Here is a 72,089-nt window from a genome sequence, read left to right as displayed (position 1 = left end):
CGATTATGCGGGAGTACCCGGATGTATTCCTGGAGGATTTGCCTGGGGTACCACCAGAGAGGCAGGTGGAGTTTAAGATCGATTTGGATCTAGGTTCGGCTCCGATAACGAAAACACCGTATCGGTTGGCCCCTCCCAAGATGCAGGATTTGTCTACACAACTACAGGAGCTGTTAGATAAGGGATTCATTAGACCGAGCAGTTCACCTTGGGGAGCCCCGATTTTTTTTGTGAGGAAGAAAGACGGATCCTATAGGATGTGTATTGACTACGGGAGTTGAAAAAGGTAACTGTGAAGAACCGTTATCCACCCTCGAGGATTGGTGATCTTTTCGACCAGCTTCAGGGTGCATCTTGGTTCTCCAAGATTGATCTGCGATCGGGCTATCATCAGATGCGAGCCAGGGATGAGGACGTAACGCTCGCAAATTCAAGCTAGTCAATTTAGAGACAATAAGCATCAAAAATGAGTTTTTTATGGAAGATTATTTAGAAGGATTAATCTTAACCAAGTTATAGTATGTGTTACAAGGATTCTGTACATATAAAGAACGCCAAAATCCGAGTTATAACGAAGAAGTTATGATCCGTCGAAGTTTTGTGACGGAACCGACACGGCACCGGGAAGCATAAATAGTAAACTTACGATAGAACGACTTTTAGCCTCAGCAATCTAAACGAGATTCAAAGAATATGTTAAACTGAGAGAGTCCGTAAAAAGAATGCCCAAATCTGACTTCGTATGAGGTAGTTATGATTTTTCGAAGTTTCGGCTTAGCAATGTACAACTCGAAGTTCGAATATTGAATCGAGCGGCTTTTAGCCAACACAACCTAAATGAGAATCGAAGATCTAGTTAATAGTAGCGTAACGATAAAAAGACAGATGAAAATGGAAGTCGGATGAAGACGTTATAGACTTTTAACGGACCAATCCTGTCCCGGCCTGTTAAAAATATAAATTTAAAATAAAATCAAAATTAGCCGATGGAGTCTAAACGAAAGTTGTAGAGTACGTTCCCGCCTACGAGTGGATATAAAGAACATCGAAAATGGAGCTCGTATGCGAAAGTTATGATTTTTAGAAGTCGAAAAGTAAATTTGCGAGACCTGTTGCGAAGATGGTGACGTGGCCGAACCACAGCCGTTCGATGATGGTCTCATAACTCGCTTTGGATGAAGACACGTCACATCTCGAAACGCCAACGTCCGTTCTCGGAATGCGCCATATACGCCTTACCTTTCCTCGGTCCAGCTTCGCCCACGTCGCACCATCGAAACCCTACCACGTGCCTCGTACGAAGCTAGCTGGTGTCCGTATCCGAACTACGCCCCACATTGCGTTGCTGTACTTCTAGCTTACAACCGAAGGCTCGCACCAATAAATAGGCTGCGAGGGCTGCCAAAGAAATCACACATTTTCCACTTCTCTCTCTAAATTCTTTCTCTCTCTAAGATCCCTAACCCCCTAAAGTCTTAGTAACCCCCCTAGCACCCGAAGGAAGCCCCGAGGCTCTCGGAGCCCCGAGAAAAAGAGTCTTTCGGTTCGGAAACGCTGCTCCAAGCGAAGCCCGGTTTTTGAGAAAACCCGTTGTAAGTGAGCTACGTCTATGTTATTTTTAATTAGGGATGAGCAGCGAAAGCGGGTACCTGCTTTCGGAACCGGAACCGCCTCGGAACTGCCTTAGGCGGTTCCGGTTCCGGTTCCTAAAGTCTCGGAACCCCCTTAAGCGGTTCCGATTCTAATTCTCATTATTAAAAAACCGATAACCGCTGGATACCCACCGGTTCCGGTTTGAAGCAGTTTTTTGAATCCACGAAAAGGATGTCGGGAACTTTGTATGTTACGACTAATATGCATTATCATGAGATATTATGTGTACTTGCTTCCTTGTTAGAGTGGACACAAGATGATGATATCAATATTGTTCTTATGGGTGATCAAATGAGGAAAAAGTTTGACAAGTATTATGGAGACTTTGGAAAAACAAATGTGATGGTGTTAGTTTCGGTTGCATTTGATCCAAGGTATAAGATGAGGTTTGTGAAGTTTTCTCTAAGAAAAATCTATCCTTTAGACTTCACGAAGGTTGAAGAACTATATGCTCAAGAATTTGAGGTTTTGAATCAACTGTATAATCATTATTCTAATGTTTCTTCAACAGGCAAGAATGATGGTTCTAGTTCTTTCAATACAAATGATAATGATGGTCAACATTTTGATGGTGTGGTTAAGAATAAGCAAATGAGAAAAATATTTGATGAGCTTTATGAAAATGATGTTGAAGATGCTATGGAAAAATATGAATTGGACGAATATCTTGATGCTCCACCCGAAAAAATGAATAATGAAACATTTGATATTTTGAAGTGGTGGAGTGACAAATGCACAACATACAAGGTGTTGGCATCGATGGCAAAGGACATTCTAGTCATTCAGGTTTCTACAGTTGCTAGTGAGTCCACTTTTAGTACATCTGGACGTGTGGTTGATGACTTTCGTGGTAATTTGCTTCCAAAGAAGGTGGAAGCTTTGATTTGTACTCAAGATTGGTTGAGGGCATCAAATGTTTGTATTGACCTTGAATAGTTACTGGAAGATGTGGAAAAATATGAGGAAGGTAATATGGAAGATACACTTTTATTTATTCTTTTACTTGTATAATATTTAATATTCTAATTTGAATTTTTATGTTTAATTCCATTACAGAAATCAATCGCAATATGGAAGATACACGTGGAGGGAATTAGTAGTTGCTGTTTTTGATGTTTGGATGTTGCTATTTTTGCTGCCTGTTGTTGCTATTTGCTATTTTGCTGTTGCTGTTTGGTGTTGTTTTGCTATCTTTTGCTTGCTGTTGGTGTTGTTTTACTGTTGCTGTTTGGCTGTTTTGCTGTGATTCTTTTGCTGTTTTTGTGTTGTTTTGAAACTTGATAAAAATGTTTGCTGTTTTGTTGTTGCTGTTTTGACTTTTGTTATTGCTGAAAATTGTCCTTTTGTTATATTACTTGATAAATTTCAATTGTGTTGGCATGGTGTTTTGAGATCAAGTTTTTATGATTATTTTAGTTTTATATATTACAGTCCTAGTCTCCTATTGTTTATAAAAGTTTATTTCAATGAAATGTATACCATAAAAGATGTAAATTATCAAGAATCCAGGTACGCGGAACCGGAACCGGTTCTAGCGGTTCCGGGAGCGGTTTCAATTTTCTAGGAACCGGTGTAGGGGGTTCCGGTTCCAATACCCAAAAACTAAGAACCGCCGGTTCCGGGAGCGATTCGGGTTCCGGCTAAAATAAGCAGGTACCCGGTTATGCTCATCCCTATTTTTAATATAGCTTCTAATTAATTATAGTAACATTATTAGGACCTTAAAATAATTATTTGGGCTATTATTATGAGTTATATAAGAGTGTTGTTTAATGCTTATATAATAGTAATAATAGCTTGACTATTAATTAGTCGCGGTTAACGTTAGACTAAACCCTAGTGGTATTGATACTAGGTTTTGTCAAGGGAATATTGTTTTGAGATAACAAAGTGTTGTCCGAGTACCGAATCACCATCTTAACAAGTGAGTGCATAGTTACTTTCATTTTACACATATATATGAAGTATTTTATATAAATTACGTGCTATGTGTGCGTATTATATGTATACTTGCTATCTATGTTGGATGAACGATGTTAAACATGTTTTAAATGATTTAAACTCTATATGTATTTTATATCTACAAAATGTGTTGGGTAAAACATGGGTAGATGTAATAGTTGTTGTGTGATAAAATAATGAGAGGCCTCGATGTTATTGATGATCTAGTCATCTAGCAGAGTATAGATGATGACCACAATCTATTATAGACAATCCAGTGGAACGCTAGCAGGCTCGCAACCTGTAGGTGTTTATTTGAACTGTGTGCTCACCAGCAGTACTCCATCCCCCACATGGTTACCTTATTTGACATGAATTGCTGAGGAACCCCCGAAGCATGTGTTGTCACCCCGATGAAAATCCTTAGACTAGGTCCCTTATGTTAGATATTTTAGGGACGTAAAGTGAGTATAACAGGAACGGGTAATCGGGTTTGTATGGTTGATGAAAATAATAAACTTATTTATTGTGGGTTGAAAACCCTATGTGCTCACCTGGCTCCTAATCTTGACCCACTCAGTTTCTTGTATTACAGGTAGTGGCACATGAGTGTAGATGTTTGGATGAGAGATAAGGGATTATAGGCATGTAAATACGAAATAATGTAGTAAGGCTTATATTGTATTGTTTATGCTTTTGATTTGTATCAAACATGACATCCCGAGTCTTTTAATGAAATGCATTTCTACGGAAATGCTTTGATAAATCTTTATCATATTTTGTTTTGGGAACAAATTCCGCAACTCTTTTATTTAAAATGTTACTCTGATTTTAAACAAAGCATAAACAAATCGGTCTTTTATGGCCGTGAAAATGGGGATGTCACAGAAGATGTGCACAAGATACCTTTTCGGATTCGCTATGGCCATTATGAGTTCGTGGTGATGCCATTTGGGCTCACCAATGCTCTTGCCACATTCATTGATCTCATAAGCCACATATGAAGACCGATGCTGGATCGATCTATGATAGTCTTTATCGATGATATATTGGTTTATTCCAAAACAAAGGAGCAACACGAGGACCACTTGAGGGAGGTGCTGGAGGCATTGAGGAGAGAGAGGCTTTTCACAAATTTCTCCAAGTGTGAGTTCTAGTTGCGCGAGGTGTAGTTCCTGGGACACCTTGTGAACCAGAAGCGTATTCTGGTCGATCTTGCCAAGGTCGAGGCCATGATGCAGTGGGAGGTTCCGAGGTGTCTATCCAAGATTTAGATTTTTATTGGTTTGGCGGGTTATTATCGGAGATTTATCTAGGATTTCTCCAAGATTGCTGTTCCATTGACCTGATTGACCAAGAAGTCGGTGACATTTCGTTGGTGGCCTGAGTAGCAGGCAACTTTTGAGACTCTTAGGCAACAATTGTGCTAGGTGTGGATTCTGACCTTGGCTGAGGGTGTCGACGATTTTATGGTCTATTATTATGCTTTGATCACGGGTTTGGGTGTAGTTTTGATGCAGCGGGGGCGTGTGATGGCTTACGCCTCGAGGCAGCTAAAGCCTTATGAGGCGAATTACCAGACGCATGATTTGGAGATGGGTACGGTGGTTTTTTTCCTTAAGATTTGGCGGCATTACCACTATGGGGTTCGTTGTACTATTTACACGGACCACAAGAGCCTGAGGTATTTGATGGAACAACCGAATATAAATACGAGACAACGTCGTTTGTTGATGTGGTGAAGGATTATGATTGTGAGATCTTTTACCATCCGGGGAAGGCCAATGTTGTGTCCGATGCTCGCAGTCGCAAGGCGGTTGTAGCTCCGATCAGGGATATATGTTTGAGGATGACAGTGATTAATCCGTTGCTGGATCAGATTCGGGAAGCTCGGGTCGAGGCTATGAAGGAGGAGCGCCTAAAGTGTGAGAGAATTGTGGGCCAGGTGGCTTCCTTTGGTTATGATAGTCGTGGATTGTTGACTCTGCATCAGAGGGTCTCGGTTCCTTATTGGGGTGGTGTGCGCCAAGTTCTGATGGAGGAGGCTCACAAGTCGAGATTCTCCATTCATCTTGGGGCGACGAAGATATATATGGGGACTTCGCCCTGATTATTGGTGGCCCTGCATGAAGCGGATATAGCATGGTTTGTGGAGTTGTGCTTGACTTGTAGGAAAGTCAAGGCTGAGCATAAGCGACCTCATGGCAAGATGCAGCCGTTGGAGATTTCCGTATGGAAATGGGAAGACATCATGATGGATTTTATCACAAAGCTCTATAGGACAGCGCGCGAAGTGGATTCTATTTGGGTCATCATGGATCGATTGACCAAGAGCGCACATTTTATCCCAATCCAGGGGAGTATTTTTGCAGAGAAGTTAGCTGAGATTTATGTCTAGGAGATGGTGGCACGTCATGGGGTGCTGATATCAGTAGTTTCAGACCGAGATGTTCGTTTTACTTCCAAATTTTTGAAGCGGTTTCATGACGAGATGGGTAGTCGTCTCCATTTCAGTACAACTTTCCACCCGCAGACCGATGGTCAGAGCGAGTGGACGATTCAGAATCTTGAGGACATGATGCATGCGTACGTATTAGATTTTGGTGGGAGTTGGGATATGTATCTTCCGTTAGAGGAATTTTCGTATAACAACAACTATCATGCTAGCATTGATCAACCTCCTTTTGAGATGCTCTACGAGAGGAAATGTAGGACCCCGATTTGTTGGGGTGAGTTCGGTCAACGAGTCATGGGGAGTACCGAGGTAGTGCTCAAGACCACTAAGATGATCCAACAGGTTCAGAGCAAACTTTAGACAGCTCAGAGTCGGCATAAAAGCTATGCCGACAAGCATCGGTAAGATTTGAAGTTCCAGGTGGGTGATATGGTTCTTCCTGAAGTTGTTACCTTGGAAAGGTGTCATTTGGTTCAGAAAACGGTGCAAGCTGGGTCGCAGATATATTGGTCACTTCAGAGTTTTGGCTCGGGTGGGCCGCATTGCATATCGTCTAGATATTCCAATCGAGCTCATAAAGATTCATAGAACTTTCCATGTGTCTCAGCTGCGGAAGTGTTTTGTGGATGATTCTACAGTTGTACCCTTGGAGGATATTCAGGTGGATGACCACCTGAACTATGTCGAGAGACCGGTGACAATATTAGATCGGAAGACAAAAACCTTGAGGAACAAGGTGGTGGACCTTGTGAAGGTGCAGTGACTACACCGCAAGGGGTCAGAGTGGACTTGGGAGCTTAAGGAGGAAAGGAGGGACCATTATCCAGGATTGTTCGAGGAGGCAGACTTCAAGAACGAAGTCTGAATCAAGTGGGGGAGAATTGTAACGCCTAGTTCCTGGTATGTATTTAATCATACAAATTATTCAATTTTGTAGAGAAACTTGACGAGTTGGTAGCCCCAACTCATCGTGGTTAAATGTTATGGACCGCGTGTTTTAAGTGACCAACTCGACGAGTTAGGATGCCTCAACTCGACGAGTTGGCTGGAAGAAATGAAACCCTAATTTCTGGGTTTTGCACACTATTTAAGCAAATTAAGCCCCATAAGTTGGCCTCATTTCCAGCCTCCACTATCCTAAACCCTAACCTCGACCCTAAGGCATTTTTGAGTGATTGTGAGCCATTTTTTAGTGTGTTGTGTATGTTTGAAGCCATTGGAAGAAAAGGGAGCTTGGAGATACAAGAAGGAGTTGCTAGATCCATAATCCTTGCTTCATTTTCGTCATCTTTCTAGTAAAAAGTGTCAACCTTGCTTTGTGGTTACTTAGATCTTCATCTTAGTGTTCTTTTTCTTGTTTTTGTCCAAATGAAGTGGTCATTGGGAGTTAGACGTCCCATTTGGACAAACCCTTTCAGATCCTGGGTCTTAAGGAGCTTTCATGGCATAAAGGTGCCAACTTTATAGCCCTAAGACTTCCATGCACCTTCTATTCCCTTGTTTTGGCCCCTTAAGCTTCATTTGGCCATGCATGCTAGTAAAGTTGAAGACTTTACATGACCTTTATATGTGTATGTGTTTATATGCTTTCTAAGCTCAGTTCAATAACCAGGCGGGGCCCAATAACCGGACGGGGTCCGATGACCGGGCGGGGCCCATTGTTTGTTTACTGTATGTTTGGTATGTGGTATTTTGGGGGAACTCACTAGGCTTCATGCTTGTAGTTTTCAGTTTATGTTTCAGGTACTTCTAGTCCAGAGGTAAGAGCTCGGGATGATTGTATCACACACACCACAGGATTCCAATCTCGTTGTTTTACTCTGATTTTATGACAATTAATAGATTGCTTTTTAATTGAGATGTTTGGATGTTATTGGAAGCATTATTTATCTAATATTAAATCGAAAAATTTTGGGACCATATTTTTGGATGCTTCACTATTATTTGCCCTTGGCCATTTATGAAATGGGGAATGGATATAGTTGGCAAATTGCCAAAAGCTTATGGTGGAAAGGTGTTCATGCTAGTGATGACATACTACTTCTTGAAATTGATAAAGGTCGAAGCCTTTGTTCAGATACGAGACAAGGAGGTAATCTCATTTATCAAACGTAATATCTTGACTAGGTTCGGGATCCCTGCCGATATCATATGCGAATAATGGATCCCAGTTCATAAGCAAGAGGACTAGAAACTTTTGCACCAGTTAGGGAATTAAAATGATAATGTCCACTCCTGTTAATCCTCAAGCTAATGGTTAAGTTGAATCCAACAACAAGATAATCATCAACAATTTAAAGAAAAGGTTAGATTAAAAGAAATGAATATAGGCAGAGGAACTTGATTTCGTCCTATAGGCAGATAGGACCACTTCAAAAATAGCCACCGGCCAAACTCCATACTCCTTGGTGTTTGGAACAGAAGTCGTGATCCCTACTGAAGTAGTGCTCCCAATGGCAAGATACCAATTGCAGGATCAAGAGAAAAACGATAGGATCCTAGCCCATGATGTTGACATTGTCGATGAACTTAGGGATCTTTCCAGGATCCATATTGCTACTCATCAACAAAGGGCCACTAAAGCATATAACAGGAACATCAAAGTCAGAAGATTCCATGTAGGTGACTTTGTCCTTAGGAAGACATTCCAAAATATAAAGGATCCCAATGAAGGAAAATTGACACCTAAATGGGAAGGACCATATCCCATTGATTCAAAAATAGGAAAAGAGGCATATTTTCTAGCTACCCGTGAAGGGAGAATTTTTCCAAGATCCTAGAATGCCATTCATCTAAAGGCATATTTGATGTAGGTTTCATAAATCACTTTTGACGAACTCAAGGTACCTTCTCTCTACCCTTTACTTATATCTGATTCGTTTATTTACTCTTCTAAAAAAATTACTAACTTAATCATGGGAGGGGCATTAGCCAAGCTAACGCCCACCCTAAGCTAACTTTTGCTATGTGCAGTAACTCAAGGACCCTGACACACAAGGATCTTGACATTCGAGGATCCTAGCACTCAGGGATCCCGATAGAAACATCGTTCTATGATCTTAATGATTTTAATAGGAAAATATCCTAGCATCTACGAATAGAGACTGATCATCTCTACTAAGATTAAGGGTAGTTAATCCCCTCTAATGTTATAGAGTTAATTACCTCTTTCATACGAGTTAAGGTTTCTACACCTCGCTTGAACTCATGAAATCTTACTATCGGATGTGAATAAGGGGATCATTTAACGATTTAGTGACTTGGCAAACCTCTTATTTTTAAACATATGTTGAGATCCAGATGGTTAAACCTAAGGTTTATAACACTGAGGTGTTATCTTATGTTGGGATTATCCCTAGTAATTTCCTAAGGTTTATAACATTGATTTGTTATCTTAAGTTGGGATTTTCCCCCAATAATTTCCTAAGGTTTATAACACTGATGTGTTATCTTAAGTTAAGATTTTCCCCAATAATTTCCTAAGGTTTATAATGATAACATATTGTCTTAAGTTGGATTTTCTTCACTGATTTTCTAAGATCCATAAACATTGTCATGTTTTTGTAAGTTGGGATTTTCTCCAAGGAATGTCTAAGGCTTGTAGCATTATCATGTTACAAACACGGATCCTTCGTGGTGATTTTCTAATTTGGGTTTATTCTTAGATAATTCCTAAGGTGGGAACCTCACCGGTTTGGTAAGTAAAAGCCCAACAAGGATCTTTTAAGATGAACTCCTCAAGCAAGGATCCTTTCATACGCAAACTTTCGGATCCTACTAAAGGAAACACAACTTTAAAATTCTCTTAACTCAAAAGGTTATAAACCCTAAAGAGCACCGGGTTCTATCCATCCTTCATAAATTATTATTTTCCTATGTAATGTTTGAATGTTTAATGTTCAAAAAAATCTTAACTATTTTAAGATCCCAAATTGATGACTAACTATTTTCATTTTGTTTAGAGTTCTTATACAATGTGAATTTTTTAGGATCTTGATTATCTAAGGCTCCTTAGAAATCCTATTACTACAACCACACAAACAACCATGCAAGCAGGAATATAAAACAACCATAGATTAAAAAAGGGTTATCGAACAACCCCACAAAAAGTGAAATATTGTCTTACATGCCCAAAATATTAAATTTGTTTTTAAATTTTAAGTTGAAGAATGATCACCACCACCCGGAGCCACCTCCGTCTTCTCTCTTCCTTCCTTTTGCTCCGATGGAGGATCGTGATTGGCAACAACAAGTTTGCCAGTTAACTTGCCTAGGTCCTCATGCCATTCGGCCACATCCAAGATCCCACTTTCTCAAGATCCTCCACAAGCTTAATTTTTGCCTCCTAGACAACAACATCAACACTTATCCTCACTTCTGCCATCAACTCATCCATTTCAGCCACATGCTCTTTTTCATTCTCAGTTTTTTTCCCTTAGACAACTTTTCCACCCTCTGTAGGAGCTCCTTGTTGATTCCCTCATGCTCCATCAAATCATGCTCTGTTTGATCAAGCTTGGCCACAAGATCCTCATGGGAGCGAGAGACGTAATCAACGATGTAAGAAGGGAAACTCTAAGTAAAAAATAGAATTAAATGAAAAGAACACAAGAATGCTTACAGAATGGGAGAATGAGATCAACTTCTTAAGTGCTTCATCTGTTCCAACATTCTCAAGATCCCTGACATTGGACGATTTCCTCTTGTGAGATGTCATGGTATTCACAACAAGATCAAGCTGAGCCTTCTTGAGAGGAAGAGAGCGAGGGATCATTTCCTTCTTCACCACAATAGATTGCTAGACATGTCATCTTCAACATCATATAAGACGAAACGAGCACTAGAATGAGTTGTTTTGGATCCTACATATTGAGAAGGATCCTCATAAGTTTAGGATCCTAATGTCGGAACAAATAAATGCACTAAAAGAATCCTTACTAGTGGCCATTGCAGTTGTGGTAGATGAACCTTCTTGAAGGCTAGGATAATCAAACTTGAACAATATGATGTCTACAGATAAAGCTAGGAAACTCGTGATCTTGTCCTTAGTATTCTCAACAACAGAAAAAGATTATCCGTACTTGAAACCTGCATCAAAATTAACAAAATAAGAATAGTAAATCCTTGGATCCTCAAGATCAACAAATAGATCCTACCCTTTTAAACCCAAGCTTTGGGCAAGAGATCCCCGTCAGCAATTGAGTCACGTCTCACAAAAAATATTTTTCCTTCCAGGCTCCATCCTTGTGTTCGTTTTTATAATAAAAGGAGGTTTGTTAGTCTTGACCTTAAGCAGAAAATGAGAATTCCCAAAAGTAGAAAGATCATAAACATAAGCCAACTTGGCAAGACCTATGCCTAGATTTTGGGAAAAACTCACTCGGTCAATCTAGAATAAAATCCTCCAGATAATAGGCATAGCTAGAACATATGAAAGTTTGGTTGCTTGGAAGAAAGTGGAAACAACGCTCGAGAAAGGTTATTTGAGACCTAAAGAAAAGGGACACTCAGGGAAACATACCCAGGAAGGAGAAATGAAATCAGGATGAATAGAAGCATCGAAAGACCTGAAGATTACGTAAGAAGGACAAGTTCCGCCGAATTTAAGAGACTGTATGTCTTCATTATCAAAGGAACATACCTCATCATAGGCCAGGATCCCCTATTCAATGAAGTCATTCTCGGAAGGGACGATAACGTTGGCACGAGAATGGGTTTCCTTCTTGCGCATGATCAGTAAAAGAGGAAAACAAAAGAAAAAAAACATAAAGAAATTACCAGTGAAGGTGACTGGAGATAATCGAGAGAAGTATTGGGGAAGGTAAAGGAATTCACGTCGGTTTCCCCTGTTTAACCTAAGTCACATAAGAGAGAGAGAGAGTCTATGATTTGACTACGTATGGATGCTTATGGAATGGATCAATCCAATCTGATTAGGGTTTGAAATTCAAATTCCTTATCTCTTTTATTTTTTGAAACTATACCTTTAAATATTTGGAAATTAACCTTAATATTTCGTAGGTATAATTTGGTGGAAATTGTTAGGGGCAAGATCCCATAATCATATCTGGTTCCTTAATATTCCTGAAGGCTTAGGATCCTTAAAAATATAATAGGATCCTTATTATTATGATCATTAATATTTCCTAACACATATAACAATTATATTCTTTTTTAATGTGTGCATAATTTGTCAACACAAGACTCATTCTAAACGGAGAATCACTTCAACCAAGCTTAAGACCGAGGAATACCAAGTCAAACAGTGTGCAAATATTTGTTCCAAGAGGATCCCATGAATATCAGACTTCATGTTGATTAGCTTAGACTATAAATAACACCTGTAAATCACACACCACACACACAATTAGCTTTACCATTACACTTGTAATTTCAGATTAAAATTAATAAAAAGCAACAAGGAAGGTGATCATTATCACCTCCCAAGGTTTTATGTTGTAGACCCTCTAAAGGATCAAAAGCTTTCCTTGTAACTCACTTGTCTAACTTTGATTATTATTCTATAGTTGCATTATCCTAACACCACAACCTTTCATACAATTCGCTTGAATTACACTTGATCAATTTTTGACCAAAACAACTATGAAGTTAGACCATAAAGATAGAAACTTGAACACTTACAAAGGCCAAAGAGATACAAAAGATGTTGGAACTCTTTAAGAATCACTCCCAAGACCCAAGGGAGGGGGGGCACTCCTACAGGAATCAGGTGTTATAATTCTTCCCCGCTTGAACCATATTTCGTCCTTGATATCGGTATTCGTTAACATATTTGGGTAATTCTCGCGCATCTCCACCTCGGGCTCCCAATTCCACTTTGAGAACTTCTGGTGTTGCCCCTACACCTTAACCAAGGGCACCACCTTGTTGTGCAAGGCCCTTGTCTTCTATCCAAAATGGATATTAGTCTTTCCACATGATTCAGGAGCTCATCAACCTTAATGTTGTCTAAAGACACCACCACTAAATCATCCACTAAACACTTTCGAAGCTGAGAGACATGAAAAATGTTAGGAATTTGACTAAGCTTCTCTAGTAAGTCCAACTGGTAGGCCACCTTGCCTACCCTGGCTGTCACTCGAAATGGTCCGGTGAATTTGGGGCCTAGCTTGTCCTACTTACTTAAATGAATAACACCCTTCTAGGGAGACACCTTCAGAAACACCCTATCCCCAACCTGAAACTCCAACTCAAAACGATGTCTGTCTACATAACTCTTCTGACGGCTTTCTGCTGCCTACAACCTCTGCCTGACCTAATGTATGAGCTCTATCATTTTGAGAACCACTTCAATGCTCCCCATGACTCTCTATTAACCCTCTCCCCAAAAAACTAAGGTCCAAAACTTCTCCCATAAAGGAGCTCGTATGAAGGTGCACCAATGATGGAATCATAGTTTTTGTTATGTGAAAACTCCACCAAAGGATAATAGGAATCCCGAATCCTTCCAAAATCAATGATACAGGACCTCAACATATCCTAAAGTGTATGAATGGTCCTCTTACTCGGGCCATATATCTATAGGCAAGGTTCTAAAAAGCTTGCCATGGCTCCGCCATGGCTCCAAGGCTTGTGCCTGCTGCCAAGCTTTACTAAAAAGCTGCCTTAACTCATATATGTGTATAAAATAGAATAATAGTTGAAAATACATATAAAAATATTAATTATCTACAAAATTGCCGCCTTAAGTCACGCCTTACAAACGACGTGGCTCGCCAAGGCTCAGAAAAGCTTAAGGCTTAACATTGCCACCAAGTCACGCCTTACGTTATTTAGAACCTTGTCTATATGTGATATGTCATGCTCAAATATAGTCAAGTACCCAACTCCTCGTGGAACCTCTTCCAAAATCGGGAAGTAAACTACACATCTCGATCTGAAACTATAGAAATAGGCACACCATGATGATCAACCATGTTACATTCCCAAATTTATGGTTATTTTTAAAACTTTTTCTTTATGCTTATTTTAAGTTAGAGTGATCTTTATAAATGCAAAATTTGTCCCATTAAAAGTATTTCCGAAGAAAATGTTTTTCATTGATTATTAAAACTTGCGAGGTCATAACTGATATAGAAATTTAAGGATAAACAGGACTTAATTCAGCATTTTAGCAGCATACGAACTCCTTAAGTATGTCAGTAGATAATTACATTATCTATTAGTACCTTTCGTATTGCTACCGGTGATACAAATAAACTGAGTGAGTCAGGTTGGGAAACCTAATGAGCACATAGGGTTTTCAACCTATATCATTGTAATATTTAATTATATAATCTTCAAGATTTAAATAACATAGTTACCCTATTCCCGTTATTCTCGCTTTCTAATCCTAAAATGATAATCTTGAGAGATCTTTTCTAAAGGATCTTTGACAGAAGTCCTCTATAATTTCCCTTAATGATTAGGCGCGACAATATGACAATATTTTGGACACAACATGGCAGTACAAACTGATCTTTAGATATATGTTGAGAACTAACTAATTGATCAACATTGGGAACAATGGGATCAATGTCATTTGACAAGAGCTCAGGAACAGGGTCTGAAGGACTATAGGTAAGTTCATTCAGAAGTAACAAGGGGTGATCAAATTGATCATGAATGAATGAGTCCTCATCAAAGGAGACATGAATTGTTTCTTCAAGAAATTTCCTTGAACGATTAAATACTTTGAAAGCCTTGGATATGCTGGAGTATCCTTGGAACACTCCTTGATCAGCTTTAGCCTCAAACTTCAAATGCTAATCTCTTTGATTCAAGATGTAACAAACACATCCAAACACATGAAAATAAGAAATGTCTGGTTTCCTTCCTTTTAGTAGCTCATAAACAGTTTCGCATGATGGTTAACAATAATAGACCATTTTTTGTAACAACCTGTTTCAGATCGTCCGTGATTAGGGTTCGTGGGCTGCAACCTAGGCATGAGGACGTCTCGGGGGTTGCACGAGTTGCTAGAAGCGTAGGGCATCTCATCACCTTTCTGTGGATATGAGGTTCATTGGAAACAAAGTTATATAGAGGAAGCAATGGAAGTTTGAAGTTTTGGCAGGAATAATCCCTTATTTGAGATAGGTGGCAACTGAGTACGTTGGGCATACGTGTGTGTACGCTTAGCGTACTCATGTGCATGATTTTTAAGTGGAGGCACCTAGTACGCTGGGCATAGTAGGCACAAAGTGGAAAACCCTAATTTTGGGTGTGTCCATATATAAAGAATGAGATGGCCTCATTCCTGGCCAGCTTCCTCAGATTTCAAACCCTCTTAAACCCTAAACCTTCGTTCATGGAGCTTGTGAGTGCATTTGAGAGCCTTTGAGTGTTTTTGTGTGTTCTTGGAGTGAAGAAGAAGGTTTCGAGAAGAAGGAGTGAGAGTCCATGCCCTTAGATCTGAGCATATCTATGTTGGGAGCTTCATATAGAGGTATAAAGCTTCAAACTTTCTCACGCTTTTGATTTGTGCATCTTAGTAGAGTATTTTAGGGTTTTTGTGCCTAAAGTTGTAGACTTTATGAGATATTGAGCTCCAGAGAGTTTGATCAACCCCTTTGAGTGTATTTAGTAGTATAGTGTAATAAAACCCAAAACTTGGACGTTAGAATCAACCCATGCATGAGATATGAGCATTTTGTGATTGAGGAATGAGAGTTTCATGTGTTGGTGACCTTATCATCCATGCAACGGCTTAAAGTCACTGACTTTGTGGAGTAAGAGCCATTAGGGAGTCCAGATTTGGGATTTGACTTAATGTCTTAACGGGTTAAGACCAAATGAGTAGAAATAGTGAATCCGGCAAGTACGCTGAGCGTAATTCCAGTGCACCCCGCGTACTGACCAAGGGTCCCCGATGGGCATTCTGGATTTGTGAGTATGCTGAGCATACCAAAGGAGGTATGCCCTGCGTAACCTTGCTGTGGACTTTTTGGGCTACGTAGCATTTTGGGCCTTGAGTGTTGGGCCTGTAGTTTGGGCTTGTTACAATAGAGTTTTGGACCAGCAGAATATATATATATATATATATATATATATATATATGTGTGTGTGTGTGTGTGTGTGTGTGTGTGCTTTGGGCCCTTGAGTTGGGCTTGCCATTTAGTTTTCAGAGTTAGGCCTTGGTGGGCCCAATGGGTTTTAATTTATTGATGGGCTGGTTAGTGGACTACCTTTGAACCTAATGAGTGAGAGTTTGGACTTAGATCCTAATTGGGTTAATTGTGGGTTTGGCTCAGAGATAGAGGCCGGTGCACAACAGCAGCGTTTATGGGGGTTGTTCATCATCCGAAGTGAATATTCTCACTATACTTTACCTAGAGTGGCAATTCTTATGTGATCGGAGGGTCTTATGTGTTTATATTGAGTACTGTGATATCATGCATTATGTCTATGTGATTTATGCTGTGTATTATTCTGTGCTTACTGAGTTAGGACCGGAAGGTCCACCCGAGTTATGGGACCAGAGGGTCCCACTATGAGACATTGACTGGAGGGTCTTATTGTGTTATAGCATCGAGTGGCTAATGAGATATGTGTGGTATTTTGGGGAACTCACTAAGCTTCGTGCTTACCGTGTTGTGTGTTACGTCTTTCAAGTTTTCTCAGGATCACGGGAAGGCACCAGCTTGATTGTACACACCAATGAAAGAGTTATGTTTTGAGGATCCTGGATTTTAATCAAACAATTATTGGGTTCCGATTTGTAAATTAAATAAATGAGATTTTTGAGAAATGTGTTATGAGAATTATGTGATTTTAAATGAAAATTTTGTTTGAAAAATTACAGTGTTACAAGTTGGTATCAGAGCCTTGGTTTGAGGGATTTGGATGCACCTTCGGGTATGTTTGGACTCAAACTGGGGATTTGAGAAATTTTTCAAAAGATATGATTTTTCTAAAACGAGCAAGAGTTTCTAAGAGAAAACAAAAAGGAGCAGTGTGTACAATCAGCCAGAGCCCGAACGGTGATTTCCCAAAATACCCTTACTTATTTGTGTTATGAGTTATTATTGGGATATTAGTGATGCATTCTAGAAGATAGGCTAGGTATTTCATATATTAGGGCTAGAGTTTCCTGATTTGTGATACCTTAGCCTAGGAAATGTTTTTATCTGTGATGTGCTTTGAGTATGTGCGGAGTAAGAGTATCCAACAGGAATCTTTTAGAGAGAGCTTTGATTAGAGGAGTAATCTAGGAGAGATACCTAGATGAGCATCGGAGGAGCCTATTGAGAGACTAGTTAGATACCCGCGGGGGGGGGGGGGGGGGGGAGTTGCTTGAGTTTGGTGATACCTTTTGAGTGTGAGTAGAGCAAGTGGAGTTGTAACCTAGAGTCGTTTTACGTGTTGGAAGAGATTATTTGATGCCCGAATGTTGCTTGCTTCGTGCTTTGTGGAACTCTTGATGATGGGAGTTAGATACTAAGTGAATATGACGATGTTCAGGAGGTAGATGGTTGGCGTCATAAGGAGTTCTTCAGCAGCTGATGGCATAGAAGTGTGAGAACCTAGGAAGAGCCTAGGGAGTGACCTTAGTCAGATGAGTACGCTGATAGAGGATAGTATTTGCTAGGGGGTGACTAGGTTTAACATGATACAACATAGGTGGCTTGATGTGGTCAAGGATTATGATTGCAAGATTTTATACCATCCAAGGAAAGCGAATGTGGTCACTGATTCTTTCAGCCACAAGTCGGCTAGTTCTTCTGTTGGGAGCTTATGTATAAGGATATGTATTAATTCGTTGCTTTTGGAACTGATCCAGGAGGCCTAGGCTAAGGAAGTCAAGAAGGAAAACTGGAAATAGGAGCGAATCGGGGTGAGATTGATATATTTTCTTCCAACAGTCATGGATTGTTGACCCGGTGTGGTCGGGTTTGGGCACCATATTTTGGTGGGGTTATACAGACTTTGTTGGAGGAGGCACACATGTCCAAGTTTTTAATACACCCTGGGGCCACCAAGATGTATCGGGATTTGAGACTTAGCTATTGGTCACCATGAATGAAGAGGGAGATAGCCTGGTATGTTGAAAGGTGATTGACTTGTCGGATGGTCAAGGTGTAGCACCAAAGGCCACATGAAGGCTTCAGCTATTGGAGGTTCCCATGTGTAAATGGGATCAGATCACTATGTATTTCATCACCAAGTTACCTCGGATGGCTAATGGATTTAATGCGATTTGGGTGATATTGGGTCGTCTAACCAAGAGTTTCCCCTTCATAGCTATTCGGGAGAGCTCTTCGGCCGAGAAATTAGTTGATGTTTATGTGTGCAAGATAGTCGTGCGATATGGTTTCCCATTTCTATTGTATTATATCGAGATGTTCAGTTCACTTTTTGATTTTGGTAGAGGTTCCACGAGGAACTAGGCACGAGGTTACATTTTAGCAATACTTATCATCCGCAAACTAACATCCAGAGCGAGATGACCATTTAGACACTTGAGGATTGATGAGAGCCTGTGTCATATATTTCAGTAGGAGTTAGGACTCCTACCTTCCCTTAGCAGAGTTTTCTTACATCAACAGTTATCACTCCAATATAGATGCGCTGCCATTTGAGATTCTCTATTAGAGGAAGTGTCCTACCCTAGTCTATTGGGGAGAGGTCGGGTACATGATCATAGGAAAGACCGAAAGTAGCCCTTCAGAAGATAAAGTTTATTTAGTAGATTAGGCATAGATTGCATACAGCTTAGAGTCGGCAAAAAATTTATGTTGACGGGCGTTGATCTGAGCTAGAATTCTAGGTCGGCGATATTATTTTACTGAAGGTATCACCTTGGAAGAGTGTAATACACTTCAGGAAGCGGAGCAAGTTGGGACCCGATATATTATGTCGTTTCGAGTGATTTTCAAGGTTAGAAGAATAGCATATCAACTTAGTGATATGTATAATCAGGTCATATCAAAGGAAAAGCTAAAGTGTTAGGTGAAGCATTGCCCTAATCACAAGTAATCCACTTTAACAAGTGAGTGCATAGTTACTTTCATCTTACACACAAATATGATGTATTAAGATAATTAAATGTTATATGTGCTTATTATATGTGATTAAGATATTCCGTGTTAGATGAATCAATATGAGATGAGTTTTTTTTAACCATATATGTATGTTCATACTTATAATACACTGGTAGGGATATGTGATGAGAAATGAAAAATGATAAGGAGAGGCTATGACATTTACTAACATTGTGTGATGCAGTAATCTAATCGAGTATATATGATGACCACAGACTATTCTAGATGGTCCAGTGGAACATTTGTAGGTTTGAAACCTATAATCAAGATTTATGAGTGATTCCATGTCGTAATACTGCTTGATCTACTTATAGGAGTGATGTCTTGGCTAGATTTAGTGATGTGTGTAAATTAGGATTTCCAAATAGCATACTATATGTACCAAATGGACCTTACCTCCAATATGATGTTACTAGGTTATTCCTTACTTGATAGATCTTGATGTCAACAATGGGATTATTAAGGAATCTGGACTATCATTAGTCGCAAGATTAATTATATTATTGTGGGTTGAAAACCCTATGTACTCACCAGGCCTCCCAGTCTGACCCACTCAGTCTCTTTGTATCACAACTGGCGGTATGAAGGTACATAGATAGTGATGTTTGGCTTTGATATCATTAGTATAATAAGATATTATAAGGCTTGTAATGACTATGTATATGCTTACGTTACTTATATCATTTATGACATCCCAAGTTTTTAATAATCAATGAAAAACATTTCTTTGAAATACTTTTATGGGACCAATTCCGTAATTATAAAGGATAATCTATTTTAAAATAAGCATTAAGAAAAGGTCTTTTTGGGCCGTGAAAATGTGGATGTCACAAAATTTATGGCTTTGGATGTGATTTTCGAAGCCATTGGTATACATGAAACCTTGATAAAAATTCACGAGTTAGAGATGTATAAGATGCTTGGCATTAGACAAAAAGCAAGGTGCAAGTGGGTTTTAGAGGGGGGATGAGAAGTCAAGTTTTTTCCATGGTATTATCAGCTTGAACATGAAGAGAGATCGAATAAATTGCTTAAACTCAACGGGGTGTGGACTACCAATCTGGAAAGAATAAAAACGAGGTTTTTAATTACTTCAAGAACAAGTTCAAAGAAAATCTTCCCTCTTGACTGACCTTTACAAGCTCCAAATTTAGAATCCTTACAGACCTAGATCGGAATTACCTAGAATCGACATTCATGTTTCATGAAATTAAAGAAGTCATGTGAAATTTTAGTAATGATAAATGCCTAGGTCCATATGGTTTCACTTAAGTTCATTAAGAATTATTGGGGTATTATTAGGGGTGATGAGGTGGAGACGGTGAAACATTTTGAACTTCATAAGGTCTTCAAACGAGGTAGTAATGCTTCATTATCAACCTTATGGAGGGTAAGAAGATTAATATTATTGGGTTCATTACCAAAATCATCTCACAATCTTTTGCTTGTTGCCTTTAAAAGGTTATCGGGTTTGCTGTTAGTATCGAGCAATCATCGAATGTTAGTGGGAGAAATATCATGGATGGACTGTTAGTGGTAAACGAGACCATATCATGGGCCAAGAAGAAAAAGAAAAAGTACTATTGGTTAAATTTAATTTCGACAAAGCTTTTGCTCTACAAGTTAAAGTTATTTGGAGGATGTCATGAGGCAAATAGGGGTTGGAATCACATGGAGAAGTTGGGTTTGGGTTATTCTTTCATCCTCAAAGGTACCGATTATGGTCAATGGATCCCCTACCAAATAATTCATTATACAAAAGGGGTGATACATGGAGATGTACTCTCCCTATTTCTTTACATCATTACAGTCGAGGGTCTTAAAGTCGTTTTGGAAGAGGCAACACAAAAAAAAAGATTTTTGAAGGAATTTATATGACTAATGATAGGCCAAATATCTTCCTTTTTCAATATGATGATGATGCCATTTTCTGAGGGAAATGGTCGATGGACAATGTTAGAAACCTTCATAGAATCCTAACTTGCTTTCGCCTTGTATCTGGTCTAAAAGTGAACCTTCAAAAGAGCAAGATTTTAGGTATTGGATTTTCTAGACTTGAGGTATATTCTATGGCTCATTCATTGAAGTGTCATGAAGGCGAACTTCCATTATCTTACCTTGGTATGCTGGTGGGTGGGAATTCTTCTAATGGTCAATTTAGGTTCCTCTTATTTACAAGTTCCAAAAAAAACTTCCAATATGGAAAGCGAGAACTCTATCCATAGGAGGGAGACTAGCCTTGTTAAGGTCTGTTCTTGGAAGCCTTGGAACATATCTATTTTTGATTTATGAAGTCCTTAAAAAGAAAATTCAAATCTTGAAAGTATCCATGACAGGCTCTTATGGGGTACTTATTAGGATCAAAAAAATATCACATGGATAGCGTGGAAGAAAACCATGAACTCCAAAGCTTTAAGGGCTTAGAGATTGGAAGCTTACGAGTATTTAACCAAGCTCTTATCATGAAGTGGTAGTGGCGCAATAAAGATGATACATAAGGAATTCAAAAAAAAGGTTATTGCATACGTTTATGGTGGAATACGAGGGTTAGGAGTGACGATACTATTGGATAAAAGGAATACAATTTGGAGCAGAATAAGAAACATGTGTAAGGATCTGGAGCCTTTCAATACTGATCGTAATACACTTTCTACACAAGCAACGATTTTGGGTGTAATTCCAATGCTAGTAAGTGGTGTTAGAGTCTAGATGCTAGTGGCGAATTCACTGTATCTTCCCTTAGAAAAGAAATTGAAAAAAGTTTCTTGGAGTCAACAAATCCACTTACAGTTTGGACTAACATTGTTCCTGGGAAAAGCAACATTTTTCTTATGGCATGTGAGTCTTGGTAGACTGCCTACGAGAGAGAACCTTGCTCGGAGGGGGTGGGTATTCTAAAAAAGTTATGCATGATGTGTCATGCTTTTAAGGAGAACAAAGATCATATATTTAAGATTGTTCAACCACTAAGGAGTTGGGAACAACTTCTACAAGTTTGGTGGAAGGATGCTACCATTAACAATGACTATTTGGACAATGTCATTAGATTTAACTCAATCCACAAGAAAGGCAGTAGAAAGAAAGATATCATGGACACAATTTCTAGGTCCTTCTTATGGGTTATATGGATGTACATGAATGGTTTGACCTTTAATAACTAAGTTAAAAACACATCTCTTCTTGCTTTTGATTTCAGAGCTTTAGGGTTTTTTTTGGCGTAACAATAGAGCTATGTGGTATGCCTTATACGAATCGATAAGCACTACTTCAATCGATTACATGCTCCTGAAGCAATAACTAGAGAGATAGAGAAGTTATGTTCTAAAAGCTATCTGATTCCATTATGCCATAAGTCTTAAATACGAGTTCAGACAGAGAGAGAAAACATAGTTCAATACTTATCAAAACAAACTAAATACTCGTCTATTACTATTTAAAAATAAACATTATCTTAACCCATCACATAAATCTTTTGCCAACTTGGTTTAGTCTTTATCCTCTGTGATAGTCTCCTATCCTAAGTTGGCATAACATTCTCTCTTCATTAAGAAATCACCTTGTCCTCAAGGTGGTAGTTCGGATGAGAAATCTGGAAATTATTAACCAATTACCATGTTGTCTCTTTAGTTGAACCTCCCGTCCATTGCACCAACAGCTGCTACACCATCTGCTCATGTCGCAACACAACTCGAGACACACAAACTATTAGTGGTCTGTATCAGAACATGATATCCCAAGGTTTTGTTATATAATTAAAATACATTTCTTTAAGAAATGCTTTGATAAATTTTTATCATATTTTGTTTTAGGGACAAATTCTGCAACACATGTTGGAAGATTACTCTAATTTTATTTTAAAAGCATAAACTAAATCGGTCTTTTCTGGCCGAGAAACTCGGGGATGTCACATCCTTACTCATTGGACATTGCATCTGCCATTGGAATAGGGAACTTATCCTTTATCGTTACTATGTTTAAATCCTGGTAGTCAACACAGAACTGAAAAGTACCATCCTTTTTTTAACCAGTAAAACTAGTGATGGGAAGGGGATGTGACTGAAACGGATGATACCCTGCTTAAGCATGTCAGCTACCAAATTTTCCATTTCTCCTTTTTGGTAGTGGGGATAACGATTTGGGAGAAATTTCACAGGTTTCATGTTTGGGTATAGATGAATACAATGGTCAAAAAGTCGATGAGGGGGTAAAGTGGTTGGTACCTTGAATAAAGTAGTAAACTGAGTAACATGTCGATGTCGGGATGTACCAGTTCGACAGGGGCAGGTACCACTGCGACTATAGATTCTTCCATTGTCATGTCGTGGAGCTATTGGAGGATGAAATGATCTACAATGAAGAGTAATTTATTAGGTTAGAATATTCCTCGTATCAGAGCATATTCCCTCTACTAGTATATAAAGTTGAGGTGAGTGGTCATTTAGAATATGAATGCACCCAGATAGAATTTTGTAGTGAGAGAGAGTTGGTTTGGGAATTCCCCTTAGGCATGAAAGTTGTTCTTGTAACATGTTGAATCTCTCCATCTATACAATTCAATTTATTCACATATTTTGTTCTTCATATTCATACACGATTATATTCTTGATATTATCTTTCTACGCCAATCCAATCAATAAAATGGGAACCTATAGGACCTCATACACTTTGTACACGTCCTCTGTTTTCAATAGGGCGTGCATACTATAAAGACTAATATGTTTCATATGTAGGGATTCATCTCTTTTGAGAAGATGTTTCTTGCCCAATACATTGAATTCCATCAGTTGGTTAATATAGTCGTGTGTGAATTTACCCAACTTCTGTAGCCATTATATTTTGAGTATCATATCGACTCCCTTCATAGGATGTGTGTAGACCTCGACGGCCACCAACAAGCCTTGCATGTGTAGTGACACTTGTTCACAAATGTTTTCACATAATAACAATTCCCCGCTGCCTATTTAGACTTTAAACGGTTTGGTATGTCGGAGTGGGAGCTTCAACTTTTACACCGTATCGGGTTACACCAAGTCACGGGTGCTTCCGTTGTCAATGAGCACGTGTACCTCACCAGTACCAATCTATACACCACATTTGCAACAAGCGGAGGCTGGCTTGGCCAGTGAGAGACCTGATAAACAAAATATCACCAATTTCCATGGCATCCTCCTCCACTTGCATCACTTCTGGTACTGGGTCACCTTCGTCTTCTGCATCTATCATTAGCATTATAAACTTCCCTGGACATTTATGGCCTTTAACCTATTTGTTGTCATAGTTAAAACAGAAGACTATTCATAATCATTCTTGTCACTCGGCATGAGAGATCTACTTGATTGGCAGGAGTTTAGTTTGCGCCATGCTTGGTTTAGTGACAATGGGGGTCGGTAGGAGAGTTGTCTTGCCAACATCTGGACAAGCTACTCCAAAGCATTGGGCGGTTGAGCCTTGGGTGATTCGTTTAGATTTTTGACTAATTGGGTTGGCTATCATGTTCATAGCAACCTAGTCCTGGAATGGGGCATCGGTAATATGTGCTAGGGCAAATGCCTCACCCGGTGTTGGGGGTTTGTGTAACAACCAAAAATTTCAACCAAATTAAAACATTTTATTTCATTCAAAAACCATTACGTTCATACATCTTTTTTTCAAAATAGTTTAAACATCAGAGTATCCCCCAGAACCATATCACATAAATCATAAAACATGACGAGCGGTACGATCACGCCTTCGCCTTGCCATGATCTCCTGAAGCACCTGAAATAATGAACCACAATTGTAAGCCCGAAAGCTTAGTGATTTCCCCCAAAGTACCCATACACACATAAACATACGCATACAGCAAAGAACAACATACTACAGGTCCAATCAACCTTCCGGTTGGAATACCCCTGGCCCTCAACCATCGAGTTGGAATGCCTACACACTACGAGTCCAATCATCCTACCGGGATGGGATACTCTCGGCCCACAACCATCGGGTTGGTATGCCCATACACCTATACGTACAACAATAACTACTATGGGTCCAATCATCCCTCAGGATGGAATACCCAAGGCCCCTCAACCATCGGGTTTGAATGCCAACATACTATGAGTCCAATCATCCTACCGGGATGGAATACTCCTAGCCCACAACCATCAGGCTGGAATGCCCCACCTCCTATACATACGGTAACTACTACTACTACTACTACTATGGGTCCAATCATCCCTCAGGATGGAATACCCCAGGCCCCTCAACCATCGGGTTGGAATGCCGACGTGATATGAGTCCAATCATCCTATCTAGATGGAATACTCCTGGCCCACAACCATCGGGTTGGAATGCCAATCTTTACTAGCAAACATGCACACATAACATGCAACCACATAATACTCTACAAAACCAACATACTAGGGCCCTATCATCCTACTGGGATGGAGTACCCTCCGCTACTTCTCAACATACATAACCCGTAGGAAACCTCCTACCAGCATACATAAGGCAAGACCAACTACCGGTCTATACTCATAATTGCTACCCAACTACTAGGGTGCTGATCCAACAGAACTAGCCATCTCTTAACTATCCATTCCTCTAGGATACTAAGCTGACAAGGCATATCCTCATATCATTATCCTATAAACTAGGATACTAGCAAGCATATCATCACACAACATAATAAGCTCTAACAATTCAAAGGGTCGGCCTTGGTGCCTTAGACCCTTGAGTATAGTGAGGAAAACTCACCTTGAACTACTGAAACACTGCTGGTACCCTTCTGACTGCTATCTGACAATCCCCGCACCACTGCTCCTCTAACGCCTCGAACTATCAACGCCAAAAAAAAACTTAGCCCCAAAACAATATCCTTCTAAGGGTAAATTGACCATTTTACCCTTAACCCAATCTGGTCCATGACTAAGGTCCAAAATCACAACATGAAAAGCCCAACACTAGAAAAGCTTCTCAAGCCCACTAGTGACCCACTAATGGCCCAATTGCTACATTGGGTCCAATCCCTTAATGGGCCTCACCGTAAGCCCAAATTATATTCCTTGGCCCATATAAAATGATTTCTGTCGGCCCACTAAGGCCCAAATAGCCAAACATGCCCCAAACCATGGCCCAAAACTCATGATCCAACAAACAGGGTTACGCGGGGCGTACATCAATGTACGCTTAGCCTACAGGCTCGATGATGGTACGTTGGGTGTACCTACACGTACACTCAACGTAGTGCTCTGCTAAGTCATTTCCTCATTAAGTGCTTAACACTCCATACCAGGTGGTATAATCATAGATCCAAGTCCATTAAAATGTCTTAAGCTATAAAGTCGGCTACTTGGTGGCTTGCAACCCACCAAATGAACCCAAACTTGAAATATAACATCATACTTCCATAAAGGTGGCTAGATCTCATGCATGATCACAAATGAGCCCTAAAGGTTGAAACTTTACTGCATAAGGGACTCATATGATACTAAGGGTGGCAACCCTGGACTTAGAAACGTGCTGGAGTCATAAAGATGCATTCTTGGGCCCAAAAAGTCCATAAAATTGTAACAAGAGAGATCTAAGAGATTATTCATCAATATCAAAGCTTTTTACCTTGAAGAGGTCCGAAATGAAACACTTGTCCTAGATCTATAAGCTCTAGCTTCCAAGGTTCCTCTTTCCCAATTTTCTTCCTTTCTCTTCCAAGCTAAAAACCACCAAGATGAGCTTTTCAAGGCCAAGATCTCTGAAAATGGAGGTTGGAACGTTCTAGGGTTTCTTCTAAGATTAGGGAGGCTGATATGGGGGCTAGGGTTGAAGCCATTATGTTCTATTTATAGTGGCTCAACCCAAATTAGGATTTAATGAACTTTTGCGTACGCTGGGCGTCCGCCTCACACCTCTGCGATCCAGAGACCCGCTATGCTGGGTGTAACCCAGCTTACGCTGGGCATAGCCACGCGTGTTCAAAAGCATGCATGCCATTTTTCTCGTCAACTTTTTCCATTAAGTGCCATAAATGTCAATATCTTCAAAGTGTCATAACTCCTTTAATCTAAGTCCGTTTTCGACGAACTTTATATCCACGAAAAGGTGGCGAGAAGCCCTACGCTTCTAGCAACACACCCCGACCCGAAGCCTTCTCGAATAAAACCCATTGCCCATAAAAGACCGAAACGCCCTTACTCTTGATCTCGGGGATCCATAAATAATTACTTTTAGGACGGGGCGTTATAATTCTCCCCCACTTAAATATGATTTCGCCCTCGAAATCACCAATTGCCAAATCTAGCTACCCAAAATCCCGAAAGGCACATTTACGCCCCTAAAGAGTGACGATCACCAAGGAAGGCTAACCCCACTTGAACTCCATCTCGAAGAGGTACTTACTCTTTCTCATGCTGTCTCAAATACCTACCTCCCCGGAAAGCCCTAAACTTGGAAAGTTAGATTGGATTAATCTCCCAGACAGGCTGCCCAAACTAACCATCACCTGCCTCTTCCCATTGCTATAAAAAGGGACTACTCAATCATGGGAACCTGAATTTCCGACCTAAAAAAAGGACCACGAATCATACTCTGCCATCAGCTACACTTGCTCCCTTTTAACTTATACCCAAGCGCATGCAGCAATACTCTTACCAACACTCACACCTTGCCCATTCAGCCTCGGGCTGGAATACCAGGTATGCCTACGAAGGGTCCGCTCATCCTTACGATGGAATACCCTCGCATCCCACACATGTTTGGCCCAATCAACCCTCGGGTTGGAATACCAAACACATCAGGTCCAATCAATTATAGGGCTCGGTCATCCTCAAGATGGAATACCCCAGATTGGAATACCTCCACATACATAACTCAAACCTATAACCATATTCAGAACCAAGGATCTTGTCCTTGCGTCGCCCTCGAACCCTTCGGTTCACCACAACTTAGTGTAACCCACTCATACCTCCCTATCACGATCTCTAGGTCCTTGACCTCCAACTGTAATATCTTTACACAATCCTCATCACCGGTCCAGACTGCTCCCGAATCTATTACCCTGTTATCTCTCCTTCCTCTGTCCAAACCTCTAATTTGGAGCCACTATTTCCCCTCCTCTTCCAAGGAGACTGAAAGCATGCCTACGCATCATCCAACATTGCCACAACGACATCCATGGAGCATCCTATGGGTAAACCCTAATGTTCCATGACTCTTCATTTCTTGATCCATGGGTTAACTCCATGGAGCATCCATGGAGCATCCTATGGGTGGAACCCAACTTGACAATCCATGGAGCCTCTTAGCCCACTATATAAGATATGGAACATTTACATAATCTATCCATATATCTAATTAGTTATCTTTTGATCACTTAATTAATTCTAAATTAATCCTTGATCAAAACTAATTAAATATATTATTAATATATTAGAACTTATAATATATTAATAAACCATATGTGTTATTTCTCTCATTTAGTTTATTCAATTGCATGGTGCCATGCAACCCAAATGGACCATGCCGGGTCGGGTCAAGTATTTACCAGAAATAGTTATGGACTTAGACACCTTATCCAACAATCTCCCACTTGGATAAGTCTAATAACTATAACTACAATACTTCAGAAACCGATCGGCAATCGTAGCTCTTTCAAGGTCTCTCGGAACTGACAAGATGTTGATACGCCATTTAAGATAAGTGATCATATAATCCTCTATTCTAGATATCAGCCAGACAATTACATGGAACAAAGACTTACGTATTGTCCAGCAGTTTGTTTCCCGATTTCCGATTTGTTTGACAAAGAACTTAATTGAACACATCAACTTAGTTCTGACCGGGCCCGGTACATAGGTCAAAATACAATCATCGAGGGGCCCATATATCAGCTTCTAATCCAAGAAGGAACGAATAAACTTCAACTCATATGTTTGTTCTACTACTAGTTGAATTATACACAAAAGCACGTTTTATAACATCGAGTTACCAATGCGTTTTCGTACAATCAATGCATAATCAATTCATAGGCAACAAATCATATCTCTAGGTTTGAAGATTTTTATGATATTACTGTCTCACGATCACTCGAGATAAAATTCCATGAAGTGATTCCAGTGAGCGTGGGTTGATTCCAATACTCAGAACTTATGAGCACTCATGAAGTGTTGTCTTATATCCTGACACCTACAACCAACTTCATGACAGTCTTACTTCATATCTACTTCCAACATATGACTGACTATGGAAAGTTTGAATAATATGTGAAACCACAACATACTATTCTGGAAGTCAAAACATGCAAAAGAAATTATAGTAAACGATTGACAAAAGATAGTAACACTTTACTCATAAATAAACACAACTTCTATTCATCATCAAATGTCGATTACACTTTACAAATTTCATAATTTATCTAACTACTAAAACTTATATCATCCTTCAGCCCTATGCTCCGAGCATGTTGGAGATGCTTAACCCTACTCAGTCCCTTCGTGAGGGGATCTGCTGGGTTCTCATCCGATGATACCCTCTTTGCCACGAGGATTCCTTCTTCTATGCGATGTCTGATAAAATGATATTTTCTGTCGATGTGTCTGGATCTCCCGTGATCCCTTGGTTCCTTGGCTAAGGCAACAACACTTTCACTATCACAAAAAATTTCCATGGGCTCCTTTATAGCTGGTACAACTCCAAGGTCTCCAATGAAGTTCTTTAGCCATACTGCCTCCTTTGCTGCCTCGTTCGCTGCTATATACTCTGATTCACAAGTGGAATCAGCCACTGTCTCCTGCTTGGAACTCTTCCAAGTGATTGCTCCTCCATTTAAGGTAAAGACCCAGCCCGAATGAGAGCGGAAATTATCCCTATCAGTCTAGAAACTAGCATCACTATACCATACAACTCTCAAGTCATCACTCCCGCCGAGGGTAAGGACCCAGTCCTTAGTCCTCCATAGGTTCTTGAGGATATTCTTTACCGCAGTCCAGTGTGCCTTGCCAGGATTCCCCTGATACCTGCTAACCATGCTCAAGGCAAAGGCTACATCAGGTCGAGTACACGTCATAGCATACATGATCGAGCCTACTGCTGAACCATAAGGTACTTGACTCATTTCTGCTATCTCAGCCTCGGTACTTGGGCTTTGTGTCTTACTCAATCTGGCGTTACTCTGGATGGGTAACTCTCCTTTCTTGGAGTTTTGCATGTTGAATCTCTTCAACACCTTGTCCAAGTAGGTACTTTGACTAAGTCCAATTAGTCTTTTACTCCGGTTCCTCAAAATCCTTATCCCTAGAATATAGGCAGCTTCTCCTAGGTCCTTCATAGAGAAACACTTCCCAAGCCAGGACTTAATTCCTGCAGAGTTGGGATGTCATTTCCTATGAGTAGTATCTCATCCACATACAATACCAAAAAGCTAACAATACTCCCACTAGCCTTGACATACACACAAGATTCATCTTCACTTCTAGAAAAGCCAAATTCCTTGACTTTCTTATTAAAGCAAAGGTTCCATCTGCGAGGTGCTTGCTTTAATCCATAAATGGATTTCTCAAGCTTACACACTCTATTAGGGTACTCGTTGGTGACAAAACCTTTTGGCTAACTCATGTAAACATCTTCAGCCAACTTTCCATTAAGGAAAGCGGTTTTGACATCTATTTGCCATATTTCATAGTCATGAAATGCAGCTATGGCTAACATAACCCTAATAAACTTAATCTTGGCTACTGGAGAAAAAGTCTCATCATAATCCACTCCAGGAGTTTGAGCGAAGCCCTTTGCAACTAGTCGAGCCTTATAAGTGTGTACATTACCATCCGTGTCGGTCTTCTTCTTGAAGATCCATTTACACCCTACAGTCTTACGACCTGGTACATTCTCAACCAAGTTCCAAACTTGATTGTCATACATGGATTGTATCTCGCTATCCATAGCCTCTTTCCATTTAGCAGACTCAGGGCCTGCCATGGCTTCCGTGTAGCTGTTAGGTTCATCCAGACCTACTAGTGTCTCATCACTAATAAGTGTCTCACCTTCCGCAGTAATATGAAAACCATAGTAATGCTCAGGTGCATTCCTAACTCTCATGGAATGCCTTAGAGGTACAGACTCGTCAATTGGCTCAACAGGAGTTTCCTCCTCAAGTTGAGGGCTAGGGTTTGAAGTTCCTTCACCACTTGACTCTTGAAGTTCTTCAAGCTCAATTTGCCTCCCACTGTCTCCTTGGCTTATAAACTCTCTCTCTCTCTCTCTCGAAAGACTCCTCTTCTTGCTACAAAGACCACATTATCACTAGGTCTGTAGAAGAGGTAACCAAAGGATTTTTGTGGGTAGCCGATGAAAATACACCTCTCGTTTCGGGGTTCTAGCTTATCATGAGACTCGCGCCTCACAAAAGCCTCGCAACCCCAAATCTCGATGTAGTCTAGTTTAGGTACTTTACCAGTCCACATCTCGTGAGGAGTTTTGGCAACTTTATTTGTAGGGACTAGATTAAGAATATGGGCGGCAGTCTCTAAGGCATATGCTTGATTAAGTAGACATATCCATATATACTATAATCATCAATAAAAGTCAAATAATAACGATTAGCATCCCTTGTGGCATGTTTGAATGGTCCACACACATCCGTGTGCACAAGATCCAACAAACCTTCACCCCTCTCACAAGAACCTGTGAAGGGTGACTTTGTCATTTTTCCAAGTAAGCATGATTCGCAACTATCACCAGACTTTAGGTCAAATGACTCCAAGACTCCATCCTTTTGGAGTTGGCCTATGCGTTTCTTGCTTATATGTCCAAGACGACAATGCCATAGTGATGCTTTATCCAAGTTATTATTATTAACAAAATCAACACACAATACATTATTTCCTAAGTTATCAACCACAGATACAATTTCATACACACCATCACAAGGTACTGCTTTAAAATAAAGAACATTATTAATGAAAACATTAATCAAACCAACTTCATTATCAAATGAAAAGGTGAAACCTTGTTTATACAATGCATGAAAGGAAATAATATTTCTTGCCATTTCTGGCGAATAACAACATTTATTCAAATCTAAACTAAACCCACTACTTAGCGATAAAGTATAAACTCCAATCTTGGTGATAGGTGAAGCTTTCCTGTTTCCCATGATCAAGTTTATTCTTCCTTGCTCCACATTCTCACTTCTTCTTAGTCCCTGCAAATCAGAACATATATGAATACCACAACTGGTATCAAGGACCCATGAGTTAGAATGGGGTGAGTTATTAGATAAGATAGTGTAAATACCTGCATGGTTGGGTTTAACTTTCCCATCCTTCACATCTTGCTGGGACTTTGGGCAGTTCCGCTTCCAATGTGCCTTTTCATGGCAATAGAAGCATTCAGCCTCTTTTTGGGTCAGAAGAAGGAGTGATGAAACCTTTCTTGGTTCCACTTGAAGAAGAGCCATCAAGGGTCCTAACCTTGGTACCCTTCGAAGAACTCTTTCTCTTCTTCCCTCGTCCTTTCCCGATTGCCAAGACAGGGGCGGAGTTGGTAGGAGTAGGAGTTGTAACAACCGCCTTACCCTTAAGACCACTTTCCACGGTCTTTAAGAGTCCTTGAAGTTTGCTGAGAGTGACCTCTTCCTTGTTCATGTTGTATGTCATGCGGAATTGATCATAACATGAAGGTAAGGAGTGCAAAATAATATCTATTGCTAGCTCCTCAGAGAAGTTCACATTAAGCTTCAACAAGCGGTCCACAAATCTTTGCATTTTCTGCATGTGGCCCGTGATGGGTTCTCCATCCTTCATTCGGGTTGTTATCATGGAGAAGATGATTTCATACCTCTCTTGTCGTGCACTTTGATGGTATCTTTCCATCAAATCTTGGTGCATTTCAAAAGGGTAGTAGTCCTTGTAGGACTTTTGGAGGTTGGCTGTCATAGTGGCCATCATGATGCATGCCACCTTGGTGGCATACCTTTCATTGTGCCCTAATGTCAGCGATCTCTTGAGGAGTAGCAACTGTCTCATCAATCTCCTTAAGCTCCTTATCGAGGACATATTCTTTGTCCTCGTAGCGGGTAATCATTCAAATGTTTCTGATCCATTCATTAAAGTTGGATCCATCAAAAGTGACTTTCCCACACATGTTCATAAGAGAAAAGGAGCCATTAGGATTAGAGCCAGAACCAGCAGTGTTTGCAGACATCTGAAAAGAAGAAAAGTTTAGTTTAGAAATAGAGATAGTCCTTAATAAGACACCCAAATGTAGTATTAAGGCTGGGATCCAATCACAATATATTATACTTAGAAGAGGTATGCCATAATCTAAGTAATAACATATTTGAAAGGTAGGTGAATGACGATTCACCAATTTCCACCAAAGTCGAAATATTAAAAATATTTAATTTGGTTCTTAGAAACTCCTAGATTCTTTTGAGATTCAATGAACTTTTCAAAGGCATGTTTCAATCTCGAGTCTGCCCTCCAAGTTTTGTGACTGGGATGTCGAGGATCACAAAACGAGGTGTGAAGTAACCATGCAAATTACTTGGTACCCTTAATGTATTACCCCTCAATCGATGTGCCGGTTAACCACACACGCTCCATCGATACTATGATAAATATTAAGTCACCCTTTACCTACCTTGTTAAGTCCAAGTTAGTGTGCCGGTTAACCACACATGCTCCACTAACGACTTAGACAAAGTGTAAAGTGTAATTTCATGGATTAGCACCTTATTCACATTTTTCCTAAAGTAACTAAGATTGGGAATTTAATAAAACATTTATTTACTTTATAATATTCATCATACTTTTAATGAGAATTTATAAGTCCTTGTCTTACCCGTTCGGCTAACGACCCTCCACCAGTCAAGCAAGCGGTGGGTGAGAGTGGACACCCATTAAGTTGCCATTTTATAGGCAACAACCTTATACCCACCTTATAGACCAACTTCGTGAATGAGGCGTACTAGCGGTAAGACGACTTTGATCTTATACATACATATATATATATATATATATATATATATATATATATATATATATTATTAACTTATAATATTATAAGTATAAGGGTTGAATTTTAACTTTTAAAATTCTAAGGGTTGGAACTAAAGTTTTATTCAAGACTTTACTTGTTCCAAAACTTGATGGCAAGTTTTGTAAACTTTCAAAACATTTCATTTCTTGTAACTTATGAGTTTATTAGGGTATTAAAAAGAAGACTCTTCATTTTTATAACCCATGTGTTCTTTTAATGGTTTTAAAGCAAAGTGACTTTTGGTTTTCCATAACTTGAGGACAAGTTATGGACTCCATTAAAACACATAATGATCAAGAATTAATCTACCACATAGGTTACAAACAATTCCTATGATCATCTAAACATCATAAGATTAAGAACATGAATATGAACACTATCGTGAATCAAAACTTACACTTAAAACTTTGTAATTTTGATAACTTATTGTTGTAAATGGATTAGCAAAGACATTACACCATCTAAACCAAGTTTTCAAGTACCAAAACAGTTTAGGGTAATGTTTCTAGTCCATTTCAAGCAACTAAAGTCGAAAATCTGCATTCTGAGGCTCCTACTCGCTGATTGCATGAACCTACTCGGCGAGTAGGTTGAAGATTCACATGACCTCGGCGAGTCCCCCCATGGACTCGGCAAGTTCATCAGGCAGATTGCACAAAATCGACTTTTTTCAACTATTTAGCACAAATAACAAACAAACAAGCCTAGGCTCTGATACCACTGTTAGGTTTTGAGCATTCTAACACTTCCTAAGTGTACATGCAACCCTAATAACCTTGGATCTGTGTTTGTCTAATTATCATGCAAAGTTGATTTCCAAGGCTATGATCCTATCTAGCATACATGGGGAACAATTTTAACTTGAATAATAGATAGAACTACATACCTTGTTGTTGTAAGTGTTCCTTGAAACCTTGTGAGCCTAGCACCTCAAGTATGATGCCTCAAATGCTTCACACAACACCAAATGCAAAGAATAAACTTGAGAGAATACTCTAACACATGCAAAATCAGCCAAGCCCTCTTATTTCTTTGTGTTGCCGATTTTGGGGAGAGTTACATTGCTTATATAGTGTGTTACATTAGGTAAACCCTAATGTTCCATGAGTCTTCATTTCTTGATCCATGGGTTAACTCCATGGAACATCCATGGAGCATCCTATGGGTGGAACCCAACTTGACAATCCATGGAGCCTCTTAGCCCACTATATAAGATATGGAAGATTTACATAATCTACCCATATATCTAATTAGTTATCTTTTGATTACTTAATTAATTCTAAATTAATTCTTGATCAAAACTAATTAAATAATATTATTAATATATTAGAACTTATAATATATTAATAAACCATATGTGTTATTTCTCTCATTTAGTTTATTCAATTACATGGTGCCATGCAACACAAATGGACCATGCTGGGTCGGGTCAAGTATTTACCAGAAATAGTTATGGACTTAGACACCTTATCCAACAGTTGCGACTGCACCGGGGCCTGCCTCTACTCTCTCAATTAAAGCTCAATCTTTAACTTGCGCCGCCTAGCGGCCTCCTGCAACTCCAACAAGGTACTACACCTCTGCGTGGATACAAACTGCCTGATATCCCTCTTGAGCATACTCAGATATCGAGACATCTGAGCCTGCTCCGAATCAAACTCCGGGAAAAACATCGCCCTCTCAGTAAACATCCTGGTGATCTCCGTCACCGACTCTGAACCCTGCTTTAGTTCCAGGAACTCCTGAGCCAACCTTTCTCTCTCAACCTGCAGAACATAACGAGTACTGAACATTTCCCAAAACTGATCCCACGAAACCACAGCCCGCTGCGCATCAGAATAAGATCCCGTGGTCAACCTCCACCAATCCTTCGCCCCGAGCTTCAAAAGGTTCAGAGCACACCTCACCCTCTGATCCGCAGGGCATGAACACGTGAAGAAGCAACCCTCCACGTCTGACAACCATCTCATAGCAACGATCGGATCCTGAACTCCATCAAAAGTAGGGGGCTTCGTATTGTCGAAATCCCGATACTGAAAGCCCCGATTGGCTCCTCCCCTTGCCGCTGTGGCTGCCGCGGCCGCTGTCTCTGCAAGAGCCGCATATCACTCATCAAAATACTCAACCATGGCGGTCTTGATCGACCCAAACAGTTCCGGCAACTCAGCCCAAAACATAGCAGCAACCTCATCATGTAGGATGTCACGAATCCTAGCATCCAATTCATCCGTACTCATCTGACCAATAACCTCAGGTGGTGCTGATCCATCCTGACCACCCTCTCCTTATCCCGATCCCGAACCGGGTCCTGACTCGAAACGTCTCGCATCCGCCATACTGAAATGAACCATAAGAACCTCAGATACCTCGTATAACAACCAATAACTAACCTCTAACCAACAACCTAGGGGTTATGACTTCCTTGACACGCGTATGGGTCCTGTGCTTTCAGTAGTACGGGCCCATACTACCTTCCACACCTACCCATATTTGTCTCAAGTATCACCACAACGCCCTAAGCACAAAAATACATAGCAAGCACTAATCCTCACCCCAAGAGGAATACTGAATATCTCATAACAAGAAAACCCTAGGCTAGTAGGCATCACAAATCAGACAATTCTATCATGCAATTCCTGAAGATCCCTAGCCTAGTACTAGCATGCTGTTCTAACATATCTAAAAAACAAATAACTTGTATGGTATTTTGGGGTAACTTACTGGCTACGGCAGATCGTACCCTCTTCTTCCTCCTCTACTTATTTTGAAAACCTTTTGAAAACTATTTTTGAAAACCTCTCCTTGATTTGAGACTGGATTCACACGAATGTTCCTCCAATTCACTCAAACCAAGGATCTGATACCAACTTGTAACAACCAAAAATTTCAACCAAATTAAAACATTTTATTTCATTCAAAAACCATTACGTTCATACATCTTGTTTTCAAAATAGTTTAAACATCAGAGTATCCCCCAGAACCATATCACATAAATCATAAAACATGACGAGCGGTACGATCACGCCTTCGCCTTGCCACGATCTCCTGAAGCACCTGAAACAATGAACCACAATTGTAAGCCCGGAAGCTTAGTGAGTTCCCCCAAAGTACCCATACACACATAAACATACGCATACAGCAAAGAACAACATACTACGGGTCCAATCAACCTTTCGGTTGGAATACCCCTGGCCCTCAACCATCGGGTTGGAATGCCTACACACTACGAGTCCAATCATCCTACCGGGATGGGATACTCTCGGCCCACAACCATCGGGTTGGTATGCCCATACACCTATACGTACAACAATAACTACTATGGGTCCAATTATCCCTCAGGATGGAATACCCAAGGCCCCTCAACCATCGGGTTGGAATGCCAGCATACTATGAGTCCAATCATCCTACCGGGATGGAATACTCCTGGCCCACAACCATCGGGTTGGAATGCCCCACCTCCTATACATACAGTAACTACTACTACTACTATGGGTCCAATCATCCCTCGGGATGGAATACCCTAGGCCCCTCAACCATCGGGTTGGAATGCCGACGTGCTATGAGTCCAATCATCCTATCTGGATGGAATACTCCTGGCCCACAACCATCGGGTTGGAATGCCAATCTATACTAGCAAACATTCACACATAACATGCAACCACATAATACACTACAGAACCAACATACTAGGGCCCTATCATCCTACCAGGATGGAATACCCTCCGCTACTGCTAAACATACATAACCTGCGGGTAACTTCCTACCATCATACATAAGGCAAGACCAACTACCGGTCTATACTCATAACTGCTACCCAACTACCAGGGTGCTGATCCAACATAACTAGCCATCTCTTAACTATCCATTCCTCTAGGATACTAAGATGACAAGTCATATCCTCATATCATTATCTTATATACTAGGATACTAGCAAGCATATCATCACACAACATAATAAGCTCTAAACAACAATTCAAAGGGCCGGCCTTGGTGCCTTAGACCCTTGAGTAGAGTGAGGAAAACTCACCTTGAACTGCTGAAACACTTCTGGTACCCTTCTGACTAATATCTGACAATCCCCGCACCGCTGCTCCTCTAGCGTCTCAAACTATCAAAGCCACAAAAACACTTAGCCCCAAAACAATATCCTTCTAAGGGTAAATTGACCATTTTACCCTTAACCTAATCTGGTCCATGACTAAGGTCCAAAATAACAACATGAAAAGCCCAACACTAGAAAAGCTTCTCAAGCCCACTAGTGACCCACTAATGGCCCAATTGCTACATTAGGCCCAATCCCTTAATGGGCCTCACCCTAATATGATTTATGTGGGCCCACTAAGGCCTAAATACCCAAACATGCCCCAAACCACGACCCAAAACTCATGATCCAACAGACATGGTTATGCGGGGCGTACATCAATGTATGCTTAGCGTATAGGCTCGATGATGGTACGCTGAGCATAACTGCACGTACGCTCAACGTAGTGCTCTGCTAAGTCATTTCCTCATTAAGTGCTTAACACTCCAAACCAGGTGGTATAATCACAGATCTAAGTCCATTAAGATGTATTAAGCTATAAAGTTGGCTACTTGGTGGCTTGCAACCCACCAAATGAACCCAAACTTGAAATATAACATCATACTTCCATAAAGGTGGCTAGATCTCTTGCATGATCACAAATGAGCCCTAAAGGTTGAAACTTTACTGCATAAGGGACTCATATGATACTAAGGGTGGCAACCCTGGACTTAGAAACATGCTGGAGTCATAAAGATTCATTCTTGGGACCAAAAAGTCCATAAAATTGTACCAAGAGAGATCTAAGAGATTATTCATCAAGATCAAAGCTTTTTACCTTGAAGAGGTCCGAAATGAAACACTTGTCCCGGATCTATAAGCTCTAGCTTCCAAGGTTCCTCCTTCCTAATCTTCTTCCTTTCTCTTCCAAGCTAAAAACCACCAAGATGAGCTTTTCAAGGCCAAGATCTCTAAAAATGGAGGTTGGAACGTTCTAGGATTTCTTCTGAGATTAGGGAGGCTGGTATGGGGGCTAGGGTTGAAGCCATTATGTTCTATTTATAGTGGCTCAACCCAAATTAGGGTTTTATGAACTTTTACGTACGCTGGGCGTACGCCTCACACCTCCGCGATCCAGAGACCCGCTATGCTGGGCGTAGCCACGCGTGTCCAAAAGCATGCATGCCCCTTTTCTTGTCAACTTTTTCCATTAAGTGCCATAAATTTCAATATCTTCAAAGTGTCATAACTCCTTTAATCTAAGTCCGTTTCCGACGAACTTTATATCCACGAAAAGGTGGCAAGAAGCCCTACTCTAGCAACATACCCCGACCCGAAGCCTTCTCAAATAAAACTCATTGCCCATAAAAGACCGAAACACCCTTACTCTTGATCTCGGGGATCCATAAATAATTACTTTTAAGACGGGGCGTTACAGTTTCTCTACCAACAATTCCCGCAGTAGTGCGGGTTTATGAACCAAAATATTGAATAAAATCAATAAAGGTTCCAATATATCAGTCACATGGTTCATGAGTTTTTCAAACTCACTTTGGTATTGATCCAAGGATCTAGTTTGCAGGAGCTTCGAGAGTGCACCTTGGGCATCCTCGTATCTCGAGGGACCAAATTGATTGCGAACATTATCTAAGAAATTGTCCTGTGTTGTGATCAGTTTATTGTATGTCATCCACCAGTACCATTCCACAACGTCGCCTTCCAAATTAAAATTGATGATCCGCAATTGTTGTTCCCCTATTGTCGTATGAAGCTTGAAATATTCATTGAAGGCAAAGATCCACCATTTCGGTTCCGAGTAATTGAACTTGGATACGTCCTGGCGCATTGATCTAGGAATGTTACCTCCTTGATCGTCGCTGCCACCTACGTCCAAACATGACTTTGCCATGGCCAGGGTTTTCGTGGCATGAAGTCCTTGCATGAGGGATGCGATTTGGCTGGTGAATGAATCAACTTGTTCCGTCAAGAGGAGATGAACCGCCTGTTCATCCATGGTAAAAATGCAATGAAAGCACCAATTAATACGCCTTATACGAATCGATAAGCACTACTTCAAGCAAGTGCAAGCTCCTTAACCAATAACCAGCGAAATTGAGAAGTTGTGTTCTAAAAGCTATTTGATTCCATTATGCCATAAGGCTTAAGTACGAGTTCAAACATAGAGAGAAAACATAGTTCAATACTTATCAAAACAAACTAAATACTCATCAGCTACTATTTAAAAATAAACATTATCTCAACCCATCACACAATCCTTTTGCCAGCTTGGTTTAGTTGTTATCCTCTGTGATTGTTTAACACTTTGTGGGGGAGATCTTTGTCTTGAGCCTTAAGGGTTGATATCTACTGTAGCTTGTAATTTAGCTTCTTGCTGGTTTTTAATCAAATTTTGCTGTTAAAAAAAGTTAGGTATCAAGTTAAATTTTTTATACTTAAGAAATAATGACAACTTGAATTTCTTGGCGTTTATTTTTATTTTTATTTTTATTTTTTATTTGTTATTTTTTTTATGGATTTTAGTTCCAACTTGTATTATGAATCTGTTGGCAAGTATCCAAATCTTATGACATTAATTGTTTGTATGTATAAAGACAAATGTATGTCACTATAATATATATGAAAACCTGCAAACTGAAATGAAGACACATTTGGCCTCATTCGAAAAAGCAACCATGTTACCTCCTGCCCTAGAACTCTTTGTTGGACTTCAAATTATCATAAGATAATCTCAGTTAGAATATAACCATCAGACTGACAGAGCCACGAGGTCCCACACCCTATCGTTTTCTGTGAAGATGGAATGTGCATGGGTTCGTCTATATCAATAACATAACATGTAAGGCCATGTCATTTTGACACATAATGTTATATTTGTGTAACTACTAGGTTTTGTACTTAATTAGCAAGATATAATGCAACGTTGTGTTTTAGGAAACGATTTATGAATATAGTAAACAATTAGTGTCACAGATTTGCGAATGGTGTTTAAATACTTAATAAAATTTTATACCACAATAGTCAAAATAGATTATCTCTATGTTACGTAGACTAGCCCATAAATTATTGTAATATTATGTTTAATTATATATAGTAGTGCACTTATGGCTTTTTAAAATAAATATGGATATATGAAAACGATTTTTTATATGTTTTTAATTTCATGCATTTAAAACGAATATGTAAAAAACAAATTAAAATAGAATTTGATATATATATATATATATATATATATATATATATATATATATATATATATATATATATATATATATATATATATGATTAAAAAAAGTCATAAAATAATTGTATAAATTTACAAATTTTATTAACAAAATATTAATACAATTATAGTGATTATTTATATGTCAGTATATATCTTTTGAAACAATTTTCATTTTATACACTAGCATTTATCATTTAGTATTATATTTTTCGTCTTCAGATTTGTCTATTATGCTTTTTCAATCACAATTTAACGGTAATCTTATTTACTAATAGGTTATGAGTTGTTGAGTGTGATTTTTTCTGTGATAGGTAAAGAGTGTACAAGGGAATTGTGAAGGTGAAGAATAAATCTCTCTTGTTTGTTCATGAACGTAGCACGATTAACCTAATCGTGTGAACTATATAATCCTTTTATGGTTCTTTATTTTTCTTCCCAACTTTTACTTGTATATTTTTCATTTGAATATCTAGCAACTAGTATCAGAGTTAGGTCCAAAACTTGAATATTAATATCGATAAGTCTGATGGATGTTATTATGGCTTTTGGAAGATGCGGATCTAAGATTATCTCTTCTCGAAAAAGTTACACGCACCCTAAGCCGAAACATGAGAGTATGAAACATGAGGATTGGATGTTGTTGGATCGATAGGCTCTTAGCGTGGTTGGGTTCACATTAGTGAGGAAGGTCGCATAGAATATCATCAACAAGCAGATAACAGTTTTGACTAGCCAAGGTTGTGCAATACGACAAACCCTCGACTATAGGTATATTGATTTTGTGGCTGGTGAATATGAACACTAAAAGAATAACAACTATTAGCGGCGACGCAATTAGTGGCTACATACGGAGCATTTGCAACGAGGCAACGACGACGAGCTTTTAGCGACAACATACCTAGCTTTTCGCGGTGACGCCTATAACCGCTAATGCTCGTGTTTCTTGTAGTGGAAAATGACCAGAGGTGGCTCGATGAAAAATCATGTGAATGAATTTAATTCAGTTCTACTAGTATCAATGTATCGTTCACATTAAATTTGATAATGATGTGCAAACATTGATGTTACTATCTTTGTTATTCGAGATTTAGTTTGGTACAATTACAATAATTAGCAGTTCATCTAGAGCTATTAAAGTTGCATTCAAAGTGATTCACAATTTGACCCTAGAAGAGGATATTTACAAGAAGAAAGTTGATGAGTTTTCGGTTCCTTGTTGGGTAAAGAAGGTTGGAGATTCCAATACAAGCGGTGGTAATTGTAGCAGATCTTCAAAATAAAGGAATAGGGGATAGTATAACACCACAACTTCCATCAAAACAATTGTGGGTAAGGGTTACGAAGGCAAGATATGATCTTCCTCGCCTTTTAAAAAGTTGTATTCTTCAAACCTAGAAGCCAAATTCGATTTTTCTCATCTTCAACTTTAATCTTGCTTTTTTTTTTTTTTTTTTTTTTAAATCAAATTGTGTGTACATTCTTCAAACCTTCAAAATGACTTTCCTTCAAATTTGATCAATTTTTTTGGTTTCGATGTTGTTGGTTATAACGGATAAGCAAAGAAAACTAAAATAAATTGGCATTCAATGTTTTTTGCTATGTATAAAAGAGATGGTGGAGTATCGATTTGGAGAGAGACGATGAAGAGTGGGACTGTGGGAGCCGGGAGGTACACTCTTGGTTACAAGACTGCCCTTTAAGTTCCTCATATAAGAGCTCCAAATGATGATTTAAAATTTTAATCCACTTGTTTTTGTGTTTCTTTGAATCAGATCAATCATGTCTGTTTTCATAGCATTTATATTGATATTTAGAATTGATTTTGAGTGTAGTTACATGAGTAACGATTGGTCTTGTAGGGATGTCATCACAAAATTGATTGATGACAGTCGAAGAAGGACGTACCAGAGGTCCCAACTCATCCCGAAAATCGGATACACTTCAATATCCGCTAATTAATAATTGTGTGTGTTTTGAACCAAAATAAGTTTAAGGACTACTTGTGTATTAAAAACACAATCAAGTGTATACATAAAGACGGGAGTATAGTTGCTTACCGTCCAAAGTTATCAACCTTATTATAATGTTGCCCATTTTGAATTGGCATTTATTAATTTGTCTAAGACCTGAAATTAAGGTATGCATTGCTAGTAATTTTAATATTTACTATTATAATGTTTACAAATTACGCTTTTCTTTTTCTTTTTACGATAGTCGTGTGACTATGAGTATCTGTGTCATTTTTGTCCTTCCATCATTCCTTTTTGGGTACTTTTATTTTATTTTTCCCTTGTATGCACATCCTACCTTTGAATACGACAATAAAAAAACACACAAGTTTAGAGTATGGAGGAGAGTAACGAGGTAGAAATGTATCAATTCCAGATAACTTTTGTGTTTAATTATTAAGTGGGGTACCGGAACTGTGTCAGTGTTGAAGGGGAAGCAAAATCCCAAAAAAGTTGCTACACTAAACAGCCAAGCATCAAGCACCCACCACCTCACCTTCGACAACCCTCCTTTTGTTAATTAGCAACAAATTTGTCACATCTCTTTACTTAGCAGCTCCTCTCTTCCCCAAAAGATTCTTCATGTTCCTTTCACTTCCCTGAAACTAAGATATAGACTGCCCACCTCCCTTCGGCCTCTATTCCTCTCGTTCGTTTTGGCACTCGATCAGTAATGGATCAATCAAGATATTGGATCCAGAAGGAAAGAACTTGTTTGAATTCGCATGTGTTATCATCGTTTGGTGATTCTTGGGAAGAACAAGCATTCGCAGAAGACGCAGCCGGGCCACTCGGAGGATGTATATGGCCTCCAAGATCTTATACTTGCAGTTTCTGTAGAAGAGAATTTCGGTCAGCACAAGCTCTTGGTGGTCACATGAACGTTCATCGAAGAGATAGGGCTAGACTCAAGCAAAGTCCAAATAACAACCAAATTCTTGAACCTAATACATCTTTGGGTAGATGTACGTTACAAAACCCTAATGAGATCTGTAACCCTAATTTTGACTTGGACAATGCTCTCTTTTCGTCATCTTCTCTAAGACCATCTACAGATTCCATTCTCCGCCCTTTCACCTGCTCTTTCGTTCAACAACAGCAAACGAGTACACCCATATTGTCATGGTCCAAGTTCGATCCTCAGAAAAGATTCCATATAGCCGATATGGGAAACCAAGCAGAGAAGGGTTTTACAAAAGTTATCGAGTCGAATACCACCAGTTCCAAGAAGAATACTCGTCATGAGATTGAGGTTCATTTCGCTGCTAACTTAAATCCACGCGTTAGAGGAAGATGTGACACACCTATCTGCAGTGACAAGAGTGATCAGGACGATGGTTTGATCTTCAAGAGAAGGCGAATACACGAGGATGTACAGTTTCTCTTTCCAAAAACTAGTAACTCGATAAATTGTGATGCAGGTGAATCCATGATGTCTCTTAAAAATAGCCCGAACTCTACTTTAGAGAATTTGGATCTTGAGCTACGACTAGGTGATCGGCCTTAATCAGGTCAACCGTGCAAAAAACTGTGTTTTTAATGCTGTTATACTGCTTCTTCCTTCCTTTCCTTTAACGTTTAGTCCATCTGATTAAAGCTTTGAGGGCAAGTCTTCTTCGTTGAGTATACCATGACAAGCAATGGGAGTGTAACAAAAGAATACATGTAATTTACATGAACGTTGATTAATAGATTGAAGTTTTTGTATTGTATTAGCATCACCGATTAAATGAATAGTGTTTGTTATATAAACCAGTAGCAGCCACTCGTTCTAACCGAGTATCATGAATCACTAATGGTGAGTTCATAAGTTGTTGCTAACGAAGAGTCTCTTTTCCTTTGTTGTTGTCTTAATTATCTCCCACAATATAACCATGTAATTACCTTCTGAAAATTATATATACGCAGACATTTCTTTGTTCTTAATCTTAATCATACCGATTCAAGTAGGACATGGACGAAAAAGCTATGGTCGTCCATTACCAATCTCGTTATTTTCTTGGTTCCATAACTTGATCGTAGAAGAAAATAAGATGCAAGGAGAAACAAAGATGAGATTCACTACTGATAATAAAAAGAACAAAAAATTAAAATGGTATACACATATATGGGACCCAAACGTTCTAGAGACTCGATTATAGAACATGTGTGTTCCTGAAGTAAGATAATCTTGTGTGTCCCTTAAGTAAGTTATTTACTAGGCATATGTATTACAGAATTAAAACTTATCAGATTATTATCGTGTTGCCTATCTTTTTCTCATGTAAAACTGAACACTCGGAGTACATAAAATTGCACAAAGGTATCGAATTTACTTTAGTTTTATATAGTATGTCATTTTTATAGGCGGATGCCGGATAGTATATCACACATTCAGAAGTAGACTATATACTTATTTCGTGCATTTTAATTATATAACATGTATTTCTTTCAAAGTATCAAATTTTGATAATGAAGGTTCCAACTTTACTCGAGATGCTTATCTTATGGATGGAATGATTGTCAATCTGTATCGAATGATAGTTTATATGAACAGTTAAATTTGTACAGTATCATAGTCTATATGAATGCTTATATCAATTGTACGATAAAACTATTTTTTGGGTTTTTACTTTTTACTTAGACTATGTTTGACACGCCACAGCTAGCTTATTTTTCGAGCTTTTTTATGTCGTCGTGTTTGGTAAGCCAAAAAGTAGCTGATAAGCTAGCTTATAAGCTAGCTTTTTGAAAAGCTACTTAGACTAGCTTTTTAGGAGCTTTTTTAAAATTTTCCAAATACACCCCTAATTAATTATAGAAACACATATTCTTACATGTCCTTTTATGTAATTTTATATATTTCAGCTAGCTTTTCAGCTAGTTTTACCAAACGTTATTTTTTATCAGCTAGCTTTTCAGCTATCAGCTAGCTTTTTATTTAACAGCTAGTTTTTCAGCCATCAGCTAGCTTTTCAGCTATTCCGCCAAACATAGCCTTATTGTTGGAAACTATTACTAGTAGACATGGAAATCAATGATATATACTATTAGCAATCATATATATTGATAGGATTCGGTTCTCTCTCTCTCTCTCTCTCTCTCTCTCTATATATATATATATATATATATATATATATATATATATATATATATATATATATATATATATATGTAGGGGATAGGGAATATACATTACAGCCCCACCTAAGCTTAGGTACCAAACCTCTAAAATATGTCGTTTTAACATTTTAAATATACCCGGTTTGGTTTCACTTGGTAAATATATCATTCTCCATAACATTTCTTTCTTTCGTTATCGTTTTATCATCTCCATTTTCTTTCCTCAATTATCGTTTATTACTTCATCCAAGTGAACATTACTAAACCCTAAACCTAAACCTAAACCCTAAATTTAAACCCTAAACACTAAAGTTAAACCCTAAACCCTAAATCTAAACCCTAAACACTAAACCCTAAACCCTACCCCTAAACCCTAAACCCTAAACCCTAAACATAAACCTAAACCCTAAACCGTAAACCCTAAACCCTATTGTGTCGATCTTGAATTTACATCTTGAAGTATTAATCGTGAATTCATTAACCGTAATCTTTATATAGTAAAACAATGTATTTTCAAGAGGTTTAGTACCTAAGCTTAGGTGGGGTTGTAATGTATATTCCCTTTTCCCATATATATATATATATATATATATATATATATATATATATATATATATATATATATATATATATATATATATATATATTGATTGTATTCTTTCATATTTTATCTCCACAATATGTGGTTGAAAACCTAAAAACCGTAGAATCGATGCCTACCTTCAGTCAAAAGTTACGGCTTTGTCTCACACCTTTCATGGTCCCCTCTCCTTCTACTGCGATCAAGAAGTCATCACCAAGGGCAAAGATGATGTCGGTTCAAGCAAAGTAAAGGCCACGGCCTTACACCCAACATACACTGTAACAAACATTCAAACCTAGATATGAACCCTAGATGGCACCAAGGTTACCTACTTCTTATGGACGAAACGATTCCATCTTCATGTCAAAGCCTACAAGGTACCAAATCATATTGACGACACCTCAACACCACAGAAAAGTCATCTTAGTTATCACCAATGGATGGAGATCGATGCCCTTGTCTTGCAATGGATTTATAGAACACCGTTTGATGAACTCATGGTTCGATTCCTAGAAAGCGATACTACCGCTCAAGCTGCATGAAACAAACTAAAAAACAAACTTTCTCAATAACAAAGGTTCATGTGGTGCAGCCCTCGAACAAGAATATTCCAATCTTACACTGGTTGCATCTTCATCAGTGGAAGCTTACTGTCAGATGCTGAAAGATTTAGCGGACTAGCTAGGAGATGTTGACAAACCGCTCGCTGAAGCAAGACTCATCTTATAGATGGTTTGTGGATTACCACCAGAATTTGATGTTGTTGAGGAGTATATTAATCAAAGTCTGCCATCATTGGAGACGGCTCATAGCATGTTACAGCTAGAACAACACAGGCAAATCGCAAGGAAAAATCAAATGCACACAGTACTCGTTGCACCTTCTTCAGTCGATTGATCATCACAAAACCCTATATCAGCTCAACGTGGTCAAACTCCCACCTTCCACAAGCACTCAAACAGGGGTACAAGCAGATGTGGTTGAGGTTCGAATGGTAGAGGTCGTAGCATACGTTTTAGGGGGCGTAGAGTTCAAGGTCAGCAAAACTAGAATCAAGGAAGCCAATGGAATCAACAGAACTGGATCGCTTCGCCATCATGGAATCCACATCCATCACAATATCCTTCCCACGGTGCAATCAAGTCTATAAATCATTGGTTAATCATACCTTCAAGTCCAACCCTAGTTTTGAACCAACGACGCAATAAGGGCTTGATGGACCACTTATGGTGCAACCCTTCGGCTCAATTGTTGCTTCCAGTCTCCAGTGTGTTGGCTATTCAAACTACAACCCATCAGATTTAGCCCAAACAATTCAACTAATTTATATGATCTCATGGCCACCTCTCACTATCGTTAGCATGTTTATTTGGGTCATCCGGATGCTCCTGTTTTAGATTTACTTTGTTCTAAACTTTCATTAACTTTTAATAACCTACGACTTCTTCTTTATGCAATGCTTTCCAGTTATCTAAACATACACGACTCCCCTTTTATGATTCACAATCTGTAACTTTTGCACCATTTGATATTATACAATGTGATCTTTAGACTTCTCCAATCTTAAGCAAAACAGATTACAAATGCTATATGGTCCTCATTGATAATTTCATTCATTATGTATGGGTCTACCCTCTTAAGTATAAATCCGACACTTTCCTTAATTTTACAAAATTCCATAAATTAATCCATACTCAATTTAACCGGACTATTAAGTCTTTTCAATGAGATCTTGGTGGTGAATTTGAAAATAATGAGTTTAAATTGTTTGCCCTAAGTTACAGTCTTGTGTTTCGTTTCTCATTCCCACAAACATCTCAACAAAATGAACGAGTCGAGCAAATGATATGTTGCCTTAATGACATCAGTCACACCTTTCTCACTAACGACTCACTTCCCTACTGATTTTGGGTTGAAGCCCTTTACATCGCAACATACCTCAATAATATCCTTCCAGCTAAACGCCTCAACTTTTCCACACCCGTTTTTTCCCTTATGGTCACCAACCATCTTATAACTATCTACGCACCTTTGGGTGTACATGTTATCCCAACATATTTGCTACTCAATCTCACAAACTTCAACCTCAAACTGGCAAATGTAATTTCCTTGGTTCTTCAGAAAACTTACAAGGCTTTGGTTGCCTCGATCCATCCACTGGCAAACTTCATGTGCCCCCTCATTTCCCTTTGCCAAAATCCCTCCCCCTCCACCTCCTTCTATTAGGGTTTTTATGGATCTAAACAAATTATCATGGCACCGGAAACACATTGATATCCTATATGTTCATGAGACCTAAGGATCTAAGTTTCCTACTAATTACTATTACCCTATGAAAACGTAAAACAAAGGAAGAACCATATACCTCTCTTGCAGCTAACGACCTTCATGCTTACTCTTTTGTGTGTGCCATCTTGTTTGGATGAAAGGAGCCCAACTAGAATCCATCTTTTGGTTCACACCCAATGAACTCAAAAGAGCATAATAAAAAAATAACTAGGTGAGGGTCAAACTTAAGAGAGTTCGTCCACTATAGAATGGAGGGAGAAGATAGCAAAAACTTAAGCCAAATGACCAAGCAATAATGAAATCCCTGAGGCCATATTTATAGCCTTATATCCCTTCCTAAGTGTTATACTCCATCCCATGTGGGATGACATAACAAGTTCAAAATCCTTCTCATCCCATAAGGAAATTTCATCCACCCTATGTCCCATAAAGGTTCTGGAATATTCCTGATTAATCAACTATTGGTTAATTGATATTCAACCCTTTAATTAATTAAATTGCTTACTTAATTCCTAAATTATTTTCTAATTAGTTTCTAATTAATTATTAAACCATAATAGTTAGTAAACTAATTCCTCTTTTATTTATTCTACTCAATTTGAGTCTTGAGAGCAACCCAAGAGGACCCTGTTATTATTAGAAATATTACTAATAGTTAATAACAATGGACACTCTTTTTCAAGAGAATCCATTGTTGGAATGAGCAACGTTTCGGTTCTAGTTTATTGTTATATTGTGAAGGAAAACATAAAACTCAAGAGGAATATGAAATCTATTCGATCTACAAAAGGGAGGTGGAGTTATATCAGTTTGCTCAGTAGGTTGCTCAGCTTCAGATTAAGTGCTAGTGCCAAATATAGGATCTTCTTCACTTGAATCTTGAAGATCTTTAAGATAAATCTGGCTCCCAATGGCCTCTTTAGATATGAGATCCCTCTCAAGGAAGAACCCACTTCGATCAACAAACACCTTGTTCTTAGAAGGCTTGTAGAACAAGTATCCAAAAGACTTTTCTGGATAACCAATGAAGTTATACTTCTCTGATCTGGGTTTGAGCTTATCGTTTACCTCACGACAAACAAAAGCCTCGCAACCCTAAAGTTTTATAAGTGTTAGAGAAGGACGTGATCGAACCTATATAATAGCATTTGATTTCTTATCTCAACAACACCATTCAACTATGGTGTTATGTGAGGGGAAAATTGTGAAACTATTCCATAATTCTTAATATGGTCGTAGAATTCAAGACTAAAATATTCTCTACTCCTATTGGGTCAAAGCATCTTGATCTTTTGGCCCAATTGGTTCTCTGACTTATGCTTGATTATATATATATATATATATATATATATATATATATATATATATATATATATATATATATATATATACACACACTAAAATTATCACTGGAAGCCACGAAGTTTCTCTTACCATGTCTAGTAGCGGATTTGAATAGTCCATAAACATCTATATGGATGAGGTCCAACAAATCCTTGCCTTTTTCATAGTTGCTTGTAAATGGAACCTGTGTCATCTTGCCAAGTAAGCAAGATTCACATACATCATCTGACTTAGTTTCAAAATATTCTAATATCATATCCGATTGGAGTTTAGCGATGCATTTCTTGTTTATATTCCGATGAAGATAATGCCACAAAGAAGATTTATATAAATCACTATTAGAATAATCAACATTTAATATTTGATTAACAAACTTACTTACGCTAACAACATTATCATAAATACCATTTCAAGGACTAGATTTGAAAATAAAAGAATCATTCTTATAAACAACAATTTAATAAACTAAGGCGAAAACCACCACCAAGCACGAGCTCGTAATCCCCGTTCTTTTTTAACAACCAAAGCTCGCCTATTTCATGTGATCAAGTTGAGCTCCCCATAACTTAGCTACCTACTCCGCTTTAGTCTTTGCATATCAGAGAAAATGTGAGTACCACATCCTATATCAAGAAACTAAGAGTTAGAAGTGGATGTGTTCTAGAGTTCAATCATAAATATAGTTGAGGTGCTGGCCACCTTGACTTTTCCCTTCTTAAGGTCCTCTGGGTATTTGGGGCAGCTATGTTTGCAATGTCTGTTATTCTGGTAGTAGAAACACACAACTCATTTGGATCAGTGGTTGGAACTATCTCAACATGGAGCTTTCTCTTCGAGCTTTGGTCATATTCTCCAACATTTCCCTTTTGCCTTTCCTTTGGGATGAGAAACCCTTTTTCCTCTTAGGAGTAGAACGATCAATGGCCAACACTAGAGCAGTATGGTTGGAGTTAGCATATTTCTTCATGCTTTCTTCAGCTGTCTTAAGCATACCATGAAACTCCATCAAGGTCTTATCGAGATTATCCAAATTGTTGTTCATGATGAACTACAAATATGAACTAGAAAGCGAGTTCAAAACCATATCGATGGTCAACTGCTTTTGTAGCTCGACATAAAGATTCATAAGTCTGTTTATGTACGATTTCATCTTTTAGATGTGAGCGCACACAAATTCTCCCTCTTATTGTTTACATGCTATGATGGACCTAACGATCTCAAATCATTATTTCCGTGCATGCACTTGGAACATTTCCTTAATCGTTTGGTTCATGTAAAAAATTCACCAATCCTCAAAGTTCTTTTGGAGATATGAGGACATGGTCGCTAACATGAGGTAAGCCACCTTGGTAGATTCATTATAGTGTTTGTTATAGGCAACGATATCTTCTTCAGGAGCATCCTCTACCAGTTCGACAACATCCACCTTGAGAACATACTCTTTGTTATCATACCTTAAGGTGAACCTCAAGGTGTAGATCAGTCCAGATAGTTACGCCCAATTTTATTGAGCCTTTCTCTATTTAGAACTAACATGAGTGAGAAGTTTGAGTATTGAGTTGGTAGGGGAGGAGGTGGAAAATGAAGGTTGTTGTTATTGTTGTTGGTTGGGATCGACATCTACGAAATAGAGATTCCAATAATTTTGGTACAATAATCATTAAAAGTAATTAGCCTAAATGAAATTATTTAATGAAAGCTAGGATCCGTATTTGGCTTCATGATGTGTAAAGGAATTCTGTAAACACACCACAAAGTTATTTAGGTGAGGAAAGACCTTTGCCAATTTCGATCACTATGAAATCCTAGGGTTATAGGATTCATTGACTATCAATGGCATGATAACCTCATATTATGTTCATTTCATTCAACGATGGGGTCGGCGCAAATCATTGAACAAATAGTGGATCAACCATGCAAAATTGTGCAGCCCCCAACTCAAGTTATAGTTGAGATTTGTGAGTTCCACATCACTCTCAAATTAACGTGTTAGTTAATCACACAAGCTCCATCAACAGAATATAAAGAGAATGTTTAATTTTCATGGATAACATAAGATTCATATTTTATTAACAAAACATGATTTTTTATACATGGTATGTTAATCTTGTTAATTTGATCATCATCACTATCAAACTCTTTTAGTAACTCCACTCTCAAAATGCAATAAGGCGGTGAGGGAGGTAAGCGCAAAGCATAATAAAAAAACTGGTCTCATTAAGAATCATAGAGACTTCCTTAAACCTCTACATTATAGTGGGTGATCTTAGTCATGGTAATACTGACAATGTCAATATTTAAAAATGTGAGGACACATGTTATAAATATCTCAAACATATAATAGATATTGTTCTAACATATATATTTATATATATATATATATATATATATATATATATATATATATATATATATATATATATATATATAAGGGTTAAATTTAAAATTCTTAAATTTAATTATCTACTATTAATTCTAATTAATTGCGAGGATGCATTATAACAATTAATAATTCATGAGGGGTTAATATTCAAATTTATAAATCTCTAGTATAAATAATATTAAATATTCTAATTTAAATAATATTAAATAAATATTCAAATTCGAATACTATTATTTGAATAATATTTATACGAATCCAAATTTAAAACAATTTATATTAGGAAATTATCCATATTTGAAAATATTCTAGTTTGAAATTTAAAAAGGAAACTAAAAACCCTAATCTAGCGGACCGCGACACGGCTGCGATTAGCAGATTTTCTCAGTTCTGAATTTTTGCTTCTTATTTTATTCCAAAAAAGTTTTAAAATCAACTGGATTAAAATGGTGCTAGTAATTATGAACTGCAACTCTGATACCACTATTAGATTCTTTATGCATATAAGCACATTCTCATGGTTGTAGAAACATAATGATATCCTTTCCAAGAGAAGTTGTGGTTCAAATGTGCGAGGTTTCGGTTTAGGTTTATTGATGCATAGTAAAGGAAAATAGGTTACCATTAAAGTGCCTGTGGTTAGGGAGTTTCCTTATTGTGTTTCTCAAGGATCTGTTAGAGTTCTTCATGATCTAAAGAATTCAAGAATTGGCCAAATCGTTGGTGCGGAGCAAGTTGCCATCATATTTATGTCTTTAAGAATGCATAAATAGTCGTTGTAGCACGAAGCTGTTGGGAAAGGAACTCGTTGTTTCCAATAGTACCTTTCGGGAATCACAAATATAATGTCAAGAAGCGTTGAGCCACTTAGGTTGTGTATTGGGTATTGATATATTAGTAAGCTCGTAGTATGGATCATTATCCACGGTCAGGGATGGGCAGTTATTGATCTATCAATCAAATTTAGGGTTCGGTATGTGTATTTTTGCATAGGATCATTGGGTTTAGTTTTTAATTCATTTTCGATCATTTAGTTATTTCGTTCATCATCGATAGATGAGGTTGTTCGAAGGCCTCCAGCTGTATCGGTTGAAGGTGCAGTTGGTGTGTCAATCCTTCAACAAGTTATTTCAGGTGTATATCTTGGTTTCTAGGTATGTGCACTCATGAGTTTTTGGTTAAGGAATTATTGTTCCTAGTAAGCTCAAGTTTGACAGTAGTCCTTGGTTATCGGAAGTTCAGATTCGGAGCAGTGTTGTTTAATTTTCCAGGTGTGACCTTGGAGTTTTAGAATTGTGTGGATTTGCATTTGGCATGTTGTAGGGATGTCAACTGGATTCTTACAAGTCAGTGGGATGATGATCGCATTTCTATAGGCCCACTGTGGTACTGGTTGTGAGTCTTTAAGCTCGTGGTTGGATGATGGCAAGAGCAATGTAGAGCCATGAGCTACTCAATCCAATGATTGGATGGTGTTATGATGTATCATGAACCAGTATGGACATGACTTAAGTGGATGAGACATTTTGGTCTTGGTTAGTTAGTCTTTTGGTATAGTTGGGAGCTAGAGTAGTATGTTATTGCTACTAATGGATCAGTGGCTGACATGTTTGGGTTGGGCATTTGTGGGATGTTGACTTGATGGAAAATTCACGGTTATTTATCAGCAGTTCCTTTTTAATTTCTTCTTAGTGGATCCTTTCTTCTTTTTGTTAGAATGGTTTTGTGTGAGTTAAGTTACCAGTGATGGAGTTCGTTGTAGGTCTTTTGATTGATTTGTCAGGTGATTGTGCACCTATGCTGTTATAGGAGTTTTAATGCCATGCGATATTTTGGGATTAACCATTATTACGCTCATGGGAGTGGTAGGTTAGTGATATCTTGTTAGGAAGTCAAGTGTGTATTTGAGGTCTTTTGGGAAAAAAATTCGGATCTAAGATTGGTTAAAATACATGATTGGGATATTTGAGTGTTTGTTGTGCATGGTTTCGTAGTGTTCTTAGTCAGGGATGAGGGGTAGGTATGTTGAATCGGTGATCGTCGGTCTTTATGTATGTTTTCTAGTATTTAGACTAATGGGTTCCTGATCTTGTAAAGTATATTGACGGAGTTGGCTTGTAGTTGCAGTATTTGGATTTTCCCACTATATGGAGTTTTCACTATGAATTGGGTCATACCATTGGGGTGATAAAGGTAGTTGTTGTAGTAAAGTGTTTTCTAGTTATTGGATTGTTGGTTGGCATTGGCTAGGTTTCAAGTGGTCTCGCAAATTTTATTTATGGATGCTTTACTTTTTGGAAGTGGTTTGAGGAAGGATATGGATTTGTGTTTGGAGTAGCTTTCAGAAATTCTAACAGAGATGGATTTCTAGGACAAAATACTGTTTAAGTGGGGGAGAGTTATCACATATAGTTTTGGGATGTTTCTTTTTTCGGGATAATAGACCGTGATTTGATCAAGTAAAGGTCTCGAGCTTCAAGGGCTAAAGTTTAGGCCTTATTAGATGTTGATGTTGTTGGTTAAGTGATTCAATCCCTTGGATTTTGTTATGGAGCCAAAAAGGGTAAAATCGGAAAAAGTGATATTTTGGACTCTTTGCATGTATTCACGAATTAAGTTCGGTATACATTAAGTAAAAAGTAATTACATAGAATTGTGGGACTTATTAATACATTCATGTGCATATAAATATCATTGAAAACAAATTTGGAATAAAGAAACTATGATTGTTTGAAGCCGAATTGATATTTTGGGAGACCGTTCACCATAGCATGGTGAGATGTGAAACTTAAGCCCATAAAATTAGGGTTTATCATATTTAAAGGTTATTCCTTCGTGTTTTAGGTCATTTTTCAGCCTCCATCACATCAAGAGCTCCTTAGGAGCAAACCCTAGCCTCCTCCTTCACAATTTGAGCATCTCCTCTATCCTTTAATACGTTTTATGGTTTTTTGTGGTTTTATGTAACGATTTCTTGAAAAGTAGAGTATTGGAGCTTTGCATCAGAAGATCTCAACTTTCATCTACCTTTTGGTCCTTTGTAAGTCACAAAGTTCCTTGCTTTTTGGTATTTTGTCTTTGGATCTTAAGCATTATGATTTTTAGTCCATGAAATGATGTTTTGGTCCAATAACCTTTGTGTTCTTGGATTTTGATGAACCCCAAAACTTCTAAGTGATATATTTAGCTTCTGTACCTTTTTCAATGAAGAAATGGGGTTACTTTCAGCCCATGCACAAGTTATGACCTTTTGTGTGGGTTTTGAACTTAGGTTTCTAGATATAGCTTTATGGAGTTGCTTAGATGGATGAAGTTGGAAATTTTATCCATTAAGACCCTTAGAAGAATAATATTTGAGCTCAAGTAAGTGATTCCCATAATACTCATACATGTTGATATGTTATATGTGTTATAGTATGACATACATGCTAGAAGTTAGAGTAAGGATATGTTCAGGGTTGAATGCTAGAAGGCCTGCTTAGGAGAGATGTATTTTTGTGTCTGATATGTGAATTGTTAGAGATGCATGATACTGTGTAGGCTAAGTATCTTCAGGAATTACGTGTTAGAGTTGCCTGATCTTTATGATGCCTTGTTGCATGATGGATTTGTTGCTTAAATGGTTGTTGCTTTGTGCTGTGTGAAACTCATATTGATATTAATTAACTATTAAGCGAGTATGTTAGGTTACATTCCATAAAGATTAAATAGTTTTAGAATGCTTGATTTGGCCCTATTGTGTAGCTTGTGTTTAATTCCTACCGTTGTAGTGCAAGATCTTTCAATCGAAGGATTGTTTTATTTTTGTTGCTTGTAATTGTATTCGTAAGATAGTTATGTTGACATAGGTAGAAGTTTCCTCCACGACTGATAGAAAAGTAAGGTGGGAATTTATGGTGGCCTAGGAAAAGTGTTAAAATGTGCTAGTGTGGACACCTACGTAAGATAAAGCCTAGAAGGAGTATCTGGGAAGATTAGCGATGTGTACTCATTCGAGCACGAATATAAGTGATTAGACCAGTTGGTAATGATCGTGAGTAGTGACTTAGGAACCTTAAAAAAATTATTGGGGCGAATATGGATAGGTGTGGAAGGTAGTATGGTCCCATACTACCATAAGCACAGGATACGTACATGGACTTGGAAAAGTTACAAAGATTACTAAGAAGATGGTTGAAAGTAGATAGCATGATTTGGCACCATGATTCATTGCAATATCTTTCTGTCTTTATCAGTCTTTGTTTGGGCCTAAGTGGCCATGGAAAATTGAGTCTGAATGATGTAGAATTGTGCGTGTTAGTTGATTCAATGGTCTCAAGGGCCTTGTTCGAGGTGGTCCAGTTGAATCTCGGGAATCAAGGAGGAAGCATTTATTGTAACATCTGAGATTTGGTATGTTTCCTTTTTAACTCCTTTAATGCAAAATTTCTATCATTCAAGTCCCTAGCTAGTACAAGGGACTCAAGGAGCAAGCAATTAATTGTTAATTACAATTAATCTGAAATTAATTTGGGATTAACTAGAATTAATTAAAGGTGTAAGCGGTGAATTGTAATTGCTCAATAGTTGAACAAAAGAAGCAATTCTAGAACCATCCATGGTATGGACGGTGTTCGATTGATTCCTAGGGTCTCTGGAAGCCTCATGGATTCAGATAAGGAAAAGATTCGAATTGTAATTAAATCTATTATTTAATTAATTCAAATTTGGTTTTTCCAGCAAGTTACCTAAACTATAAATAGGACCCCGAGACCAACAAATTTCGTATATACCTTTACCTACAAGCTTAGGAATGAAATTTATATCGCTCTCCTCTTCATTATAGGGTTTTTATGGTTTTAGGTACAAAACATTAGAGGAAGCCATAATTTTGGTGCTTACTTTCTGAAGACTAACAAGGAAAGGAATAAAATGTATTTGCTATAATAAATATAAGGCATGTAAATCCCTATCCTTCTTGTATTTTCGAAATACATAGGCTTTATTAGGGTTCTTGATTTTCACTATTTATTTCTATCAATTAGAGAAAACATAGATCCAAAGTAGGTTGCATGTGAACTTAATGGTTAAGATTTTCTGCACTACATGTTTTAGTAACCTACAAAACCCATCAGATATGTCCACAAAACTTAGTGTTACTGATGGTAAACCTCTTGTTGATGGCACTCTCTATCAAACACTTGTCGAAGCTCTCTAGTATCTGATTTTTACATGCCTACATATTTCATATGTTCTCCAACAAGTTTGATTATTCGTTCATGCTCTGCGTGAGCCTTATTTTCAATTCATGAAGAAGATCATTTAATATCTACAAGGCACCATGGAATATGGTCTATAGCTTGTTGCATCTTCTTCACAAACATTAACCGCATACGCAAATGCTAACTAGGGAAAGTGTCCAGATGTAAAACCCAGATCAAACACAAAAGACAATAACGCTATAAACTATAGGAGAAAGATGTGAGAGAAGTTGGAATTGGTTTGTACAGCCTTTTAGGAGGTATGTATGGATGATAATATGAGCACCTAAAGGGTCTTATATATAGTCGTGGTGGTAACAGGATAATCTTAATTTGAATCAATTAAAATTGAAAATTTAATCCTAATTAATATTGTTTCGTTATCTGTTACTTGGATTGATTTTTGAAGCCTCCTAAGAGACTCACAAAACAGTCCACTCTATAAGGCTTCCAGAATGTTCTCATTGTTCAACTATTGAGCAATTAACATTCAGTCCTTATACCTCCAGATTAATACCAATTAAAAACAAATTAATTATCTTCAATTTCAACTAGTTTCTAATTGATTTATTAACATGTAATAAATTAATAAACCATTTTCTCAATTTCCAAAAACTATTCTAGTTATTATTGCTCTTGAGGCCAACACAAAAGCAACTTTGCCATTATTCCCAAAGTTAGACTAATTAGTTATAATATTTGACATCTATTTCCAACAATTTCTTATTTCGACAATTCATTATCTAATATTGGTCAAAAAGACTTCGAATAACCAACAAGGTATACCTTCCATAGCAACTTTCGAAATCTAATCTTATCAAGAATCTTCCCCTTATATAAGTGATCAATTATTCATCTATTTCTTCCAAGATATCATCCATGACTTTTAACAGTCCATCAGTATGTTTCTTAATTTTCCGATTTATGACGATCAAATCAGACTACTAATCAAACATATCAAGTAAGTCTGGGCTAGTCTAGCACATGAATATCATCATCAAATCACGAAAAGTCCCACAATATCGCCTTTCACATTATAGTAAAAGGGAAAAAAATAAACTTTGCCTACATAGCTTTTGTCTACGAGCGAAATCATGCATAGACTTATTCGTTATGGCCACCAAATACGGATAGCATTAGAGTAAGACTAATATACAACCAACTAATATCTAAAGAACTCAAATGTCTCTTCATCTTAAAAATAAAATATATTTGTTGGGTTTTGTGTACTATAACACTCTTATGGTACACATACAACCCTAATAGCTTTGGATCTAATTTTTGTCTAGTTATACGTGCAATAAACTGTCCAAAGCATGAAGCCTACAACTAGCATACAATTTTGGTACATGAATCATAAAACTAGTTAGAATAGCACCTATTTTGTAGCTTGTAGTTGTTGGCTTTTCAAGAGCTTAGCACCTCAAGTGTGATGCCTCAAATGGTTCACAAACACCATGAACAAAGGAGGACTTTGAGAGAGAGGCTAGACACTCTAAAATCGGCTATCTCTCTTCCTAGAACACTTAGGGCCAATTTTAGCTAAGGGATAACACATATATTATAGGATTCCAAGAGTCATGGGTGTAATCCATACACTTAGGTTATGATACATATCTCATGTGGGCTAACTCTTCATGGATACTTACATAAACTTACCCCATCATGGATCAATAGCCCAAACTATATATATATATATATATATATATATATATATATATATATATATATATATATATATATATCACTGATTTACATAATCAGTCCCCGTTAATTTAATTAGTCAATTTTGATCACTAAATTAATTCCAAATTAATTCTTGATCAATACTAATTAAATATTATGATTTCTCAATTTATATATTATACTTATAATATATTAGTAAATCATAAATAGTGTCACACCCCAAAACCAAGAATGGCGGAAACGTTCTGGGGCGAAGGACGTCATGTAAAGTATCACAACAATGCAAAGTAGTAAACAAGCAATAGCATCATCCATTGCATTAATAGTATAATTTTAAATACAAGTGTTTACTTTCATAGAATAAAACAATATAATGAATATTCAAAATAAAAGACGAGTCTTGACCGCTCCGTCTTTACAAAACCTGGTCATCGTACCTGTCTATTGGTGACCTTAGAATATAAGTTATTTTGAAAGCGAGTATCAGCATAAAGCAGGTGAATTCATAAGTATTTAATGTCATTATTTGTAAATAAAACTTGTAATAAAAGATTTGTAATTGTTTTGAGGAAAAGTTTGTATAAGTATGAAAACCCTAGAAAATCTCATATTTCCTACTAGTATAAAAAGTAGTCTTCTACCAAGACCCGAATGAAAGTAAGTAAGTAGTCTTCTCATGAGACCCGTTGTAAGTAAGTAGTCTTCTCACGAGACTCACTATAAGTAAGTAGTCTTCTCACGAGACCCGCTGAAAGCAAGTAGTCTTCTCACGAGACCCGCTGTAAGTAAGTAATAATGGGATTGATAGTCCCCATACTAAAAGTTCTCCTTAGAAGAGATTCTGGGAGACTAAAGGTGACTTCCGCAACGAATCGCTGGGTCGAAATCCACATTTATGTTACGTAATCATATATATATTCAAAACTATACTTATAATAGTTTACTACAAATATATGAACGTATACCTTTGCTACCAAAAGGTACTAAACTGACTGATTAGGACCTTTATATCTACATATGTATACATAATATATAAGTAAGATTTAGACGACCTTCGGACAACTAACCGATACCTTAAGTACACATCCAAACAAGGAAAAGGAAATAAGGCGAGTTAGCAGTTCTAAGTCCTTCAAACATTATTTATATAACTATACATATCTAGACATGCTTTGAACAATTGTACTAGGAATAGTAAATAGTATCTCCTAACTATACCTATTATAGTTACTAGTGATGTATGTGAATAACCGAAAGTATGCCTTTGCTACCCAAAGGTACTGAACTGACTAATGGAACTTTTATGTCTATATATGTATACATGATATATAACTAATATTTAGATGACATTCGGACGAATAACCGATACCCTAAGGCCACATCCAAACGAGGAAAAGGAATTAAAGCGAGTTAGCCGTCCTAAGTGCTTTAAACATTACTTATATAACTATACATATATAGGCATGCATTTGACAATATAAAAGTATAAAAGAAGTTTTGTAAAACCTTTGAAAAGTTTAATAACTAAGAAATGATGACTTGATGTCAGATTATAAAACGATTTGAAAGTAGTTTGTTTGATAAGACAGTTTTAAGTATAAGAAAAACCTTTGTTTGAAACACAATTGTAACAGAGTTTGAAAGAAAACATATAGTATGTAAGTCAGTTTGATAAAGAGTTTTAACATGTAAAAACGGTTGAGAAATTCATTTGAAGTAATATGTTTGGTAAAACAGCTAAAAATGTGGTGAATCCATTTGTATGCTAGTTATTAATCACATGTTTTTTTTTGAACGGCAAATGCATTAAAGACTAGCAAGAGACTAGCACAAAAAAGAATTACAAATTACAAGTGCATAAAGGAGAAGTACACCAATTAAACCACGAGATAGAATTAAACTTCGATCTATTCTTAACCCAATTGAAAGCAATGATTTGAATATCATCTGTCGTCTTGAGATGCGAACATCTCTTCTTCTTAAAAACAAGGTCATTGCGAGTTCTCCATATACTCCACAACAACTAGTATATTAACATCAGCCTGAGCTTCAGTCTCTTCTTATTAATGCCCGAGGAAATCAAAACAATTTTTTTAAGCTCATCATAATTATTGGGAATGCAAGGCAGTAAGCCACTCTAATTACTAAACCAAGACCATATCTTCTTTGAGAACGAGCACTGTGTAAAAATATGCTCAACCAATTCCTCTATTTCCGCTCAAAAGTGACAAGTAACAGAATCCAACAAAATTCCTGTTTCCACAAGCTTGCAAGCCACCAGAATTCTATTGCAAAGCAGCCTCCAAACGAAACAATTCACTTTAATTGGAACACATTTCACCCAATGAAACTCCCCCATATGATTATGGATATCCAAATTATTATCCATTAAATCTCTAAGAGATTTAACAGAGAAAATGTTGGGCTCTCCAGCTTTCCACTCCCATGAATCTGTCTTTCTAGATAAACTTGTATCTACCACCATACTTGTCATCTTCTCCAACTCAGCCGACTCCCTGCCACTTCTCGGAGATCTCTTCCACATGCCTTGAAAAACAACATCGTCGCCAATATTAATCCTATCTGAGACCTTACAATTCTTTTCACTTTCAATCTTATACAACTCCGGGAATTCCATTCTTAAAATTATATCACCACACCATTTATCTTTCCAAAAATAGGTATGTTTCCCATCTCCTAATTTCCAACAAAACAAATCATCAAGACCAATATTCCATTCATCAAGCTCCTATTTTATCTGATAAATTTTCAGCCAAGGCCCCGGTATTCCACATCTTGCAAAATCCATCCCATCAATTCCTCTAGTATTATGCAATGCCCTAATACAAGAGGACCAAAGCGAATTTTGCTCAACTCTAAATCTCTACCACCATTTTGCTAGTAGTGCAATGTTCATCGATCAAAGATCACCAACACCAAATCCACCCAAGTTTTTTGGTCGAGTAATAGTCTCCTAAGCAACCCAATGGATCTTCTTACAATTCTCAACACCTCCCCAAAGAAATCTCCTTCTAATGCCTTCCAAAACTGCAATAACTTTCTTAGGAGCTTTAAAAAGAGCAAAATAGAAAAGAGGAAGACTACCCAAGACGGATTTGACAAGAATAAGTCTACCTCCAAACGAAAGATTTTTAGCCTTCCATATTGACAACTTATTCTTGAACTTCTCTATAATCAGATTCCAACTTTTAACAAGGTTCATATTGGCGGCAATAGGAAGACCAAGATATTTAAAGGGAAAGCAACCGGGCTCACAATGCAAAATACTAGCCAGACGATCAATGTCCAAGTTATCAATCCCAATACCAAAAACTTTGCTCTTTCCGAGATTAACTTTAAGACCTGAGGCAAGATTAAAACATCTAAGAAGGATCAAGGCTAGCATGTTTTGATTGATGAAAAGGATCGAGATTAACTTTAAGACCTGATTGATAAAATAACTAGCATGAATCAACTTGTATCCCCCCCCCCCCATAAAATCATTTATAAACATTTAAAAACATTTAAAAGGTTAATTAAGGGGTATGAACTCACCTGTTGTGACTGGATTGTACGGCCGTAAACTCTTATGGGGACATGTTTTGATTGATGTTTAAGGTCTTAAACACTTCTAAGAAGGATCGAGGCTAGCATCCAAGGCTTAGGAAGGGACTAGGGTCCATTTAACCCCATTTAGAAGGGTTTACGGCCCAAGAACATCCCTTGGCCGTAAACTCCTTTGGTCTTATGTTTCTTGGTGATTTTCAAGTGTAAACAAGTTCATATTAAGCACACAATAAGCTAGGGCAAGTGCACTTACAAGATAGAAGCTTGATTGGGTGTTTAAGGTCCAAGAATACTAGTGTGTGTTCTTGGTGTTTTGAAGAATGCTTGATTATCTATCAAATGAAGAGATTTCATGGATGAAATCATTCACAAACAGTAGATAATGAAGTTTACTAACAAAACAAGGAAGAAAATACTTACTAATTTAAAGATCTTGAGATGATACTTGAGAGAGGTTAGGACTTGAAAAATGGTTGAAAATGACAAAAATGGCTAAGTGCCACTTATATACCCCTTAGGGTTTACGGCCCCAATACCATTTGGGCTGTAAACTCCCTTTTCTTGGAGTTTTGGAACCTAAATGTTGCACACATTACCCTATAGTATCCTCTCTCCAGTTATCTCTTGCAGTACTAGGCTATAGAACACTCAAACTGACTCCAAAACTACTAAAATTTGTCAATTGAAAGATTGAATTTGATTGAATACAGAGATTGTTATAAGATAGAAATTTCGAGTTGTCACAAATAGCCTCTTTCTCAAATATCCATCCTATCTGATTGTTTTGGTGAAGGCAACCCAAATTGACCATGCTACTCTTCGGTCAAGTACATAAAAATTAAAGTTATGGGCTTAGAAACCTAATCCAACATACTCCCACTTGGATAAGTCTAATAACTATTATTGCAGGTACGACTCCAACATCCTAACTAGCAATCGTAGCTCTTAAAATCCGTTATCGAACTCTGACCTAGTCAATGACATGCCCATTAGATAAGAGATCATATATTCCTCCATTCTAGATAGCGTATTAACTGATACATGTATTATAATCATTCTCTATGTTCATGTGTTGTTTCCTGATTTCCGATTTATGAAGACCGACTAATTAAACAAATCAAATCAGTCTAGGCTTGGCCAAGAACTTAGGGTTGTCGTCACTAAATCATTGAGGGGACCACACATATCGCTTTTATTCCACATTGGGTAAAAGGAATGGATAAACTTCGACTTAAGTGCTTCCTTGTACTTACTCATCAAACCACACGCAACAATATCTTTTATAACACCAAGTTATTGGTACGTTTACATATGTCAACGTGCAACTGACTTGTAAACTACAACTCACATGTCTAGGTTTCAAGAATATAAGATATTATCGTCTCATGATCACTCGTGATAAAATCCATGAAGTAATTCAAATGAGCGTGGGTTTAATCCAGTACACGAATCTTATTCCAGAAATACTCATGAACACTACAGCAAACTTATGCTATGTCTAAAACACTTTAGACAATCTACAGACGAATTCATGACAGCCTTGCCTTAATACCTACTTCCAAAGTATGATCGAATGTCGATGGTTTGAATAATCTTATTATTCGGAAGTTAAAACATGCGAAGTGAAACACAAGAATAATCGAATCCAATATGGTCTCAAAACTTTTGAATATAAATAAATCACCTTTTAGTTAATCACCATATTTATCACACATTATTCATTGTATAATGTTTCGATTTATCAACTTAATACTTGAATTAAAATAGTAGTTATCCCATGCTCCAAGCATGCACACTATGGTTACATATGGTTCTTACTTTGTGAAATAGATCAATTGTAAACATTTCCAATGACACTCATTTTACAATTCCAAATCCTTATTGTAAGTCTAAGAACACCAAGTCCTTGCCACTTACTGTAATCTATTAGATTCTAAGCTTATATGCAGTGATCCTTTTGTAATGAGTATGTACACAAGTCACATATACTTTGATAATTACAAAACTTTCCATTGGAAATTGTTACAAGACAATTGCATAGATCTAAAGTCTCATATTCAAAGCACATTCCTTTGAACATCCTTCTTGCATAAAAGTTTCTAACTTACTCATAGATTCTTGATATACAACACCTATTATGGAAACGTTTCCATAATTTCCATATGACTATCCATTATTAATAGAATCCTATATACTAAAAATCATGTCCATATGGTCAATCCATTACTATACTTCTAATTGTCCATAAGCAACCAATCTTTGGTGAACCATGGATTGTTCTTAGCAATTGTTTAACAACTTTAGTCATATACAGTTCTGGTCCATTTTCCCTCTTAATGCCTTAGGCATTTGGAAAATTAGAACATGAGAATATTATAGCACATGCAATTGATAATATATCCGAAGCATATGGGAAACGATTCAAAATGTCTTACATAAAGACCTGATACTTTACCAGTCTCTTGCTATAACATTTCCATATATAGAATTTCCTTATGAGTAGAATTTCCTATATCCGAATCATATGGGACACGATCCATATGGGACACGATTCACATGCAATCTGTTTAGGGTCTGCTGGAAGTGAGAGGGACGACGGAGGCTGGTTTGGGACGAGATAAGTTGTTTAAATAGGTGCAAACCCTAAATATTAAGGTTTCATCCAAACAACTTCTACTCGTCGAGTCGGTCCCCCGACTCGTCGATGTGACAACCCCAAATATTTCATATATATATATATATATATATATATATATATATATATATATATATATATATATATATATAATTTCAACGGTTATCACTTCATTTGGAAGTCAAATTCATTTCCGCCATCTTTTAGCACAATTTAAATTCCGTTTTAGTATTTCGAGCCTTTCACACTTAAGGAACAAGCGTTAAAAAGCAACCACTAAAGCCCCAACACCAAAACAATGCCATAAACTCCATGAGATGGAGTTTACGGCCGTAAACATGAAGTTTACGGTGGTAAACTCTGGGCGGTAAACTCACCCTATATAAGGATTGAGTGAACTTCATTTGCACTCTTTCTACACTCTAGATACTTTCTCCCTCTACCCTCTCTCTTTAAATCCCGATTTCTCCCAAGAATCTTCAAGTTTCGTCCCCAAATTGTAAGTACTTCTACCCTAGAGTGTATTAAACCTTATTACATGTCCATATATCATTGAAATCACCCAAAAATCACAAGAACAAGGTGTTTACGGCCCAAGAACTTCTTAGGCCGTAAACCCTTAATTTGGTGCCAAAATGTCCCCTAACTCCTTCCTTATGCTTAGAACCTAGCTTAGATCATACCCTTGAAGCATTAAGGACCTTAAACATTAAGTTTGGAGGTTTGAATGAGGGTTTACAGCCCAAATCTTTTCCAGTGCCATACACAAATGTATTTTTTTCACTCTTTTTATAATGTACATCGGTGTGTTCACCTCCAACTCATCCATAGACATTCCTAATGACAACCATGGATGAAATAAGTACTTGTATCTTATTTTTCTAGATAATTACAACTTGTTTCATTGATGACTTAATGATTTGAGGTCTCAATGTTTCATAAGCTTGATTAAGCAAATATGAAGACATTAAACTTCCATTTCAAGCTATAAGTATGTATTGAGTTCATAGTTTATGAATATTGATTCTAACTGTCTAAATATCACAAATACTAAATGAAGGACATCATTTGTCCTTATGAACCTCTATTGAAAATCATATAAGCTCCAATTTATCGTAAATAATTTTATAAACCTAGATCATCAAAATATTAGACACTTTGACCTAGTACACCAAACTTATAACATTTCCATGAGGTTTAATGAGTCAAAAGTTTAGGCGCATCATAAGTAGTGCTTAAATCACCATTGAATCCCTAATTCAAAGGTGAAAATTAATCATATATCTATAAAATTTCCAACAAATGATAGATTTTCTATCTTAAATGGATTTTATAAATATCAAAACGCACGTATATTCATCATTAGATTCGTGAAAACATGTTAAATTTCATATTCCACCATTGTTGGAGATTTGAAGTTTTCAAAAACCATTTAAACTCAAAATCAAGAAACCAATAAGTAATTACACTTAAAATTCCTAATCAAATGGTTGAAACAAGCTATAAAGTCTACTATAACTTCCTAATCAAGTATCGAATATGGAAGTGGGAAAATTCCCAAACCCTAACTCGAATCTAGGTGAAGAAGATGAAGAAAATATAACTTTTTAAATGTTTCTAGCTACCAAAATTCATCTTCACTTCAAATTCACCTATGAATTTTCTCATGGTTTCCACATCACTCTCAAATACTCTCCTAACTCTGAAAAAATATGAAATAAGAGGGAAGATATAAGAGTGGGGCCTTTTGTTTTCAAAAAAAAATCTTTAATGACCATTTGGTGGTCCCTTAATTTCAAGTTTCACACTTTAGCCTAACTAGCATCTATAAATCTAAAGAGTTTCATTGTTCTTACAAGGTGGCTATAAAATGAGTTTCTTAACATTTTTAGTCCTAACTAAGTCAAAACAAGGTTAAACCCACGATTTGTGAATTTTGCAATTTTAGTCCTTCTAGTTTAATTTTTATATCTTATGATTAAACCTATAATCATTATCAAATAATTTAAACTCATTACAACTATTTAATTAATATTTCCATATTATTTTTAATTTTTTGAATTTTAAATTTTTTCTAATTTAAATTTAATTTACTAAAAGAGCAAAAATAATTTGCCCCAAAATAAGGATGTTACGGGATATATATATATATATATATATATATATATATATATATATATATATATATATATATATATAACACTTTAAAGTTCCATTTATATTGATCCATTTCATCATACTCATTGATGGTAGATTTGCATTTGAACATGACATATTACAACTTATGATAATATTGTTCTAAAGTTTGCTTTATGTGACAAACTAACTTCACAAATTTATATATCTTTTCTCCATTCATTCGGGAAGTATCTCATTAGGTAGTCCAAGATAGATTTATATTTCAATATGTCAAAAGTTCTAGGTAGTTCAAGATACAATTATAATTCATAAATGTAAAACCTAACCTTTTATTTCCCAATTTGGGATATTCAGGAGATAGGTAATGCACATTCTGGGTGTGAACGAGAATGATCAAAGTTCTTTACATCCAATTTCAAAAAGACTTCACTTCTATGGAATTTTCTACCTCTAGAGGTCACATGGAGATTTTATACTCTTCAACTCTTGTATCTAATGTTAATTATGAAGATGAGCTTAAATCAGGTTTTGTCCTTAATTCAATTCAAAATCGTAAGCAGTGGTGGAGTCAGAATGAAATGTCGTGGGTATCACACATAAATTTTTAGGGTAGCACACCGTAAAAATTACACTACAGCAAAAAAATTCTCACAAAATTTTCACTACGCCTAGAAATTTGAGGGGTACCACGGTCTACCCCGGGCGCCTACATAGATTTTCCCCTGCTCGTAAGAGTTTTACTGATTTGGATCTTAGATTTTAATTCATTTTGTAACGCCTGTAGATCCGGGCTAGTCAATTTAGAGACGATAGGCGTCAAAAATGAATTTTTGATGAAAGATTATTTAGAATGAATAATCTTAACTAAGTTATAGTATATGTTACAAGGTTTCTGTGCATATAAAGAACGCCGAAATCCGAGTTATAACGAAGAAGTTATGACATGTCGAAGTTTCGCGACAGAACCGGCACGACACAGCGCGACGTAAATAGTGAATTTACGTTAGAGCGATATTTAGCCTTAGCGATCTAAATGAAAGTCATAGAGTTCGTTAAACCGTGAGCATGCATAAAAAGAACGTCCAAATCTGACTTCGTATGAGGAAGCTATGATTTTTCTAAGTTTCAGCTTAGCAGTATGTAGCCTGAATACTCGATTTGAGATCGAGCGATTTTTAGCCGAATCAATCTAAACGAGAATCAAAGATCTCGTCAATTGTAGTGAAACGATAAAAAGATAGGCGAAAACGGACGTCGGATGAAGAAGTTATGAATTTATAACGGAGTTTTCCAGTCCCGGCCTACTAAAATAATATAATAAAAATAAAGTCAAAATTAGCCGACAGAGTCTAAACGAAAGTTGTTGAGAGTAGTCTCACCTACTCGGGGATATAAAGAACGTCAAAAACGGAGTTCGTATGAGGAAGATATGAATTTTTGAAGTTTATTAAATATTTTCGGTATTTAATTTAAATAAAAATTATCCGATATTATCCAAAGGGGGGAGTCAACGAGCTGATCCACATTACGCCCAATGTAATGTAATTTATGCCCAACGTAATTTGGGTTTCCATCCCCCTATAAAAGGAAGTCGAGTGTAGCCGAGTTCTTTGCTCATTTCTTCCCTTTCTCTCGCGTTTTTGCATCGTTTTTCGTGCAAGAAATATCCCAAAGCCCTGGTATCATTCCCGAGACTCGAAGCAAGTCCCGAAGCCCCGAAGATCCCGAGAAGTGCGATTCCCGAACTGAATCTCTGCCCGCGATAAGCCAATTTTTGTGAAGATCTTCCAGATCTACCGAAGAATACTACTTCTACAAGTCATAGTGCTGTCCGATCATCTTCTAAATCAAGTGAGCGTGTGGTCACTTTCTTCTAACACATAAATATTAAGTATTTTCTATGAAATACGTGCTATGTGTATAATATATTGTTGTTTATTTGAGATGATTGTGAAATTGGGGATGTCACACATTTACCCGTTTACGACCGTAACTATTAACCTTTTTATTAAATGTGTTGGATATATATATATATATATATATATATATATATATATATATATATATATATATATAATCAAGTTCAACAGTGAACTCCCTTTTAGGGACTGAACCAGCAAACTATGCATCAATCAGATGCATAAGTTTACAAACAAAACAAAACAAAACAAACAGGACATTTCAATCAGTAAAAGGTTCCATCTTTTCAAGTAATAAAGATGTTGTTGTCCCTACTCAGTATAAGGTTCCATCTTTTTAAGTAATAAAGATGTTGTTGTCCCTACTCAGGAGAAACTCTCATCATGCTAGATTCATCAGAAAACTCCAACTACTACTTCTACCTCCCCATAAATCTATTAATTTCCCATTGTTCAATGTTTTTTGAGTATATTCTCATCGCTCCATTTCTTGCCATAATTTTTCCTTCGCTATTCCAGGGTAATAATTGCTGAAAAATTCTATTTTCAATTTGTCTTTGATAATTAATTCCCCATCCATGATTATATTCTTTTTTCTTTATGCTTTTTCAAGTTCGATATTTAGGTTTGTTGTTATCATGATTGCCCTTTTGTTCTCTATTAATTTTGCTAGAAATGTCATGACACCGATGCTTCGCTTCTTCTTTTATTAGTAATTCATTGATCAATTTAAGTTGTTTCTTAAGTTGATTCAATTCTACCTTTTATCCTGTTTGCGTGTTTCAGAAAATTTCTCGATTTTTTTGTTGTTAGGATGTGGGTCTTATAGATAATTGAAATAAAAATTTAATTTATAAAAACTATGCATCTGTTAAAATGCATAGTTTTATTATCCACTTGTAATTGTTGAACCAGTTGTTTATTATTGAATATATCTCCTCCATGGCTCCCTTCCAATAAAGAGAACTACACTTTCACTTTGTGATCAGATTGGCTACTTTTAAACTTTAAACTTGATATGGTTCCAAATGCTTTGAATAAAAATTGATAAATAAATCAAGCTTGACAACAAGTATTATAATCAAAAAAATGTTGGTTTAAGGATTTTTAACAATAATATGCATTTATTGATCATATTCATTTTCAGGTAAGCATGAAGTTATGGATTAATTCTGAAATAATAACATATATTGGACCACGGATTACTAAATAAATAGTAAACCTACCACTAGGTACCAGCTTTGGAAGATTTAGAAAACTACTACTTGTACTTGTACTTGAGTATCTATCTGACCAAGACATTGCAACATAAACAACACCAAACAACACCAAAACTACACAAACATCATATAAGTTGCTCTTTCCTTTTCACTTAATAATTAATATAAGTTTTCTTTTTTCCCTAATAACTAGATACTAAAAGTAAGAGAAATGACCCTAATTTTTTATATATTTTCAGTGAACATTTCATGTTTAAGAAAAGTGAAGCAGATATTCATTTCCGTTTCACTAATTTGGTAACTGAAAAGCTTCATAATATATGATCAATAAGTAGCTTCTTTGAGAAGGAAACCCCTGCAATCAAGAAAACCAAAACAGGTAAAAAAAATTATCAACCATACTTTTTAATGATTTTTTACGAACAATGAGTATGTTGTTGCATCAAACAAGTTCTTCCTTTTTTCTTACTATTCTAACTTTTTATACTCATAATAAGATTATGATAATTTGTACATTGGTGTAAGTTGGGTTATATGGCTCGGTGATCAGAATTATCGAATTGCCCTCTCTTAACGATCAACAAGGGCACTTGTTGAGATGCAAACTTAGAGG

General features: G+C 37.5%; 2 protein-coding genes across 2 annotated transcripts; one reads left to right on the top strand and one right to left on the bottom strand.

Moving 5' to 3' along the window:
- The first annotated feature begins 43,855 nt into the window (after window positions 1–43,855).
- On the top strand, window positions 43,856–45,304 carry LOC145054938 (uncharacterized). The gene has a single exon (XM_079003210.1). It carries the CDS (start codon window positions 44,046–44,048, stop codon window positions 44,877–44,879), a length of 834 nt encoding a protein of 277 aa, XP_078859336.1. The 5' UTR covers window positions 43,856–44,045; the 3' UTR covers window positions 44,880–45,304.
- A 16,910-nt stretch (window positions 45,305–62,214) lies between these two features.
- On the bottom strand, window positions 62,215–63,402 carry LOC145050764 (uncharacterized). Its single transcript, XM_078998962.1, has 2 exons — window positions 63,036–63,402; window positions 62,215–62,693 (listed from the first exon to the last, which is right to left on the bottom strand). The coding sequence occupies exons 1-2, from the start codon at window positions 63,400–63,402 to the stop codon at window positions 62,215–62,217; spliced, it is 846 nt and encodes a 281-aa protein (XP_078855088.1).
- Between the last annotated feature and the right edge of the window lie 8,687 nt (window positions 63,403–72,089).

The sequence above is a fragment of the Lactuca serriola genome, chromosome 5 (assembly GCF_051521515.1).
Source record: "Lactuca serriola cultivar US96UC23 chromosome 5, Lser_US96UC23_V15, whole genome shotgun sequence".
Classification (NCBI taxonomy): Eukaryota; Viridiplantae; Streptophyta; class Magnoliopsida; order Asterales; family Asteraceae; genus Lactuca; species Lactuca serriola.
The sequence above is the reverse complement of the archived record's forward strand: the minus strand, read 5'-3'. Positions and strand labels throughout refer to the sequence as shown.

What these genes read in the sequence shown, in the direction of transcription:
- LOC145054938 (XM_079003210.1), top strand. Translation starts at nt 44,046, where the DNA reads ATGGATCAATCAAGATATTGGATCCAGAAGGAAAGAACTTGTTTGAAT.
- LOC145050764 (XM_078998962.1), bottom strand. Translation starts at nt 63,402, where the DNA reads ATGCTAGCCTTGATCCTTCTTAGATGTTTTAATCTTGCCTCAGGTCTT. An exon ending in AGTTATTGCAGTTTTGGAAG is followed by an intron (nt 62,694 to 63,035) that starts GCATTAGAAGGA and finishes GTTGGAAATTAG; the next exon opens with GAGATGGGAAACATACCTAT.